This window comes from Nicotiana tomentosiformis, chromosome 8, assembly GCF_000390325.3.
Source record: "Nicotiana tomentosiformis chromosome 8, ASM39032v3, whole genome shotgun sequence".
NCBI classification, from domain to species: Eukaryota; Viridiplantae; Streptophyta; class Magnoliopsida; order Solanales; family Solanaceae; genus Nicotiana; species Nicotiana tomentosiformis.
The window spans coordinates 136,177,918-136,250,006 of NC_090819.1; the positions used below are offsets into that span (position 1 = coordinate 136,177,918).

Here is a 72,089-nt window from a genome sequence, read left to right on the forward strand (position 1 = left end):
CCAGGGGATCTTCGAGGAGGTCGAGAGCTCTCGCATCCTTGTTCCGGAAGAAAAAATCTACTACGTCCTCGGCTCCCGCCGCTGATTCTACTGCGGTTGATCCTGCCTTTGTCCCAGTTCCTCCTGTTGTTGCATCTGAATCTGTCCCTTCTCGGTCGTGGAGACTTCGGCCGCGGAGACCTCGACTTCTCCCTTATATGCTCTCATAGACGAGGACGACGAACCTTTGCAGATTTGATGCCTGGTAAGAGGAGGGTTGTAGACGTCGGGGGAGAGAGGTCAGCGGCTGCCGATGTAGGAGATTATGGTTTTGTCCTATTAAAAATGACCAAAGTGCATATTGGGGAGAACCCACAGGTTAGTCCCGAGGCCACTTGTTTGGAGGATACGGATATAGGCCTGTGGGGATGCGGTCGAAGACGTGGTGGACAGTGACAATGAGGCCGAGTTTGAGGCCATAATTGCAGGGTTAAGGCTAGCAGTCGAATATGGGGCGAAACGGTTGAAACTCCATTGTGATTCCCAGATCGTAGTCAACCAAGTCACAAGAACTTTCCAAATTAAGGAACAAAAATACCATACCGAAATCTGCAAGCTATTACCTGAGTTCGAAATACCGAAGAAGATGGCCTCGCCAAACTAGCTACAGCTACCAAAAGCATCATAACCGGAGATAAAAGTGTAGTCCACCTCCTCAACTAATCACTAGACCAAGTCGAGGTACGAGCTATAAACTTAACTTGGGACTGGCGCAACCGTATTATCGCATATTTGCAAGACGACACACTCCCATGCAACAAAAAAAGAGGCCAAGAAACTAAGAATGCAAGCGGCCAGATACAGTCTCCTTCATAGCGATATGTGCAAGAGGACTTACGGCGGCCCTCTGGCAAAGTGCTTGGGTCCGAACCAAACCCAACGCGTCCTCGAAGAAGTCCATGAAGGCCATTGTGGAGCTCACCCCGACAATCGAGCACTGGTCAGATGCCTCATATGGGCGAGATACTACTGGCCCACCATGAAGAAGGATGTCGCAGACTTCGTGAGGAAATACGAACAGTGCCAAACGTACGCCCCAATGATTCACTAAGAAGGCGAACACCTCCACTCGGTCACCTCTCCTTGGTCGTTCATCAAATGGAGAATGGACATCGCCCTCCTAGTATGGCGAGGTAATGTACGATTCCTTTTGGTTTTAACTGACTATTTCTCTAAATGGGTGGAAGCATGAGCATTCGCCCAAATACGGGAACATGAGGTAATCACCTCTATATGGAGAAATATCATATGTCGTTTCGACCTACCCAAAACAATCAGTTGGGACAACGAACCCCAGTTCACAGGAAAGAAAACTGCTAAATTCTTCGAGAAATGGCATATCAAGAGGATATTGTCAACCCCGTACCATCCAACGGGTAACGGACAAGCAGAATCCTCCAATAATTCCATACTAAACATCATGAAGAAAAAGCTCGAAGACGCCAAGGGACTGTGGTCGAAAATGCTACCAGAAGTATTATGGGCCTATCGAACAACTCTGAAGACGAGCACAGGAGAGACGCCCCTACTCTTTCGTATATGGGATTGAGGCAGTAATATCGGTCGAGGTTGGAGAACCCAGCCTGAGGTACTCCCATGAAAGCGACATGAGTAACGATGAGAGCAGAATGTAGGAACTCGACGAAATTTACGAACAAAGAGATATGGCCTACATAAGAATGGTCACCCAAAACCAACAAGACAACAAGAAAGCAAAGGTCCGACCGCTTAAAGTCTGGGACTACGTACTGAAAGCCAAAACTCAAGCGAGCAAAGATCCCCGAGAAGGCAAGTTGGGAACAAACTGGGACGGTCAGTACAAACTCACAGCCAAAACGAACAAGGGTTCATTCCAACTAGAGACAATGGAAGGAAAGCTACTACCAAACAACTGGAATATCACCTCAAATACTTCAACTTCTGAGATAAAAAACGCCTTCCAAGTTGTACTTTTTTTTTCCTTCACTTGAGTTTTGTCCCATTTGAGTTTTCTCAAGGAGATTTTTAACGAGGCGGCGAAGGGAACACTTCGAGTCAAAGTACGCTAAGGTAGGATCGTGGTTACTATTTTATTGCTCGACCTCTCAATACTCTCCAAGTCAACCAATGAAGGAACTAGATAGACTGGGACTGGGACTGGAACGTCAGCCAACACCCAAAATCTGTAATTTTCTCCAAGTATGTAACCAAAGCAACAATGTCAAAGCAATAAGAAACTTACGCTTATCAGCACACCTTTTTCGTGTTAAGGTTATATTTGATCCCGCTCGAACAAACACCTACCGGCCCTCAACCGTGATTTAATGAAAGGTTATATTTGACCTCGCTCGAACAAACACTGACCGGCCCTCAGCTGCGATTTAATAAAAGGTTATGTTCGACCCGCTCGAACAAACACCTACCGGCCCTCGGCCTTGATCTAGCGAAAGGTTACGTTTGATTACGATCAAACAAACCCCTATCGACCCTCGGCCACATTTCAACACACAAAAGAAAAGAGAGAAAAAAATAACGCACAAAATCTACGAATAGCTAGCTTCAAGGCCACGGCCAGCTAAAAGACAATAACAACAAGAAGGACAAAAGCAAAAGAAGCAAACAATCGAGCCAAAAAACATAGGAGTACAAAAAAACACAAGGAAAAAAGATGGAAGAAACAACTTTAATATTTCACAACTGATGGAAGGAACAACTTTAATATTACAGAGGCTCGTGAAGACACCAACAAAAATACACAAAAAGATCAAAATAAAACTAATGGTCGCCACTGTCACGACCATCAGTACCCTCGCCAACTTGGTCCTTAATAGCGTCACCACCCTAGCCATCAATACCCTCGATATCGCTACCTTCACCCTCAGGATATGCGGTATCATACCGGGCATTCTCCTCAAGCCGGTTTGCACCCTCGTCCCCCTTGTCCTCACCGGCCTCAGGCGTAGAGAAATCATACCCACAAGCGACTCGAGCCTCACGAGCCTTAACACGAACATCTTCGAGGGCAGCCTCAGAAACAGATCCCGCCCCATGCAAATCTCGAAAGACATCTAACTAGGCATCGGCATGAATCCATTCCTCATATAACTCCCGAGGAACATTTGGAAAATCTGAAGTCCGGGAAGAGGATGGTTGTGCCAGTAATTGGGCCTTCTCGACCTCCAAAGCAACAACTCGATTGTAGAGGCCAGAAGCCTCTCGCTCCAACTCCCCAATCTTTTCATCAAGTCATTCTTCTTTGAGCCTGGCCGTCGTTAAATCATTTTCTCGCTTAGAACGGAGAGCCCGAATCACCACCTCAAGGGAATCTGCCTTCCTCAAAGCCTCCAACTTCGCAGATTCCGCCTTTCTCAAAGCCTCCAACCTCGCCACTAAGAGCTTCCGCCCTAAATTGACATTCTTCGAGCTAGCCGCGCAACATGACTACCTAAGCTTGGAGATCACTGCACTAGACTTCGACCCCCTTGCTAAGATCAAGATCTTCCTCTTTGCTCCTCAACGTCCCCTCCAGGACGCTGCACTTCTCCACCATCCGCACCAGCTCCTCGTTTCTAGCCTTCAAGTCCTCCCTCAATTGGCGCACACCGTCGCCTTCACGAAACCGACATCTTAGCTCCCGCTACTTCTCAAGGCACCTGAAGTACTTGTCCTTCAATTTCACATAGATATCTTTATGTCTATTCTCCCTACGAGCACTCTCAATTTCTAAGACGACCGTCTAGAAAACGAACAAAGGAAGTTAGAGACTACGAAAGAACAAAACCAAAGGAAAACAACTAACAACAAATGTACTTACCTGAAAGGCGAGGCCAACAATGTTGTTTGACAGGGAGTTGTCATCTATAATCTTGAGGGTCGTACCTTCGATCTCAAAACAAAGAGGGACAAGGGAAGGGATAATCTTCTCGGTGTCCACAAGAAGATTACGATCCATCAGGGTCGTAATAGTTGTGAACAACTAATTTTTGACCCCACCCAAATTCTATATTATTGTAGTGTAAATATTTCTTTTAGATTTAATCTTAATATTTAAATTTTTATTTTACTTTTAATAGGTTTTATTTTTAAAAAAGGAAAAATACAAAAATACTCTCATTCTTAGAGTACAAATTTTATTTCTATAAAAATAAAATCAAAATATATATATATGATTTCTTTTAATAAGTAAGCTATAGAATCTTTCTTAGTATCATTTAAAGTACATGTAAATATTTAATTTTTTTATATTGTAAAAAATGTTGTTTAATCTTATTATCTTTATAATTTAATTTATCTTTTAAAATAAAAGTAAAAACAAAACTGATTTATTATCCCTTTTAAAGACTCCTTTGCACGTTTTGAAACTCCCGCTCCCTAACTTACCCATTTTTCTTTTGCTAAACTCCCCTCTCAGATTACCCACTCCCTCACGTATTCCCCCCCCCCCCCCACATATCCATCCCACAACCCCACTTTCTCACATGACATAGCACACACCTGCACAACTCCTACATATAGGCATGTATAGAGAAAAACTCTATTCATTAAAAAGAGGGATCTTTGAAAAGGAAGGAAAATAACGTGAAAATAAGGGAGTAAGTAAGAAAGAAAGGGAAGCAATCTGATAAGAAAAGTCAGCAAGTAAGAGAAAAGATACTATTCTCTTGTAGTAAAAAAATTCACTCGAAAGAAAAGTTTGGCTAACCTGAACACTGGAGTTCGAGATTTTATTCGCGGTTCCGAGTATGTGGTTCTAGAAAAATTAGTATAGCTAGCTTTGAAAATCAGTAGATTGTAACTGGATTTTCTTTTCTTTTCGACATATATTGGGAAGCTTTACTTGCAAAAGGGTAATATATCTCTTCCCTTTTCCTTTTTTTTATTTTTCATCTATGATGATAAAGCCAGATGTTAATTATGATGATTTTATATGCTTGTAACAAAGCCAGATGTTAATCTTCCAATGACATGTTTGTTTTCTGTCTCGTTTTATGTATTTAATAATTTGTTTCTTTTCATCCCTTTAATATTTATGCTAGATTCTTTATATGGACATTCATATGCATGTCGGTTTGAAGTATTTTACTTTAATGGTAATGGTATTCATGTTAGATTTTTCGTTCTACATATCCCATGATGTTCTAATACTTCTGTTTCGAGGTAGTTTTGATCTAGTGATGCAGGTTCTATTTATGAAAATTAATAATTTTAATAAGTGACGTATGATTCTTGGTCTTTCAAAGTTAATTAATTTTGAGGTGAAAAGATATTTGAGTTTTATTATTGTTTTCTTTTGATATATATTTTTTTCTTCTTTCTTTTTATATACAGTAAAGTAGAAAGTTTAAGAATAGAATTTAAATCACTCAGACGGGTGGATCTAACCACATCGTTATTGTATGGATTTAATTTAGTGTAAAAAGTTATTTTTTTTCTTTCTTTCTTTTCTTTCTATCTGACTTTGACTTATTGTATATTCATTTATTAGAAGTCATGTTCATAGTATAATTATAAAGTGTCGTAGATGCTTTAGAAGACCGTCGAACCCCAAAGCTCATTTCCATTATTGACAGGTTTAAATCTAATTAATTTTAAGTTGAATTGTACCATATTTTGAACATATCTCTTTTAAATTATTGGCATATGGAAATTTTGCTTGGCTGCATTTGTATTCCTATTCTAACTTTTGTTGAGAATGAAAATAAGGAAACCAAAGCTGTGTGTTAGGAACGTAGGTTAATTAGAGCGATAACAAATAATTGTGAGGGTGCGAGAATACTCTAAATACGCTAGAAAAGTTTTAGACACACTTTAAATATTAGCCCATGTGTTCATACCCGAATTTTGGATTGATATACTTAAATAATAAAAGAATCATGTGCGCATTCCCGCGTCTCGATGCCTTTAAATTTAAAATAATTATATTTTGATCATGTGTACTTTATGTACCTTGGTTTAACATTCAATTTCAAAGAAGTACCTTGTTTGCATACTGCATCTAGGTCAAAACAATAAATAAAATATAATAACTAATTAAGTGATAATAGGCAAAACAAAAAACTCAATAAAATACAAGAATAGCCAAAATTTAATTTAAGCCTTACAATAGTCAATAAAAGCAACCGTGGTAGAACCACGAGACTCGATAGGTGCCTTACACCTTTCCCTCGGTCAACAAAATTCCTTACTCAGTCTTCTATTTTCGTAGACCATAAATTAGGAGTCAAACCTTCCTTTTGATAAGGGATTCAAATGAAAGGTGACTTGGAACACCAAAACTCAATTCCAAGTGGCGACTCTAAATAATAAATAATCCCTTTTCGAAACGTCACTTCAATTGAAAAAACTCTTCTAACTCAACCACGTAATAGGGTTGTGTGGGAAAAAAGAGGTGCGACAATAGTCCTCGAACCCCCTCCAACCTCACGTCAAGCTGAGTAAGCCCCCCGTTGATCATCCTTAGCTCGTCTACGTCCATGTCAAAATCAGATCCAACTTCCTCCTCAGCAACAATTTTCCCTCTATCATCAGTCGAAGAAGGTATGTCCGCCGCAACCCCGGAAGACAAGGCCTCTTCGCGTCTTGAAAGAATAGGATCGTTAGTCATATCCGGGCACCTTAGGGACTGTCGAATTATTTTGCCTGTTGGGACCTCGAGTACGAGTCCTAGTCCGGACCCTGATGCGTTGGATGCGATATCAGTGTATAGGACCCAAAGGTCTTGTATTTGGAGGGAAGCTTGGACGGCTTCCTTCTCGATTTCAGGCATTATTTTTGCACTGAAGTCGGTGAGTACTTGTGACTTTATCGTTGTTCGCGACTGGTATGTGATATCGTGCTCACTTAGCTCAATGGCCCATTTGGCCAGCCTCCTTAATAGCTCGGGTTTATGCAAAATGCTCCTCAGGGGGAAAGTTGTGACATCCGAGATGGGATGGCATTAGAAATAGGGTCTAAGCTTCGGTGAAGCTACGACCAAGGCCAGGGCCAATTTTTTGAGGTGTGGGTACCTCGTCTTGGCGTTGACGAGTGTTTTGCTAATGTAATATATGGGAGATTGCATACCTTTTGTTTTTGCGGATCAAGACTGCGCTTACCGCTACCTCGAATACGGCTAGATAAATAAGGAGTTGCTCCCCAGGTTCTGGTTTTAAAAGCAGGGACGGTGATGATAGGTATGCTTTTAGTTCTCGCAGAGCCTGGACGCACTCGGAAGTCCATTCGAGGCAGTTGTACTTGACCAACATATCGTCTATATATACCTCTATGGTCTTACTGATCTGGTCTTTGAACATCTTGGTTACCAATCTTTAATAAGTAGCCCTCGCGTTTTTCAGTCCAAACGACATGACCCTATAGCAATACGTTCCTTAGTGGGTGATGAACGTGGTCTTCTCTTGGTCTTCTTGCTCCATAAGAATTTGATTATAGCCTGAGCAAGCGTCCAAGAAACTCAATAGTTCATGCCCGATTGTTGCGTCGATGAGCTGGTCGATGTGGGGTAACGGGAACGAATCCTTCGGACATGCTTTGTTCAAGTCTGTGAAATCCACGCACATACGCCATTTCCCATTTTTCTTTTTGAACATCACTACGTTGGCAATCCACTTGGGGTACTTCGACTCCCTGATGGAGTTGTTTTCTAATAGTTTTTCTACCTCCTCGCGGACTGCATAGTTGATGGTGGAGTTGAATTTACGTCTGACTTGCCTTACTGGGGTGGAATAGGTCGATGTTTTAACTTGTGTGTGGCGATTTCCTTTGGGATGCCTGGCATATCTACTTGGCTGAAAGCAAACAAATCCGTATTAGCTATTAAGAATTGACTGAACTTACCTGGTTCCTCGAGTTTATAGCTGATATAGGCCTTCTTACTATGATCATTAGGGTCCGATTGAACAGGGTCAAGGTCTTCTATGGTCGAACCTGCAGCCTTGACCATGTCGGGACCCATGATGACATCCTCGGTCTCTTCTTGCTTCGCCCCCGACCCTGTTGATTTCTATGCCTCTTTTTCTTTGTCTTTTTTCTGTTGGGTGGTCGTGCTATCCAAGGCAATGCGGTATCATTCCCGGGGCGTGCGTTGTTCTTCGCGTATGCTGAATATCCCTCATGGTGTTGGGAATTTAATTACTTGATATAGGCTCGATGGGATAGCTCTCATGGGGTGTATCCATGGTCGTCCCACTATGGCGTTGTACATAGTGGCCTGGTCCATGATGTGGAAGGTCGTCTCTAGAGTCACACCGTCGGCCAAGACGGGGAGTGTGATTTCCCGGATGTTCGCTCAACTGCATTATTGAAATCGATTAGCATGATACAGCGCGACACTATCTTATCCTCGAGCCTCATTTGGGTAAGGACTCGAGGGTAAATAATGCATGCACCGTTTTCATCGTCCACCATGATGCGTTTTACATTGGTATCTAAAATGCGTAATAATAACGAGGGCATCATTACGAGGAAAAGTCAAACCATCAGCATCCGACTCGTCGAAGATGATACTTTCTTCGAGTCCATCGTACCATTTGCGGGTGATAGACCGCTTGTGTTTGTGAGTGGTGGTGAACTTCATGCCGTTGATAGAGGCGTCATCGCTGTCGCCGATGATCATGTTGATGGTACGAGTTGGCAATGGCGGCTTCGGTGGTCCTTGATGTTCGACGCTGGCGAAGTTGGTCCTCCCTTTATTGCTTAACTGCTCTTTGAGTTGCCCTTACCGTAACATGTTTATGACCTCCTGTCTGAGGGCGATGCAATCTTCTGTTTTGTGCCTGCGTTCCTGGTGGAACTCACATAGGGCGTCAAACTTTCTGGTGTTCAGGTCTGATCTCATCTTTTGTGGCCACTTCACTTTTGTCCTGAGTTTCTCAAGAGCGTAGATTATTTCTGTAGGCGACACACAAAAATTGTGAGCAGATAATAAAGGAGGCATACCTCTTTCGTTTCGATGAGTCCCTGTGTTTGTCCTGGATGAGCCTTCTTCGTAGTAGAGGGAGGGTGCGGCGGCTACCCTGGTATATGGTTGGTGGCATGTCCTGTTAGGTCGCGTAATCAGATGATCTCTTCTGGTACTGTCTCTTCGTTCTTTTCTGGATTCGTCTTATACCGAGGTTAGTCGGTGAGTTGGTCTGTTAAGATCGTCCTCGTCTGCTCGGACCTCGGCACAATAAGCATTGTGGATTTTGTCCCAAGTGGTTGGAGGATATTTCATCAATCGACTCAACGGTTTTCTTGTTGCTCTTGAACCCTCTCTACTCAACCCGTTATGAAAAGCTGCGACTGTCATCCCTTCGGATACGTTTGGCAGAGCCATCCTTACTCTGTTGAACCGGGCGAGGAAGTCCCTTAGTCCATCTCCCAAGGAATGCTTAGTAGCAAATATGTCGTTTACTCTCGCCTTGGCCTTCTTGGCTCCAGCATGGGCGATTACGAACATATAAGCCATTTTTTCGAAAGTTTCTATGGAGCGGGCTGGTAGCTGCGAATACCATGTTAATGCCCATCCCGTGAGGATTTCGCCAAACTTCTTTAGCAAAATGGAGGATACTTGTTCCTTGGCAAGGTCATTGCCTTTCACGGTGATGACGTAGTGAGTCACATGATCTTCAAGATCGGTCGTTCCGTCGTATATCCTGAGGTAGGGGCGGCATTTTGAAGGTCTTTGGTATGGCATGTGGGGCTACATCATCGTTGTACAACTGCTCTACGAACCTACCGGTCCCTTTTTGGCAGCAGCTTAGGAGCACTCGGTATCTTGTCAACTCGTTCTTGGTGTTCTTTCATCTGGTCTCGGAGCGCCTTGTTTTCATTCTCCATTTCTTCCATCATCTTTAGAATGGCAGCGACGACGTTGTCACCTGCACTATTAGTAATATTGTGAGTTATACCTGTCGTTGGAGGGAGGGGTCGGTTGCACTGCTCGTCTATTTGTTTTATCATGCAAGCCCTTGCGGTTTCTGCAGTCATGCCTGGAGCGGTTTTGTTGAGGGCGCTTGCTAGCATGTCGGTCAGCCATGCCTCGGGGAATTTTTTCACAACTGGGGGCGTCCCTTCCTCCGTAGACGTGGAGGCCTTTTTTCTGCTAGGTTTTGTTATATTGCAGTGTGGGGGTGGTGATCTCTCTCGCCTTGGGGACGCGTCGGGCATCGTGTCCTCACCTACTGTTTCACAACTTTCGTTGATGACATTCATGAGGTTGGTTGGGAAGTCACTTATTATTTTTGTCCTTTCTCCTTGGCTACCTGTCATGTAGGGTTTTGTATACACAAAGAAAGGAGATCTCAGGGTTTTTTGACGTTAGTGACTTTCGTTAATTGTAGATCTAGAGGAAACTAAAAATTTAACTAAGAAATCCCCACAGACGGCGCCAAATTGTTTGACCAAAAAATATAGATGTTGGTTCAAATAATTAAATTTATATAAATGAGGGTTAATCTTAACTAACGATAATATCTCTAAGATGGAGCTCTTAAAAAGCAACAAACACTGTGCGGATATAGTTGGACAATGGTGATAACATGCAATAAATGTTCCGAAAATCAAAGACAATAGTGTAGCATTCAATATCAATGAATAGCAATAAATGACATTTAAGTAAATAGAATGAATGAGTCACCCAAGAAATGATGGAATAAGTAAAATGTTCTTTCTGACAACGATGAATGATGGACAACCCCTTGAATATTTGAGTTATTCTCGAATCTGGTGAAAAAGTATAGACAAGAATCTCAGTGAAAAGGTAATGTTTGTATGTTAGCAATGAGATCTGATTCTTTTTCTCAAGTCAAAGTGTATTTTTTACAAAATGAATATCACATGTCCCCTATCATTATGTCTCTTTCTATTTATAGGGAACACGTTCCTAAAAGGAAAATCCTAATAGTACAAATAAAAAGAATATCCACTAGAATATTCTCTCTAATGTCATGTCTTGAAAACTAGTTGTTATACTTCTGTTAAGAGTCCTCGACCTCGGCCCTGGTCCTTGTTGATTCCTCGACCACGGCCTTTGCTGATAATTAGATTACTTCGGCACGCGGTGTCCCAAGAATGCTTTACTAGCACCGTTTTTATTTAAGATGGATTTTGACCCATACATTAGTGCGCGTCTATTGCTGGTTGAAAAATCATCAGCTCATTTTATATGAGTGATTGACTGTACACAGAGTTAAGATGTTAAATTAACGTATATTCTATTTTAGTACTAATGGAAGATGGTATGAAAATAATTGTCGAAATGTTAATTTGATAAAGAGGATATCTCATCAAACTTAAAGTTGTTAAAGGTGTATTGATGTCAGGCACTTTGAGACGTTCCAAAATACAAAGAGAGTGATATAAACTGGGATTGGGAGGGAGTATATATTTTTAAATATTTGGGCATCAGATGCCAAGAACTTTCTAGGAGAAGTCTTTTGGAGCTGGTTTGGGAAGAAGACTTCAAAACAACTGCTGAAAACATGATTCACAATTCTGGTCGGCATTGGAAGGAAGGAAAGAAATCTCAAATGTTTGAAAGAAAAGCTTAAGCTCTTTGTCAGACTACCTTAGCTTTTTGTAGATCTTGTTCATGAACTTTTGATTTCATTGTCTCCCTGCAGGGGTAAGCCTGACTTGTTCATAACTTACAGCAGTTCCTTAGTGCTAAAGTTGTGAATACAAAGTTATCTTTTTTAAAAGACAAGGTGTAGAGAGTCGCCAAGATTGCGCCCCCCCTATTCTGCCAATATGTTGCAGATTACTCTTCGAGATGAATGCCAAACAATTTATGAAATAACGATAAGAGTAGCATGGATCCAAGATCAAATTGTAAAGCTTAATGAGCGTGTGCCACAAACAGAAATGAGCATCGGCTCCTCATGTGCATTTAGTGAACCTGGTAAGAAGTTTATGCTTGATCTTCAAAAGCCCATCCCCTGGGCCTTCTACTGTCCTTTAACAATGTGGGCTAATGGTCAATGAAGTAGGTGCGAGAGCAGGGTTCAAAAGGATGTGCTATTTTTTGATGTATTCTATCAGTACCTTCTTGGTACCTTTTCAATAAAATCTTTACCTTTCCATTAAAAAAAGAAAATGAAAAAAGGAGACTAGTGATAAGATTCATCTGGTACAACTCAAGTTAACTGTTGAGTGGCATGGAAGACATTAGAGGGATCATCCTATTTGCTCATGGCAATATCTTTTGGACTCAAAAACACCCATGTTCTTTTAGCCCCTGCAGAATAGGGCCGATAAAGATCATATTTGGTGAAGAATCTCCACCTCTGTTTATTTTAACGGAATGTTTGGGGACTGATTAAAAGTGGGCCACTTTGACAAACATTGTTGACTATTAGTGAGAATATGGATGTTTTGAGTCCAAACCCAAAGATTGTGGACAGTTTGAGGTCTTTCTCGAACCCGTTGAGTTGTTTATCATGCAATAATTATATCCATCTTTAGTTTTAAGATATTCTTTTTGGAAAATTACTGCCACCCCATGTTCGGATGCAGACTGTAACCTATGATTGGAAATTGGGGAAGGTAAGCAATAGGAAAGGAGACTAGAAGGATATGAAATGGAGGAAAACATTCATAGTCATGTTCAGAGGACGACGATAATGACAGGCATCGGAAAAGGAGTAACAGACAACACAGGAAGAAGAATCATAATGAGTCAAGTATGGGAAAGCATTCTGAGTCAAGTTCAGAGGATGATAATAATGACAGGCATCGGAAAAGTAATAACAGACACAGACATTCACGGAAGAAAAAGCATTCTGAGTCAAGTTCAGAGGACGATGATAATGACCGGCATCGGAAAAGGAGTAACAGACACAAAGTTTTCATCTTGTGTGGCTATCAAATTGGGATTCTTTGGCTTCCTTTTTTAGGTTACCAGCCTCTATGCTTCTCCTAATTGCAGAGTGAATGCAAATTTATGGAGAAAAGGCCCAAAACAGTTGGGCATCTTTGGACTTGGGTTTAAAATAGTCCTATAGACAGGTGCATTTAAAGATTCATATAAGACATAACTAAACTACCTCAAGCTACACTCTTTCATTTTATCCTGTATATATGTGATACTTTGTATCTTCAATCAATCTCGAATGTAATCAAAACTAACTAATCTTGTCTAATCTTATATGATCAGACATTCCGCTTAAGCAATCAAGCGTCATTAAAGAAAACCTTGAATCCTTATATGCAACTTGTTTAAACTTTTACAATGCACTATTTGGCAATATTTCAGATATATATATATATTTACATAATAAGATCATCACTTCAGTCTACTGAGTAGTATTTGCTCTTGCCATCACAACTGTACTCAATTAGTCTGTCAAAATTGCCAAGCAAGTTGCAATAACTGCTTGTTAAATTCAAGAAAACATATTTGTTGGTATCAACTAGAACACTCGCTACAATGTCCATGACATGTTACTCCAGATCAGTGCATACCTTATTCTCGACGCATGTTAGTGACCTGGAGCTTGGTACATGAACTGCAATATTACCAAAACTGTCGCCGACAGACCCAAGCTCAATCTCATCATCATCGCTATCGAGTTCTTTTGGAGTAACTCGGTTTTGATAGCTCCGACGTCTGATAAGGAATACATTGAAGTAATAGCTAACCAACATATTCCTAGTCTTGGATGGAAGTAGTTTCTTAGAATTCTTCCATTTGTTATTCGACGTAGAACTTGACCTTACCATATCTTTGAATCTCTCTTCCTCTTCAGCTGTCCAAGAAAGTGAAACTTCTTCTCCCATGCGATCAAACCTCCATCGGTTGAACAAAGGACCGAGCTCGAGCTTCAATTTAAACCTCTTCTCCGCAATATGGAACCTGATGCATTCAACAGATTGTGGAAATCGACAACCACATGAACTTCGTCTTCCCTCCCCGATAGGATCTAACTCAACCAAAGATTTTGTTGTTTCCACTTCGGGAGGCCACATTCGCGTGCCTAACCACTTGGAATCACTCTCAGAAATCACCCCCGACCATTCAGGGACTTCAGCTTGGTGGAGAGGACCCACAGAAACTTCAGGGTGTGTTTGCTGATCCCCTAAGTCATCAGTTTTTTCTGTTACTGATACCTCAATACTTGTAAGATCTGGCCCAGTATCTTGTTCTTCTTCCTTCTGATGAGTTGAAGCTTTGTTTTGAGAGGTCGAACATGAGTTACAACACGGACAAGGAACATGTTTTGGTGAAACGGGGATCCTTTTGCTGCATCTTAGTTTTTCTGCAGGTTGATTGTTGAGTCTCTCTTCATACATGAACGGATGCATTCTCTGCTTTTTCTGCTAATTTACATCATGACAAAAACGGATAACGAATTGCTCTCGATAGATTGATACTTGAGAAGTCATAGAAGACACATTGTACAAGTTCAAATTTCTGACTACCAGGAAAAGATGTGTGACAAAATAAATCACAACAGTTCGATTCACATAAATATTTCGGTGGTGAATCATGAATGTACCAGCAGTAGCAGAATTTTAGGTCAGCCATAGTGGAGACAAAAGGTGCTTCCCAGCTTATCATTCCTTTTAATACATTACTTTTTCTTTGGCCAAGAGAGATCCTTATACTATATCTTTTAGAAGAAAGATTTACTAGCATAACACAGTCAGGAAAATTGGCAAATATTCTAACATCAGCTCAGCAAGGAGATGAGATATGTCTATTTTCTAAGAAACAGATCTTGGGCCTAACTTAACCTCAAAAGCTAGTTCATGAGATGAGGACTGCCTAAGACTATATAAGGGGACACTTAATACTTTTCTACACGCCCAGGATTGAACATCCGGGGAGTAGATAATATAACATGGGGGTCTGACATTCGACAAACCAAGAATAGGGATGGGTCCGGCTTGATACCGTGTTAAGAAAAAAAATAACTATTTAAAACACAGTAAAGAAATGCAAAGAGAGATAACCAGGAGAAGGGAGGGACAAAAACAAAATAAAAATTCTATAAAATGGGAGCATGCCGAGTTAAATGTTATTTGCAATCAAATCACCCTAAAAGTACAAAGACCATAGAATATCTCAGTCATTATGTTCTGCCAGAGTTGCAAGCGCAGCCATAGTACCATAGGGGAAAGCGGTCAAATCCTTCCCTCCCCCAGAGGGTTAAACTTGAAACAGAAAGCAAAAGTAAGTCATCAACTCAATTCGTAATTTGTGCATCTCAAACTTGGCCTCTATTAACCTGGAAATTGTCTAGTAGTATGTACCTTTTGAACATTGAAATAGACTACGTACTAATGGGACATCAGTAATTTGCCAGAAGGAAAAGGAAAGTGCAGCAACAAAGAAAAGTTAGATTGGTAAAGATTAACATAAAAGCTAAAAGTTGAAGCCCATCTGAAGGAGCATAAGTTGTAGTTCCAGCCTTCAAAATTCAAGTGTGTAAGGATATTTTGTAAGTTCAAATACCCCGAATGAGCCCCAGTGGTAATATCAGCTCAGCCACATCTGTTTAGCTTTACCCGTTGTTGTGCTTGACAACTGACATAAAGCCACACAGGGAAACAAAATATTAAAAGAGCTCCAAGTACTGGCAGTATGGATCGATCTTTTGCCTTGGAGAACTTTGAAAGTAAAATATCATTTTTGGTTCTTGGAGTTGTGATACGCTAAATTTGTTACGAGAAATGATGAACCAATTTACCATTTTGGCCTAATCTGTGCCAAGTGACTTGGTTATAGTAAGGCTACAACGACTATCAAGTCTTTGATAGAACATGTGTAACATAATAATATTAAATATTATGTAACACCAATTCAAGGCATTGGTCGACAAAAAGTAAAATGAGCCATAGATGTGATTCTCATTTAAATACTTCTGAGAAAAATAATATAAAGAAATCATATTTAAAGGCCCCTGGCATGTAACAAGCAATTTGCCAATGCTACAAAAAATCATGGAAGATAAGGCAATAGTGAACAAAAACATTTGCCAATCACTCAATTACATTGAATAAGGATCAGATAAATACCTGAGGATTAGATTCCTCTGCATTTGTATCAGTATGCCTTCTCTTCAGCAGTGCTTCCTTAACCAACAAGACCTGGAACCAGAACTCGTTGCTTGTATGACCTTTCCACTTGGAAGATTCAGGAACTTCTCCAATTTCAGGATCATTAGAATGTTTTGCCGCATGATTAATCCAATTCAACATTCCTGAGAAACATGAAGATTCTCTTTTTCTCTTGCGAGAACCAAATACATTCTCAATAACACTCATGGCCGACGCAGCTCTCTGAATCACCTCTCCGTTAGATGTCACTTTATTTTTACCATCGCGGGCAAAGAATTTTTCATCGTCATCATATTCATTATTTGATTTTTCAGGTGCTTTATAAAGGACCTTCTCGACAATCCCCTCGGCAGATGCCAAAAAGACGTAGTCGTCGTCAATCTTAGAAACGGATCTTTCATCGCCATTGTAAAGGTTACCGTTCCTGTTTTCAGCATTGTAACTTCTTCGTGTTGTGTAATCATTGGTTTTATTAACACTTTCAGTAGTAAGCATTTCAAAATCAACCTGACCATTTTTCGAAGGAAGCAAATTAGCATCTTTCTTTTTCTGACACCTACGGAGCAACAACCTCCTAAACCTTGTCTCCAACTCCTTTGACAACAAATCAAGTCGGCGAACAACCCCACCCTCTCGTTTCTCCAAGTTTCCTTCTTTACATAACTGCCTTAGCCAATGATCAAATTCAGCCAAATACTTAACATAAACCAACTTCACAAATGCAACAGCCCCAACATCCAACCCACAATGCTCTGCAATAAAGCCCCACAAATTCTTGCTCGAAACGCGGTCATATCCCCCTATTTTCCTCACAATCCAGTAAAGTTTAAACAAATCCAGAGGCTTCCCACTACCGGTCATAACTGGAAGAGGCCTTACACATTTTTTCTCAGTTACCTCACTTAGAAAAACAGAAAGAACTTGATCAAACAAGCTCTTTAACCTATTCTTACTACAGCCATCAATGCCATTTACTTCTACGGTAAGATTAATACCAGAACCACTCTGATTTCCTTTATATACCTGAGACTCATCATTTAAACTTGACCATGCTTCCATTAACTCAAAAAGATTGTACCTTTTCTGGGGTTTTCAAGCACAACCTATGTTAATCAAGAAATGACTAAATCCATAATCCAAAAAAAATAAAGAGGCTACAAAAATGCTGATAAAAAGCAGTAAAAGAAAAGTTAAAACAGGATAAAATAAAAGTGATACAATCTATAAACTTGAGGTAGAGTTACCTAGGGGTGTCAATGGATATTTAAAAACCGACTAAACTGACCAAATTGTATCGTACCGAGTCGATTTTTAGGTTTCTTTTAATAAAACCGTAGGTTTATATATAAATCTATAAATGTACCGATAGTTAGGGTAGGTTTTTAATTTTATGAAAAAAAATCGAAAAAATACTGAAACGTACCGAATAAATAATTTATATGTGAAAAATATATTTATATATTAAGTTTAAAAATAACAAAGCATTAAATTTTTCTTTAGGCCTTGAAATTATGAAAATGTTTACAAGTCAACAAGTAATTAATGCTCAAAATCCTAATTCCCAAACTTATTATGCTACTCCTATCAAAACTAAATTATTTCATGCATATTCACTAGCAAGACACAAGGTATTCTAGCGATTATGAGTAGCAAACTACAATGTATCAAATATGTTTTCTTTCGTATGATTTAGATTTATCTTTTTGAATATTTAATCTTTTATGGACTTTATTCTTGAGTTCCAACTTGGTTAATATCTTTCCACTTTTCTTTGTCTTTACTTGATTTCTTTTACGCTAATGTAGAATAGTTGATGAATCTATACTATGGTCATCTTTCATGTTTTCTTAATTCATTACCCTTTAAACAGTATTTTTTTTAGTGTGTTTTGCAAAGTCCTATAAAAGTACATATACTATTGCATTCTACTTCTACTTGTGACTTTTACATGACATTTAAAAAAATACCGAAAACTAACCGAACCGTACCAATACCGAAGAGAAACCGACATGATTGAGACAGGAGCAGCTCAATAAATATGGAGGCCTAAAGAAAAATCTCAATGAGGGGCCTTTTTTTATATAAAAGGAAAAATTCATATATAATTTCATTTAAATTCTGTATTTCTAGTTTTTCATATGCAAAGTTATTAATAATTTTATCTAATCCATTTAATTTCTCTTGAGATATACACGTTGTGGGACTATATTAAGGTTTTAACATTTATTGAGTTATGAATTAATAATCGAATCTTTTCTCAATTTATGGTCTAGAGAGTGATTCCCAAAAAGATATTTTTTCTCAATTTATGATTAACAATTTAATCCTATTTTTTTACTATGAAAATTTGTACTTTCTCATTTAAAACACTAAATATTATTCTAAAAATAAATTAATATATAACCTGTTAGAAAAATTTGGGGCCCCAAAAATTATGAGGCCCAAAAGCAATTGCTTTAGCAGCCTTACCCTTGGGCCGGCACGGTTGAGACGGTTTTAAAAAGTCTAATTTTTGTTATACATAATAGAATAACCGAAAAATTGGTATGGTATAAATTTTATAAAATAACCGGCCAAACCGAACCATTGACAACTCTAGAGTTATCCGATACCTGTGATGTGCTGGTGGGAGATAGCAGGTACCTGGTGGAATAGCCGAGTTACACGCAAGCTGACCGAGACACCACCACCGTCATCAAAAATAAAAAAATAAAAGAAATAAACTTGAGACTCATCATTTAAATTTAACCAAAGCTTCCATTAACTCAAAAAGATTATAATTTTATGGGGTTTTCAAGCACAGCCTACATTAATCAAGAAATGACTAGTTCCATTTACATAACAAGAATCAATACAGAGAGAGAAAAAAAATATAGGCTAAATAAATGTTGATAAAAGCTGAAAAAGGATCAACAACAACAGAAAAAAAAAAAAAAAAAAAGTAATGGCAATCTATACTAATTGAGCTGTTTTATTGGAATTATTTACCTTTACAAGTGCTGTTTTATAAAATTTCTTCAAGCCCACCGCCACCTTTCATTTTGTAATATTTTTTACCCTTTTCTTGTACAGCTATGGAGAAAATACAAGAACCCCAGCTGAGATTAAGGAGTGAAAAACTATTCCCTTTTTTTTTTTTTGTGGAAGGTTTGGGTGGGGGGGGGGGGGGGGGTTAAAGGATGTATGAAAATTATTATGAACAGAAGCAGCTGGTTTTTTGACAGCTCAAGAAATGGAGTTGACAGGTGTTTTAAGGGTTTTTTGATGTCTGAGATTTTGTGAATTTGCAACAAAACATTCTTGGAAAAATCAAATTAGGAAAATGAAAGATTAGGGATTGATATAATCTAAACCTCAATGAACCCTAACAATTAAATATTGTAGGAATGGTAAAAGAATATATAAACAAAGTTTTATAGGATGATGAAAATAAATATTGCTTGGTCCATCCCCTTGTGTCTTTTACCTCATCTTGAGATTTGATCATCACCGTTGGATTAATCGATTTGGAAAAATATACTTTATTCGTTTCAAACAGAATAAAAAATTACTAAAATAGGAGATAAAATTACTAAAATAGGAGATAAAATTTTTAAAATTCGTCTTAATCATATTAATGTAAATTTATGTAATTTTAAAGTAGATAAACTTCTATAAATTACTTTTCTGGCACATAATTAAGAAAATTGTTTAATAAATATTAATTATGAGAAGAATTTGAGTAAATTATCATTATGTTTTCATTTAATGAGTAATTAATGACAATATGATGAAATTAGAGGAACTTTTATGTCGGAGATTTTGTGAATTTGCACAAACGTTCATGGAAAATTAAATTAAAGTTAGAAAAAAAAGATTAATTTTCTGGAAACATGATATAATACGAAGTAGTAATTATAATATATACCTTATTGAAGCCTAACATTTAACTAATAGTAGGAAATGTTAGAAGAATATATGAAATTTTATACTCCCTCCGTTTTAATTTATGTGAATTTATTTCCTTTTTAGTTCGTGCCAAAAAGAATGATATTTTTTTCTATTTAGAAAGAATTTACCTTTATGCAATAATTTATAGCCGCACAAAATATATGTGTCTCATTTTATACCACAAGTTCAAAAGTCTTTTCTCTTTTCTTAAATTTTGTGCTCAATCAAATAGTTTCACATGAATTGAAACGGGGAGTAATGATTATCACTGTTGGATTAATTAGTTCGGAAATTATACTATTCCGTCTCAAAAAAAATGAAGGGGTTCAGAGTAGAAGTAATAGACCTTTTTACTATCTTTTAAAAGCAAACTTCATTTATGGCCATTCGGCACAAAATTAAGACAAACGATAGTCTATTAAATTTGATTGCAAGTTATAGCCAAAAACTTATTATATTGGTTACACACAAAAAATATGTTGACCCGTTTGATCAACTCTTCAAGTTGTAAAGTAGAGTTTTTAATCTATTCGGATCTAATACTCTTTATTATTTCTCCACCATAAATTATTAAATTTTTAAAAATAAATCAATTTTCTTATTTAACTCCATTGATTTGCAGGATTTAGTAGACAGCTTAAAGTTATTTCAAAGTCGATCACTTCTTTTTTAATAACCGAAGAAATGGAGAAATGAAATGAAAATTTCATATAACTAAAATCAAAAGCACCAACTTACGATGAAATAAGCAAGTTTTAATTTCTCTCTCTCTTCTTTTTTTCTTCTAAAGGCTTCGTCTTTATATTCCCCTAATCTGAATAAGTGTCACATTTTACTTTTTAAGGACAAGTTGGACAATTTTGAATTAGTCTCATATTTTATGGATAAAAATTAAAAGGTATAAAATACCCTTTAAATATTCGTCATAGAGATACCCAATTTTTCAGATTATGAATAATGAGTTCCTTAAATTTACTAACACTTACAATTAGCAAAAAGAAATTTATGCTTGTTTAATATAAACTAAAAAATAGCTCAAATTTTAAATAAAAATAATAATTAGAGTAACATGAGTCTTGTGAGTTGTGATTTAATAGAATTACTTTAATCTTTTTGTGAGGTGGACCTATTATTTTTTTTCATTACCGTTCTTTGATTTTGTTTTAATTGAAATGTTAGCAGCTTCTTAATTATAAATTTTTATACAAAATAGTCTATACACGTTCAATAGATAAGGTTAAGGTAAAAGACTAATATATATACACTTTTATACATCATATAACAATCTATACACGTTGGATAGATTAAAGTGCTCGGGATACAAAATATATACAAAATAAACTGCCACTATATAAAAAATATACAATAAACAGTCACTATACAAAATAGACTGTCACTATACAAATTTACGGTGTGGGATAATACTGATATGTTGTATACAAAATAGACTGTCGTTATACAAAATATATACAAAATAGACTGTCGCTATACAATTTATATACAAAATAGACTGTCACTATACAAAATATATAAAAATAGATTGTCACTATACAAAATATATACGAAATAGATTGTCATCATACAAACAATATACAAAATAGACTGTCACTATACAAAAAATATACAATATAGACATTTCGGGCTATTAAATGTAATTGTTTGGGCCAAAGGGACATTTCGTGTCAATGGAGAAAAACATGGGCTATTAAAATTTTGAGGGGTTATAGAGGGTCATTTATCATCTTTTTAAATATAAAGTCGGATATTAATTTATTAATTGCTTTAATATAATATTTACAAAATCAAAAACTAGATAAGAATACTATAAATCACGTCTTTTTATAATTTGACATTAGGTTATCGTATTTACAGCCGAATCTTGTAATAATATGATCTTCGAAAAGGGAAACTCTTATCCTAGATTTGGAAATTAACTGTGCAATTTGGGTATAATGGATAAGATAAGGTGAGAAATTTATGTTCACGAATTAAATGGGGATTGAGTTTCTATCTAATATTTCGTAATAAATTTTATTCTCATTGTCTCCTTTCCCGTTCTCCTTTCCTAATTCACTCGTGTAATAGAGAAATAGCTTTAGGGAAGAAATAGGGGTCGAGGTATTACAAATTTTAATCTTGCGTGTTAAACCAGTCTTAAATGTCAAATTACAAGACATGTCACATGTTGAGCCATCATTAGATTTTTGTGTAATTCGATTTATTAAAGTTATAAATGGCTGGTAATGTTTTCCATGATATCTGATCTTTAATTGTGGGAACACTCTTCCTTTTTCCTTTCTTTTTATTTAAAAATAGTTTTTCTATTTTTAGTTTTTTCAACGCAAAGCATCATACAAGTTTTTTTTTTTATGCTCCAGAATTTTACCATACTTCATTTATTTATCCCTTTGTCTATGGAGGGGAATAGCTCGGGTAATTTACCGGCTTCGGGTATTAAAATTGAGGGTCGGTTATTTGCTTTTTAGCTTGCCGCGTGTCCCATTTGTCTAAATTAGTAGCAAATCGGTGTCGTAGTATAACGGTAAGGTATAATTGGATGGATACTCAAATGTATGCTCTATTTAAACTATTTTGAATAGTACAGAGGTATATTTGACATTTTTTTATTTATTTATCTCAATTATTTCAAAATCATTGTTATTGGAAATAAATCATTTAATGCTATATACCACAAAGTTATGGTTTGTCAGTGTCAGACTGTCAGTAGAGAATTAGTTCTTCTTGATTCAGTTCGATGGTATTATAGACTTGTTTTATTTGACCACCAAAGATGTGGCGTAGCGGATGGGTTGCTTTTTCCTTAACCAAAGTTCTCGAGTTCGAGTCATGGGTAGGAAAAAATTCTTAGTATAGAGCATTACTTCCCGAATGGGGCCCTATGCGACGCGAATCCGGATATAGTCGAACTCTAATGCGGATACCATGTGAGAAAAAAAAAATACTAGTTTTATTTGTGGCCTCAAGTTGCTATATTGCCCATCATTTCCCCAATATTTACCTGTCAAATTACTGATGCTTTAAAGATATATAAGCCAATCCAGAGTTAATAGAAATGAGGAGTAATCCAATTTTGTCAAAAAGAAATATGCACAGAAAACTTGGGGATTTATTTTCTACCTTACAAGTCTCTTTATCTGAAAATATCTGGATCCAATATCTGCATCTTATGGTAAATTATGGAAGCAGCATTTCTTCGATATTAACATAAATTTACTATAATTATGTCATATATTAAGATAAAAATCAATTTAATGATAGGAGCGTATGATTTTTGCAGCCCATACGACTTGACAAGTAGAGCAAAAAAAAACATGGTAAACCAGATCTAAGTATTTAAGTGAAAAAAGGTATAAGGAACAAACTAATCGAATCTCGACAGAGAACTCTAGATTATCAATAAAAGAAGAAACGAACAGGACAAAACTAACCCCCTGAGAATGCTTTATATATACCACAAGGCTACGGATGGGAAACTTTATACGTAAAAAAACTGCAAAATTGCACAAAGTTTCAATGCAAGTGTGGTTTTGTACACAAAAATGGAGGAGTTCCTATACTGCATATTTACAAACAAAGAAAATAGAGCTACCAATTCATAATCAAATGACCAAAAAAAGAAAAAGAAAAAGAAAAAAAAGAGACTTGTGTATGGGTGGGAGATACAGAGATGCACAAAAATCTGCAAATTTGGAAATGCCATACAACTTACAAATGATGAATAACCTATATTTCGTGGATAAAAAGGGATATTCACAATGGAAAACGAACCTATGAAGCGTATTGAAACCAAATTTTCCTTTTTCCTTTTTTTTAAAAAAAAAAACTTTTCAACCATTATCCTAATTATTTCCCACAACCAAGCTGAATGATTTGAAGCAAACACAAGGAAACATGTGAAGAAACTACGGCTAAAGCTGTTAACTGCCATGGGCACAAAAGGTATTGAACAAACACTTCTTGGCATACAACAAAAGTCACTTCCGCGACCGACTGCCAATAGCAGAATTCTCGTTGTTATCCATCAATTGCAGGATTAAAAACCGTTTCCTACAACCAATGAAAAGAGGACAATAAGTCTGATGCATCATAGCAGTAACCCATATTACCAGTCAATGCAATCTAGTGAGGTTCCTATAATTTAACACAAACCTGATCACAAACGGGGCAGGTGTCACTTCTCTCCATCCACTCAAGAATGCATGAAAGATGAAAATGATGCTCACATTTTGTGCTCATTTTTGGATTCTCAGCATCATATTCTGCAATGAGGGCAGTCATTGTTCAGTTTCTAGTTGAAGCTAGAAGCAAGGAGTTGGGAGCGACAATGCTACAAGCTATTTCTCACCTTCAAGACAGATGGGACACTCTTCTTGTGGGGGTAAGAATACAAGGATATTGGATTTTTTGAGTTCCTCGGACTCCTCGAGTTCATCTTCCACTTCCTTTGAAGCAGCAAGCTGGACGTCTGCTTGCACGATGCCTTCAGACTCCTTATTATCCTTCTCTGCAGCTTCGACAGCATCTGCTGTGTTCAGCGCAACACCAGTTTCAGTGCTTGTTTCCTGAACTGCTGCCTCGTTCTTGATACCATCTTGATTACCTGGTGGCGTCCTGGGCCTACCCACATATGTTTCATAAGGCATTGGCATTGGAGGTGGTCTATAAGTGTCAGGACTTGAGGTGTCCAGATTTGTATCAACCAAAAGCGCAGTGGAGAGTGCTGCAGCAGTGACATGATGAGATGACAAGGGCTCGCGCTCTTCCGGCACTGTGGGATACTGTACAAATCTTCAAGTTAAAAAGTCTTTTTGTGGCACAGCACAAATTCAGAAGGATTGTGAAAAAGTTAATCCCATTAAAATGGAAAGGGTTTTGTTCCACTAACGGAGAGCACTCAGCACATAATAGCGAATTTCGGTTACTAATGCTAAAAAGTATAATTCATCATCTTATATTCCAACTCTTTTTCTTTTACCTTATCCTCTCACTTTCCTGATTAAAGACACTGCTGATGCAATTTGAAATACCAGCTTCTCTATTAAGGACCTGTGTACTTTTCTGAATTCAAGAGAATGAAGCATTTGCATGGATTTGGGACCATATAGTGGACTTTATTCAAAATAAATCATAATAACCTCTTGCAAAATCTAAAAAAATAGGAGGAGAAAAGGGACTGTAGGTTTTGTCAATGGAATGAACCAATTACCTAACATACAGGGAATAGAACTGCAATAGAAATCAAAGGTGCTTTCTGAAAAGAGCTTATATGGAGCATGGAAATGACGGGAGGATGGGAAAAAGGAAAGATAAGAACCCTATATTAAAGAACAAAGAGTCCAACTAACTATATCCAGGTTGTTATATGATGCCACAACATGCAACATACACAGGAACGAGTTCAAGAACCACGTTTATCAACCTATGAAGCATGAACAAGACATTGTTGAGTAATGCTTCTGGACAGGGGACACTCACCAGACTGAAAATTGACGATATCAGTTGGTGCCCGAATTCTTTTTACTTTCAGACTTCTCCCTAAAATAGCACACCAAATTTACTAGTTATTCCCCATTAAAATTTTTAGAACATACTATAATTCAGAAAAGTGGAGTTGGCATGGTTTTATGTAAAAATAACAAGAGAAAGGTGCCAGCTTTGATTCATCTTCATACCCTCTTCGCACCTTCGGTCCCCGATATTCGACGTCACACATTTAACTTCTGATTCACAAACTTTACAGACTTGGTCTAATACAGCAAGAATAGCTAATTCCAGAACTCCATTAATCAGTAACATTCTCATGCTTGCCTTGCATAAAGGGGCATATTCATCCTTTAAGTTTTCTTTTAAATAAAAGAATTTTGCATAAAGAATATGTATGTAACAAAATTTCTGCTTCCCATCAAAAAATGAGCCTTAGAGACAAACGAACCCTCTGGCAAATATCATGCATCAGCAACATAGCCGTGGATCAATATAATTGCTAAAGTTAGCTATTCCAGTTTACGATTGGAGTTAATCTACAGACACTGACGAATTGAAGGTTAAATTAAATATGGAACCCGGATAGAAGAAAGACTAAAGATGGAAACAAAGGGGCCAGAACTCAATTCTGCTCTAACAATAAATTCAATCTTCAAAGAGACTTTGAACCAGAAAGCTGTGGTTAGACTACTCAGAAATTACAAGGTAAATGGCAGTTGGAATGAGGATATAACACTTACACGACAGAATGAAGGTGAACCATTCAATTCCACTCCTTTCGAAGCACAACAACAGCAGCAATTACCCATTTCTGATAATTTATCTAGGTCAACCGCCTGAAGTGGTTAACCCTTTGCTCATTTTCTCTCTACACCATTACAAGATAATACTATAATTATCAGATATGTAGCAGATTTCAAAAACCAAAGGTATACATCATACAATAAAGTGCAAGTTAACAAAATGATATGGAGAAGCACTGGTATGACCGGAAGAAGCAACTAATTCTGATTGTAAGACACAAATTACTCACTAGAAAAGACCAGTATGTTCTATCTTATGGCAGGACTACTCTGAAAATTCGTGAAGCAAGGAGCAAATCATGAAAAGAAATATCATCTCCAAGCACAACCACCAAAATAGCATCACGAAAGTTGACCTCAATATTTCAACTCAACTGACAAGATTACAATGTTTACAGAGATGTAAAATCAAGTCGCATTTTGTAGAGGCTAGCAAAATGAAAGTGAACCTTTCACTTGATCCAGATTTTCATCTCAGGTGATCGGATTAGACGGGAGATGCCAATGTTGAGTTGTAGAACTAATTAACTATGTATAAATAGTGACGTTGGAAGAACAGTAGAACTGTGCATGTGACCTCTGTAATTCACAAACAAAGGATGAAACTGATTTCAGTATGCCCCTGAAAAAAATTTCTAAATCTCACCCTAGGCAGAAACACCAGTCTAAAATGCCACCACTATAAACATTCAGACAACAGGGTAAAAAACGGCTAATAGATTAGGGGGTTGACTTCAGGAGAGCTACAAATTACAATAGATTGCGGTCATGACATCTCTCTTTTATGAACATACAACAACTTTGCCTCAATCCCAACCTAGTCGAGATTATGAATCCTTCATCTCCATTCCAAACCCTTGTCATTTAAATATTGCTAAGTACCTTGTTTTTTAAGGCAAATAAGGTTCTCTAAAACTAGATGGTCTAAATCACACTCTTATCTCTGCTCAGATCTAATACAAGTGCAACAACAAATAAATCTTAATCCCAACTAGTTGGTATCACCCATATAAATATATTGCTTCCACTGTGTCAGATTCTTAGCTAAGTCCGCATTGATTCAGGGAGGATGTAGATTTTTTTTCACAATATTACTTCATACTCCCTTCGTCCCAATTTATGTGAAGGTGTTCAGATTTCGAGAGTCAAACGAATTATATTTTGACCGTAATTTTTTCAGATGCCTTTTAAATATTCTAAATTATTAATTATTGTGCCTTATAATACTTTTTACGTAGTTTCCAAATATGTAAATTTTATTTCGAAAAATTAAAAGATTTTATGTCCAAATGCATGGTCAAAATTACAAGGATTAAATCTCGAAAAGCAAAAAGTATAAATTGGAACAGAGGAAGCATAATTTTAGGTTCATCCCATCCCCGTCAAGCATCTTCAATCAACTATCTTTTGTTATAAACCAAGTTCAATAGTGTATTTATTTCTGCAAGCTGATTCCACAAGAGTGCACTGATACAAAAAGCAACTCCTTAAAAGACTCAAGGTCAAAGAAAGATTAAGTTACAGGTTTACAGATATTGTAGCTAGGTCTCTAACCAACTGAAACCAAATAACTGGAGATTTTCTGTACATATCTGAAATTACATTGATCAACTGCAGGTTTACATAAGAAACCACAATATAGAACACATTAACTTTTTAGCAATATTCATCCAATTCATACTAATCTATTGAGGTGAATTTGATCCAAGACGACACTAGGATTTCGTGAGCATGTAAAATTCTACAAGAGAATTGAGAGAAACTCAGTAGCTTAATATCTGTTACCTCAAATTTCAAACAGCTTCAACAACACAACACAAATACGCCTCAATCTCTAGCTAGTTAGGGTCAGCTTATAAAACCCCAAGGCGGGTGAAAACTCAAAATTTTGAATCTACAGTGTCAATCATAAATCAGTAAATTAGCAAACAATCTTACAGCCAATAAACTAACCCAACAAGCCCTAATCCCAGTCAAATACTCCTTAGCTCTAAAATGAATACTCCAAACATCACATTAAACAATTAATCACACCATAATCCAACTTTCCTAATTGAATTTCCACAAAACTGATTCAAAACTAACAAAATCAAACACTATAAATTAACAAGTAATCCTAAAAGCAAAATTTAGGGGAAATAATACAGTTTCTACAGTTCCATATCCATAATCAGCTACAAAAATTAACTACGGAGAGCAGAAAAAAGTCAAAAACCACCGATTTCAAGCTGAAAAAACAAAGTCTACCATATAAACACTATAGAAGCTTACTGTAATCAATCCTTATGAATCAAATAAACTCAACAAGCAAAAAATTGCAGATAAATTTTGGACAAAGATACAGAAGAAGATTGAAACCTATAGAGATAGGAAGGTGTACGTTTAGATTATTACCTGTGTTGTGTGATTGAATTGGTGATGACTCGGAAAGAGCAGAAAAACGGTGAAAAAGTTTGTGGGTGGGGGTGGGGGTATACGACGGGGGTGGGGGAAGGAAGAGGCAAAGGCGTTTGGGCACTTGTGCTTCTTTTGTGCGAGATGACTTCCTTTGCCAAATACCACGTCTTCGTTTTTTGGAATTATATCAAAACGACTTCTTTCACTATACTCTATAATATTGGTATTATAATTTATTTTATTAGGAATATGAACATGGTAAGTTTACTTACAAAGATGATTATGGCTTGGCTCTTTTTTCTAAACTTATTGCACCAAACTTTTCTTATCATTTTTTTCACATGTATTCTATGTTTACTTTGACGCTCGATTAATATTAATTAGCGCCAAAAATCTCACTTTAAAGAATAAAACATTTTCTGTCAAACTTAATTTTATATTCAATTAACTTTTGGATTCAGTATCGTTTATGGATTCGGCTGAACACATTAACTTTTATTTAAATCATATATTTATTTATAAAAATTTATGAAATATAAATAAATTATTAATTTAAAATCTAGTAACTTAAAATAATTATAATTTCGAAATCATACACTTTATTAGTAGTACTATATTATTAAAGGAGTCGTACTTATTCATTATTAAAATGTGGGAATTGGAAAGGCCTTGATTTATTCTTTCTTTTGGAATTGTACGGGGCAACGACTAACGCGTGAGCGTATGAAACTCCTTGGACTCACCAATTGGGATGAAACGAATAGTTTAATATGATAAATGTAAAATTCATTATTTTTCTAATATGTTTGCTTTAGATTTAATGTTTGTAATTCAATATTGTCAAAACTAACGTTGAGAACTTTGACAATGAAGACATTTTTAGTGGGCGTTTTTGTAAAATTCCGAAAAAATTAAAAAAAAATTCAAGTGAAAATAGTATTTGAAAATTAGAGTTGTATTTGGACATGAATATAATTTTGGGTTGTTTTTGAATTTTTGTGAGTGAGCTGAGCGAAAATTTTGAAAAATAGCCTTTTGGAATTTTTCAAATTTTCGAAAAATTTCAAAATTCATCTTTAAAAATTGGAAATTTTATGGCTAAACACTGATTTCGAAAAAAAGTAAAAAAAAAAAAAATTATGGCCAGACGGACTCTTAATATTATACTGAAACAAAATTAAATGGAGCCCGTAAAAATTTATATAATTGACTCAAACTTATTTGGAGTTGCGATGTAACAGTCATTATGCTTTATCCAAGTAAAAAAAAGTAATCCTGTTTTAAGTATTTTTAGGCTGAGACTCAACCTTTTGTAACTTTATCTTTTACTCTAGCATAAGAACAATCTGCCTTAATTTATGTGTTATATTTTAAGTATGTCCCAAAAAGAATGTCATACTTCCTTATTTAAAAATAATTCAATTTTAGACTTTTTACATTATCATTGATAAGATGATTTATAACCACTCAAATATCTATGATTTATTTTAGATTATAAGTTTCAAATTTTTTTTTTCTTTCTTATACATGCCGAATCAAACACCGCTACATAGATTGAAAATAATGAAATAATAATGTGCAAAACTCAAGTTGAAGCTAATACTAAATATAAATACTTAAAAATATTTTTATAAAAATATAATTCAGTTTGAAAATAGTGAATACGCTTATTATAAAAATTTAATTACCAAGGGCTTCATCCAAATCGAATACGCTTATACTTACTGTAATTAAGAAGGTAGCAAAAGTTGCTTGGCTGACTAGTGTATCTTCAATAAATATTTGCTCGTTTATATCAAATAATTTAATTTAACTGTTAAAAAATAAAAATAAGAAAACATATTACGTAGTAAATGAAAAATACTGTAGTGGTGGCTTGTTGGGGCGGCGTTTGACGAGATGAGTCGTCGCCTTAGCTAAATGTCACTGTCGTCAATATTTTCTGAATTTTAGGCGGTAACTAAGATAGCCGCGTTTCTTGCCTACATTACCAACATTTTAACAGTATTCTATTATTTATTGCTTACATATTAGTATTACAGGATTGACATATCAATAGAAAGTTTATGGGAAAAACAAAAGAACTTTATTCGTTTGGACAGCACAACATTTTTTAGTACTAAAATTTTTCAAAGAAAACAGAGTAAACTACAGTATGTATTTGGTTTTTCATAAATCAAGCCAGTTTTTTCTTTTTTGGAAAAATAAAAGCAATCTAATGGTAGTATTTCACAAAAAAAGTAATATAAATATTACCCGAAGATATTTTCTACAAAAGTCAACGCCAATAACTTTTTCCAAACTGTTCACCAAAATATTACAAAAACCTTCTTTACAATAACTAATTAAAAGTTAAAACCAAATACAAACGCCTTAAATCTTTCTTTCTTTTTCTTTCTTTTTAAATTTTGAAGAAAAAGGGTCAATCTCTTTTTGACTTCGTAAGAGTTAATCACATTAAACTCTAGCTACGAGTTTTTTTAAATCTTTATGCAAGCATAAAATGTATTTTTCATGTTGTACCACAAATATATTCTATAAAATTTCTATAGTCAAGTTGATAGTTGAACTCGATACGTTAATTCTTATCAGATTAAGATAAAGAAAAGCATAAATTAGTTGTTGAAGCAAGTTATGCAACACAAAGATGACATCATATTAGAAGTAAATTCTGTTCTTGCTGAATAAGAAATGTAAGCGAAATATACAAGTTCCAAAATATGTAGGATAATCTATAATAATGGGATCAACTTACTTATCAACAAAATAAAAAAAATAAAAAATTAATACGACCAACAGAATTGTGGTATTCTATAGTGGAGAACAATTATTTTAAGCCGAAAAAGTACCTTTCATGATTAATATAAATTATTATCTCAATAAGTTACCATCCCAACTAATGATGTATCTAATGGAGTTGTAGTAACATTATTATCATCATTATATTTTCTTTTTTCTTGAAAGAGTGGATGGGCTTAGTTTTTTTAATGAAAACTCAACGCAAATAGTCGTCCACCCAACAACTTAAACTAAAAATAATCAATAAATATATAATATATGTACAATTAATGTATAATGTATATATATCGGCTAAATAAATAAGCAGTGAATTTGACTGGCTATTTATGTAAAGATTCCGTGTTTATTATATTCAAGACTGGTATCAAACCCCTGGTTTGTCCAAAAGTTGAAAACCTTATCTCGAGCCCAATTTAGAGTCTTATCAGCCCAAATATTTTGTGGGCTTCGTAGTCGAGGCCCATTTTAAGATATGCTTGGTTTATTATGAAGGATCCATTGACATGGGGTAGTTGTGTTTTATTTTCTTAGAATTGTTGGCGGCTCGACGATCTTTATTCTAAATGTTTACCGAAGTGGAGCTCAGAGAATGCAATCTGTCGTTTCCTTTGTAGTTGTCAGCTCATTCTTGATATTTTTTTCCTAACAAGCGAAAACATAAATGGAGAAAAGAATCTTTAATTCACATAAGCTAAATTACCCCAAGAAACCCACAATTTATTGGAACTAATACTACGATATGTTAATACTAACTTATCTAATAACAAAACGAAGTAGGAGGATTTACGACGTGTCAGCCATTCTTCTCCTAGTATATTTGTCAATCATTTGCTCTTTTTTTAAATGATATTAGGTACTATAATAAAGATCAAGGCATGATTTGTTGCTGTTACCATTACATAATGTTTGTCGAGTGTCTTTTTATTCTTGTTCACGACTTAGGTTTCTGTATAGGGATAAGGTGTGACATATAGAAAACTTTTAGACCGATTTTCAATTAATTAAAAATACGAAAACCTTGATCATGAGGTCATAATTAAAATTATCACAAATATAAGCTCGTAACCAGTGGCGTAGCCATATATTTATAACCCGGCTGGTAAAAATGGAGAGGGTACCGAAGCGGGAGGCTCGTAAACGCTACTATATATATATAAAGTCAGCAACACCTTTACGAAATTCCTAAATTTGCCACTGCACGTAATATTACAATTCAAATACTGTTATAAGAAATATCAAATTATGATGGATGTCTACTCTTCTTCCATGAACTTCATCTCAAATGCTTAATGACATATTCAATGACATGTTTTCTATGTTTAATGACATGTTTTCTTCACTTTTCATGCCTATATAAAGGCCTTGTAATAGATAGGAAAATACATACAATTGAAGAAGAAATAAGAATCTCTTCTGTCTTTCTCTATATATCTCTTAGCCTATTTTTCCTTGTTCCATATTATTACTTTGAGTTATATTTTATAACACATTATCAGCACGAAGTTCTAGCCAACTGAGTTGTTATGATGCGGCCAGTGTCGGTGGCGTCATTTAATGTTAATAATATGGTAAGAACGATGACGGTATAAGGTGTACAACGCCAGCATATATTCCGCCATCACGGTTAGCCTTTTCTAATTAGTTTTCAAGTTTCTTTACACTTTGCTATTTATGTTTCCATACATGAACAAACTTGCTTTACGGACTTGAAAGTTCATCAAATTATGTAAGGACTTTTTGTGTAAAGAACGATAAATATTTTTTCTATAACAAGTATTATGTTCCTATGTGTTAATATTAAGAAACACGATGTGAAAACTTTTGAGAGAGCACATATTTTTCCTTTCTATTTTATCACATAACTCTTCCATCTTAAAGTGAGATAATTATCACAAAACACGTAGATTTTAATTGATTATGTGTTTCTATATTTGCTTGATACTTTTTATTTGATTGAGTTCAGTTAATGAAAGTTCGCATATGCAAATTAAATTCAATCGCCACCAATAATGAAAACTCGTCCCATAAGTCTAAAATAAGACATGATGTTACCGTGGAGGTATGAATGGATGTGGACGTGATAATGGACGAAATGATAATCGTCATCATTATGGTAATGAGAACAATAATGGCTCTCAAAATAATCTTTCACTTTGTGAAAGTGATGTTTGCCATTGATATTGCATGAAATTTTATAAAGCACGCATGGATTATTATATTCCATTCCTGAAGTGAATGTGAAAATAATGTGATAATTATTATGAATACATATTCATTCTTGCAAGAATATGAACGTGCTAGTGGTAGTAAATATACCACACTCACCTCGAGAAAGAGGTTTGAAATGAAATAAGAAAATAATATCATTATTATGGCATAAATGGTCAATGGTCACGTACCTATTGTACGGCAAAATATTTTGGCAATGTAATTATTAAAGGACAACAATAATACAAGAAACATATCTTGCATATAATTTTGACCATGACCATAATAGTATAACTTTTTCTTTAAAAGAGATATTCACCATATAGATGTTGATGAATATATGGTAGTACAAAATTAATTGAAGGTTCTGGAAGAGCTACTATAACTCTGCCTAAGGGAACAACACTTATCATAGAGAATGCAATGTTCTCCTCCAAGTTCAATAGGAACTTGTTGAGTTTTAAAGATATCCGCCGAAATTTATTTCATATTGAGACAATAGATGAGAATAATCTCGAATATCTCATCGTTACCAAGAATGTCTCTGGCTAGAAAAGGGTTATTAAGAAGTTCTTATCTTTATATTGTGGCATGTATTGGATAAGAATTAGTGCAATTGAGGCGCATTTTATCGTAAACCAAAAGGTTACTAAATCCAATACTTTTGTACTTCTTCTTGTTATCAAGACAAGTTGATTATTAAACCATCACCAACAAAGATTGGGATTGATTCCTCTGCGTTTTTCGAACGTATACAAGGGAATATTTGTGGACATATTCACCCAGTTAGTGGATCGTTTAGATATTTTATGGTCTTAATAGATGCATCTTCTAGATGGTCTCATGTATGCCTATTGTCATCTCGCAACCTGGCATTTGCAAATTTAATGGCACAAATAATCGGATTACGGGCACAATTTTCCGATAATCCAATTAAGTCTATTAGACTTGATAATGCCACTGAGTTTTCATCCCAGGCATTTAATGATTATTGCTTATCAATTGGGATAAAAGTGGAACATTCTGTAGCTCATGTTCACACTCAAAATGGCCTTGAAAATCTTTGATTAAACGTCTTCAATTGATAGCAAGACCATTACTCATGAAAACCAAGTTACCCACTTTAGTTTGGAGTCATGCCATTTTACATGCAGTAACGCTAATTCGTCTCAGACCGACAAATTATCATAAATATTCCCTGTTGCAATTAGTTTTGGGTTATGAATCTAATGTATCCCATCTAAAATTTTTTGGATGCGTTGTATTTGAGCATGTAACACCGCCATATCGCACCAAGATAGGTCCCCAAAGAAGGTTAGGAATATATGTTGGGTTTGAATCGCCCTCCATTATTCGCTACCTTGAAACATTAATGGGAGATTTGTTCACTGCTCGATTTGCAGATTGTTGATTCGATAAGGCATTTTTTCCAAAATTAGGGGGAGAAATTGGTGAAACCAAGCGTGAAATTTTGTGGAAAAAATACATCATTATCTCATCTTGATCCACGTGCCTTTATTAATTTTGTGAAAAATACATCATTGTCTCATCTTGATTCACGTGCCTCTATTTGTAACAAAAAGGTGCAAAAGATTATCCATTTGCAGAAAATAACAAATCAAATGCCAGATGCATTTATGGATCTGAAAAGGATAACGAAATCACATAACTTTGCAGAGAATGTTCCAATCCATATTGATGTCCATGTTGGAAAATCTTCTAGTGTCATAACTAATGAGTCAAAAGCACACCTAAAGCGTGACAGACCATTGGGTTCTAAGGATCGAAATCCTAGAAAAGAAAAAATAAATGATCAAGATGACACTATGAATGAGTCTCATAAAGAAACCCATGATTTAACCAATCCTGAGATTCTTGAGGAAATCAATGAGACTGAGACTCAAAAAAATAAGGAAATATTAATAAACCCAATCGATATTGAGACAGATTTGAATCGATTGAATATAATATTAGATTATGTCTTTGCATACAATGTTGCATCTAGCATTATGTAAGATAATGAGGATCTTGAACCTCAATCTGTTGGAGAATGCCGACAAAGACGTGATTGGCCAAAATGGCAAGAAGCAATCCAATATGAGTTGGATTCACTTGTGAAACGTGAAGTTTTTGGGCATGTTGTCCAAACACCTAATAGTGTTAAGCTTGATGGCTATCAATGGGTCTCTGTACGTAAAAGGATCGAGAAAAATGAGGTATAAAGATATAAGGCACGCCTTGTTGCACAAGGATTTTCACAAAGGCCTGTCGTCGATTATGAAGAGACGTATTCTCCTGTTATGGATGATATAACGTTTTGTTATCTCATTAGTTTTGTTGTCCATGAAAAGCTTGACATGCATTTAATAGATGTGGTTACAACCTACCTTTACGGCTCACTTGATAATGAGATATACATGAAAATTCTCGAGGGATTTAAAATGCCTGACACACATAATTCAAAGTCCAGAAAAATATTTTCAATCAAATTGCAAAGATCTTTGCATGGTCTAAAGCAATCAGAAAGAAAGTGTTATAACCGTCTTAGTGAATTATTATTAAAGGAAGGTTATATAAATGACGCCATTTGTCCATGTATTTTTATAAAGAAAATAACATCGGAGTTTGTTGTACTTGCCGTATATGTTGATGATATAAACCTTATTGGAACTCCTCCAAAACTCCAAAAGGCAATTGATTATTTAAAGAAGGAATTCAAGATGAAAGATCTCGGAAAGACAAAATTATGTCTTGGTTTGCAAATTGAACATTTGGCAGACATGATTTTTGTTCATCAATCCGCCTACATAGAAAAGGTATTAAAACGGTTTTACATGGATGGAGCACATCCATTAAGTACTCCGATGATTGTTCGATCACTTGATGTGAATAAGGACCTGTTCCGACCTCAAGAAAAGAATGAAGAACTTTTTGGTCCTGAAGTACCATATCTTAGTACAATTGGTGCACTAATATATCTTCCTAATACTACAAGGCCTGCCATAACTTTTTCAGTTAATGTCTTAATAAGATATAACTCTGCTCCTACAATAAGACATTGGAATGGAATCAAACACATATTGCGGTATCTAAAAGGGACTACCGATATGGGCTTATTTTATGGCAATGATTACAATTCTGATCTTGTTGGTTATGCCGATGCTGGGTATTTATCTGACCCACACAAAGCTCGATCTCAAATATGCTATGTGTTTACATATGGAGGCACTGCCATATCTTGGCGATCGACTAAACAATCAATAGTGGCTACTTCTTCTAATAATGCTGAGATAATTGCTATTCATGAAGCAAGTCGAGAATGTGTTTGGTTGAGATATATAATACATCTTATTCGAGACAAATGTGGTTTGAAGTGTGACAAACTACCCACAATTTTGTATGAAGACAATGTAGCATGCATAGCCCAATTGAAGGGAGGATTCATAAAAGGAGATATGACAAAGCACATTTCACCAAAGTTATTTTTTTCACATGATCTTCAAAAGAATGGTGATATCAATGCACAACAGATTCGTTCAAGTGATAATATGGTTGATTTATTCACCAAATCTCTACCGACGTCAACCTTCAAGAAACTAGTGTACAAAATTGGGATGCAAAGGCTCAAGAATGTGAACTGATGCTCTCATCAGGGGAGTTAATACGCGTTGTACTCTTTTTTCCCTTACATGGTTTTGTCCCACTGGGTTTTCCTTGCAAGGCTTTTAATGAGGCAACCAAAAAGCGTATTTCTAAACATGTGTACTCTTTTTCCTTCACTATGATTTTTTTTTTCTAATAAGGTTTTAACGAGACACATTATCTATGAACATCCAAGGGGGAGTGTTATAAGAAATATCAAATTATGATGAGTGTCTACTCTTCCTCCATGATCTTCATCTCAAATGCTTAATGACATATTTTCTATGTTTAATGACATATTCAATGACATATTTTCTTCACTCTTCATGCTTATATAAAGGTCTTGTAATAGATAGGAAAATACATACAATTGAAGAAGAAATAAGAATCTCTTTTTTCTTTCTCTATATATCTCTTAGCTTGTTTTTCCTTATTCCATATTGTTACTTTGAGTTATATTTTATAATAAATAAAACTTTTTAGCAACTGAACTACTCTAACTAAAGCTTAGAATCCATAATAGGAGAAAGTGACGAATAAATGTACATCCTTACTTTACCTTTCTAATTTGCTGTTTGACTTCACACAGAAACTAAGGTTTAATTTTTGTAAATCAACAAACAGAAATGATTTAATATACGAAGCTCCCTATCCCATTAATTATAAATTCCAATTATTGGTGGGTGGGGGACAAAGAGGGTCCACTATAAAACTGAAATAATAGAGCAAATCCAAAGAAGCCCCCCTAACCTTTTGCACAAAATCTTTTGTAGGGACCAATAATAGAATTCTTTTGGTACCAACTTAATAACGTGAAGAGAAAGGTACTCTTCTCAAACACTCGATAAAAATTCAAAATTTATTTCTTTTCTAATTTCGAATGGTATTGCAGTCCGATTAAATTCAAATTAAATTAAAATGTACCATACCGGAGGTAAAGCAGGGGCAAGCTACATTGTGCTAAGGGACCACCTTTCAACAAAAAATTAACTATGTATATAAATTAAATATTAGGTGTTAGAGATATACAACATATATTAAATGGTCTTTGTCGAAATATTTTTTTCAGTTCTTTAGTTTGAATATCCTTAAAAAATTTCTGATTTCGCTACTTAGTAAACTGTTCCCTAACCAAATACTCAAATTTTAAACCCGAGAGGCCGAGACGTATATAATTAAGAACGAAGAGGCCGAGACGTATATAATTAAGAACGAAGATATACTTACCGGACCACCCAACTCTTCTTGATGATTTAATATATTTATTTTCATGCGTATGTTAGGTTTGGTTGCACAAAAGTAGTATCTCACCGGTTGGTAGATATTTAATACTACATAAAATAAGACCCTACCATGGGTCTACATATGCCAACATATTGTTGACCCGTGACACCTATTTACAACAGCCTGGCCTCCATATCCACCAATTTTTATACATATTAATAAATTTAATACTAGTAATATTTTTAGATATTTTTCCTCTTCTAGAATGTCTACATTTACAGCTAAAAAAAGAGAAAAACCAATTAGTCAGAAAAGACGGACTAAATTTGCTCTTGTATTGTACAAACGATTCGGTTTTAAAATGGCTTTATGTTCGTAACGTACTTAAAGCTTTTAGGGTAGAAAAAAGAAACTAAATTATGAAATCAGCTTTTTAAAAATCAAGGTGCATTCACAAACATATTTGCCAAATTATAAGAGTCGCAAGAAACAACTCAATCTGCGCTTCAGTACAGAAGTAAATTCAGATCAGCTATATGAATCATCACTATCAATGTCTCGAGAAGTATATAACTCTAAACAAAAAAATAAAAATAAAGACACATCTAATGTAACACAGAATCACACCAGAAACAAAGGTTATAAATATCAACCGGGTCACAGCCGCATAATACAAGGTTAGGATCCGGGAGACAATTAGGGGGTGATTAGCTAACAAAGAAGCTCCCACCAGTCTCCATTAGTAGAGTCTATAATTAGCTGAACTAAGTTAGAGGTTCATAATATTTACTCTATATGTGCATTATATTACAGATAATAATCCAACCTTCTTCAATTTTACGCTATTATCAGTTCTTCAATGGGTGTCAGCTGATCTTAATCTCTTGGCCGCACGGATAAATTCCACCACCACTTGTACCTCATCAACTCGCTGCACGGATTACGATTGGAAGCATCCATTAGTAAAACTTGGAGCTAAGGCAAGTAGATTATGCAGTTAAGCATAGCAAGAGAACGAATGAGACCTGCGATGAGAAGTGCTGCTGCACAGCATTAAGCAGTTGTTCCTTTGTCGGGTTAGGGTTAATATGTGCCTGCACATATGCAAAACTGTTACTAACTTGAACAGACATGTTTCATTGATCATTGAAAATGATCCGCAGTGGAAGAAACTTACAAGGTTGAAGTTCCGCCAGTATCTCCATAGTGAACCAGTTCCTAGTTTTGCCAAGTTCAATCTCTGATAGTCCAAATGAAACAAATTAATTAATCAAGTATGGCACCGTTAGTTCAATAAAAGATGAGTTTTTCCAATGATTAAGCCTCAAGCAGCATATATTGACAGACTTGCAGGTATAGAAAGGCCCTTCCAATTCATAAAGAACAAGTCACAAAATTCACATAATGGATCTTATACTATTTGTACTTCATTTGAGTTTCTGTAATACCAGTTAAGATACTACTATAATTTAATCACTTTGAATGCAAACACGCAATGTAACCTGGACAGAGCAATTCAAATAAATGAATGGCAGGTCTAACACTGGACAGAGTCAATCTCTACTAACGTGCTTACCGGTTGCAAATAGTTAGGTTCAACTTCTCTGCAATTGCCACGGTTCATTGTCTTTGCTGGTCCAGACAAGGCCCATGTGGGCCTTGTATAACGAACTCTAGGCTTGCTCACTTTTCTGTACTCGACACCAGTGGCTACCAAAGAGAAGGAGGATTTTAATCAAATAAGAAACCTCTTTAGAAGAGTTGATAAAACAAAGTTCAGATAATGGAGACTGACCAAAGTGATGGCTTTCTTTTTCACCAATATCTGAACCACTGCTTGAGTCATCAAAGTCATAATCATCATCTTCTTCATCTCCCGTGGGAGGTTCTAGCACACTCAATGCATTTCTCTGTAGCTTGACTTCAACCCCATTTTTCAAAACCTTCAGTTTTGAGAGAAAGAAGTTTAGTACTCCAACTGATTCCAAAATCAAACAGACAACAGAATCACAAAAAAAATAAGGAAAACAAGGATGTTAACTAGGAGATTTCACAACAGCAAGGTCCAAAGCTTAACTATTTGACAAACAGAAATCATGTAAAGTTAATTTCACTTTGCCAGCAAGTCCACACAAAGTTTTGCTATTAAAGTAAAGCGTATAGCACTACATTAAGAGTAACTTAATTAAGAAGCCATTTCAGCAGTTATTTTAAGTCAAGCTGTCAAAGAGAAGAAGAATCATTCTTGACTTTTATGGGTAAATAGAAAAAAACAAACACACAATCTAAAAAGAATGAGGCCTCACCAGCCAATGCCAACCACCAAGCCCAACAGCCTTTTTGACGACTCCCTGAAGCCCTAGCAAAACACTCTTGGTTCTGTTGTTTCCAGTCACAATAACTTTGGTGTGTCTCGGGAGAACAGACAGTTCCTCATCACCACTCTCTTCACGGAAAGGCGATAAAACCCGAGAAGGACATAGTTGAGTCTCCAGCATTTTGCACGTCTAAACAACTAACTAATCACAGTGAACCTAATGAAGATAACAACAGAGATCAGTCTAGGTTAGCTACTGTTACTCCGCAACCAAACTGCAGAGCTCAACATGATGAATAATCCTTTCTCACTAGCTCCTCATTTCTATCAGACAATCAAATAAAAAATTGCTAATAACAGCCAACTTGGTAGCAGATTAAACTTCAACTTCTGTCACGTAGACCAACTTCCAATACAGAACTAAATCCCAAGAATCTCAATTAAGATTCCTTTCACAAGGATCTCACTCCTAATTACACGATTCACCTCAAAATGGCTTCACTGACAAGGACTTCCAACCTTTTAACTTTCAAGAATCGGAATCAATCATCCAGAACCCCCAATCTGAAATGAATTCCTGAAAAAGCAAATATCAAGAATGTCAAAAGGGTAGCGATATAATTCCCACAAAGCATGCCTACTCTGTCCAATCAAGGCATTTTCCTAGAGCCAGCCATATATACTCAAAGGAGAGAGAAAAATATAAGTAGTGATTTTTAGGATCTGATAAGACTGACACGAAATTTCTTATGGAATGTTGAATGCTATGAGCCAACAAGTTATTAAAACCAGCAATTCACGGATTTTACATGAGTATAATAAATGCAAAAATGCATGATCCACTAAAATCTACAGTGCATTCACACACACATATACACATACTTAAAAACAATTACCAGTGTCACTTCTCCTATCCAATTGAAGATTAAAGCAAATAATTTAAGCTTAAGCTCTCAAATTCAATCAAAATTACTAGCTAATGCTTCGAATTCACCTTTCCGTTACAGAACTTTCAGTTAGCTTGTACCAGAGCATGCATTTAAGATGAAAATTAGATATCTCACAAAAAAATTTAAAAAAATGCAAAAGTTAAAAAGACAGACGATTTTTTCGCAGAAGCAATACGCATGAGGCTACATTAAGAAATAAACGCTCACTCATAAACAATAAATGCTCGCAAATCGCAGTTCTGTGACTTTCAATTAGCTCGGAAGAAAACTTCTTCACTTGAATAATTAAAAATACACCAACGTAAACAAAAAGAAGTCGTTTAAAAGGCAAAATTAAAATAAAGAAAATTGAAAAGCTGAGAAGAGCTCAAAATTGTTGATTTAACATCATACTGAATCCGTTACATTAGTTGAACCAAAAATTTTGAGAAACTTAAAAAGTGATAGTTAGAGAAGAGCTCAGAATTGTTTTAATTTCAAAGTGAAAAAAAAATGAATATTTCACAATGCATAAAACAGAAAACAGTGAAAAATTCAAGCAAAGCAAACAAGTGAAATCCGTTACAGTTAACGTACGTATCGCAGTTCAATGCGAATATGAGTCACTCAAAGCAAAACAGTGAATTTCAGAGGCCAAAAGAAACGAGATTTTTGGAGTCAGATTTGAGTGAAATGCCATCTGATATAACACACAAAATGCAAGAATTTTCAGAGACTAATCTAGAGAGAGAGAGAGAGAGAGAAATATCTAGAGAGAGAAAGAGCATACAGTAAATGCTTCACAACTGCCATTGGAATGGAAACGACTCTGCTTCTCCTTCTGCTAAAAAAAGAAGAGAGAGGAGAGAGAAGATGAGACCCACTTGTTGTACGGTCAATTGGCTTTTTCTTCCTTATCTCTTTCATTTCTTTTCGTCTGCTTTATATTATATTGAAACCGGTTTGAACAGTTAACGGCTAATTGAGCCGGCTCAGTTTCCGATTTTGTTGCGTGTTAAGTCGAGTTGAATGCGATCTCTGGACCGGTGACGTACAAAAGGAATCCGAGGCTTTTGATAGCGACCACACGGTACATTCTATCCAATAATTTAAAATAAATCACACGTACATTTTTATATGAATATAAATCATCTTATTAAAATTTAAATTTAAATAAAAAAAATTAAACTTAAATTGCTTTTAAATATAAAGACAAAGCATTACTTTGAAACAAATTTAAAAACATGTGTCACATATATTGTGACAGAAAAGGTATTTTACATGGGAAAATAGTTTAATAGTTTGTTGATTTAGAGGATATTTGGATTAGTTTTTAAGCTGGTCAAATCAGCTTTTAAGCTATTTTTAGTTTTTTTAATGTTTAACAAAGTTAAAAAGCAATTAAAATAAGTTAAAAACTGCTTAAAACAAATCAACAACAATATGATGGACAACCCCAACTTATTGTTTTTTGGTTTAAAAACTATTTTTACTGAAAAGTCATTTTTTAAGTCAATCCAAACGGGCTCTTAAATTTAGTTGAAGAAAACACACTAAAATAAGCCAAAATAGTACGAGAGCACAGTAAAAACCAAATACATTTAAATGAAAATTATACTTTAAACAAGCTCAGTTTCTCAAAAAATATATCAATATTATATGCAGGGACTAATTCAGCTTTAAGGCTATGAGTTCCCGTAAAATCGGTAATTTTTGCTTAAATTTTATATCTGTATTAAGAAATTTACTAAGTATTTATAAATAATTGATTGGGAATCAAGTTATTATTGCATATATAACTCGAAATCATTGTAGAAATTTATAAATTTCAAATTATGAATCCGTCTATTCGTCTATGATTATATGTATATAATATATATAGGTTATATATAGTTTATAGTTAGCTAATACAATTAATTTATACTGAAGATAAAATTTTGCATTTTGTCAAATTTTAAGCTTTGGTTCTACTTTGTCTGGTACATCTCCGGCAACTACATCAACGAACAAGATCAGCCCTCAGATTATCTCTTTTGGCCGTTTAGCCCCTAATAATTTGCTATTATTAAGGGTATAAAGGTAAATAACATCCATGCTCATAAGCCGAGCTGAGCCGGTTGAAGATAAACTGAAAACCAAAAGAGAGGGAAAATAATTGAGGGACGAGTTTAACGTACACGTGTCAGTAAACATACAGCTGTCGGATCTTATCCTAACAAAGGGCAAAAGTATATATCGTTTGTACCTTAATTCACAACTGTTTGTACTCGGTGCAAGTGTGTGAGAGAGAATTTGAATTGTGTATTTTTGGAGAATTTATTAAGTAAATTTGAATATAGATTTGGAATCCGCTCGTTTTACGAGGCAGCTGGAGCGCACAAATTTCTCGAAAATAAAATTAAAAGATTTTTGAAAGAACATACCGCACTCCAGTGGGGTCCCTATGGACCCACGTCACTCTCTATAGAAGTGGGACCCAGGTGAGTAAAAATGTAGGGACCACTCCCACATGCTCTGCAATTACTTTTTTCTGTCGTTAGTCGTAATATGGGGAGTGATTCGTATCATTTTTGTGATTTTACTTTTGTACACTTATTTGTGCTCTTTCTGTAAATAATGTATGATGTTTGACTTACAAAGCTTACAAATTATTTATTCCCTTTTAAATAATATAAGAGCAATTTTTAAATAATTTATTTAAAATTTGCACACGTCTTATTGGAGCTATATTGTAAGTGAATTACTGCTTAAAGTACTTTTTTGGTTTCACAATCCCAGAGAATTTAGCTTATTGTTTTACATTTAAACCAAAAATGAATTATTTTTAATGGATACTGAGGTGATAATCGTGCATATATTATGTTGGAATAGAATCAAATTTTAGATTTGATAGATTCAACTTTCACTTCCTATCATTAAATCTAGTGAAAATAGTACGGGCTAACCAGTTTTCGAACTGATAATTCAAAAATAGCCAGTGTTTGTAAGATTATTGAAAAATAGTCACTATTTTGCTGCAATACGGAAAGTTTCAGCATAATATACTAGAGATTGGTACACGTGTATGAACTTCCAGCATATTATGCTGGAACTCCAGCACACAGAAAGTTCCAGCATAATATACTGGAGATTGTAACTGTGTATGAACTCCCAACATATTATGATGGACCAGTATATTATGCTAGAAACCCAATATATTATACTAGAACTCCAGTATATTATGCTGGAAGTTCACATGTAAAAAATTCGAACTCGAGTATATTATGCTGGAATATTTTTCGGATTTTGAACAGTATTTTGGTTCAGATTTATCTTTACATGGAAAATGACTAATTTTCGATTACTTTTGAAATTGTGGCTATTTTTCAATTACCACTTATAAATTTGACTATTTTTGAATTACACCCTTAAATCTATTATATGTTACATTATACAACAACAACAAATCTAGTAAATCGTACTAGACAAGCCCAATTACATAATGTTACATTATGTGTTCGATATTTAATATTTATTTTTTTATGAAAAATTCTCCGAGAAACACTCGCTATCACTATTTTTCGAATACGTATTGGATAACCTACTCACTGTGGAATAACCTGCAAACTACACATGAGATATAAACTGTACGAGGCAAGTCCGATGCGATGAGCTCTAAATCTCTGTTTAAATAGACTGCTAGTGAGTAGAATCGATCTCAGGTCTCGCACGTGAGAAACCACGCACCCAACATTAAAATTGATAAAGACAATAATCCTGCGTAGGTTCGAAGATTTCACCTTCTTTAAGTTCAGTTTCTGACAGTATATATGACCAGATGAATAAATAAATAACACAAATACACATACGCACAAGCCAATTTATAGACTAAAATAAAAGGAGTTATAATATACCAAGTCAAAATGTGGAAAGCTTTTTCCAGGTAAGTCTGGCATTTCATTAACTCTTTTGTCCATTTTGTAAGAATTTTTATATTTGAACTTGAAAAGTAATTAGTACTAGGCAAAGAGGAATATAAAGGTTTTTTTTTTGGGGGGGTGGCAAGAGGTATATACAGTTCACAATATTTAATACTACGAAATTTACAAAATAAATAAAGACTTTTGATATTAATTGTTTTAAATATGCCATAGTATTTACGTGACGATAAGACTTTTAAAATATGTGATCTTAAATATACTATACAATTTGTGTAGCTATAAAAGCTTGTTATTAAAAATAAAATGAGAATTTTATGTTAATTTATTCTTAAATTGATAGAAGAGTGATTATTTTTTTGGAACAAACTAAAAAATAAATATATTTAAGTCGGAAAGGAGGAGTATAATATACTAAAGAATTTTTGCTGTCTCTTTTCAAGTTTCTATTTGTTCAAATACACTTCAATTCGTGTGAAGAGGGAAATTTCAATTGGCTTTTGCTGTACTCCTCATTTCAAAAGTGTAACTTGAGAGGGAAAAACTTTGAATGAATGATTGGCAACGTTAAAAATATACATTAAATATTTGCCCCATTTACTTTTTGAGTTGTAAAATAAGTAGATATTGGTACAGTTATAACATACAAATGGTCCCAAAAGCAGTTGAAGAAGAGACACTTGGATTATCGTAATGTAATGAATTAAAAAACCAAACCAACATACTATAACATGGCGCCAGTTGATTGCTCAGCCAAACTTCAAATTTTTAAAAAAGATATATAATATTAAGAAATATTATGACCTTTTAATACCTTAAAAATATTGAAAACGATTTAGTAGCAGGTTTATTTAAAATTAGACCCACGAAATAATGGGGAAAAAGGAGCAGATATTTATGGATTCAGAAATAGTAATCTAAGTGAGATTTAAACACTAAATTGGTGGAATCGAATTGAAAACTATTGCATTACTAAGATGTTTAAAAACCAAGAAAATTTGTCTCAAATACTATGGTGAAGTATTATGTTTCTCATATTCGTGTATGCTCTATAGCAAAAGATGATACAGCTAAAATATCAACTTTCACTATCATTTTTTCAACTCTTGAATGTATTTAATTCCATTATTTCACCTAAAACAAACAAACAATAACTCAGTATAATTCCACAAGTAGGGTTTGGGGAAGGTAGTGTGTGCGCATACTTAACCCCTACTAGGGCCGGCTCAAGTATATGCGGGGCCTAAAGCCAAAATTTAATATGAGACCTAAATTTTTAAAAGAAAGTTATACGATATATTTTTTATTTAAAGTCTATTTTTCTAACTTTTTGAGATGCAAAGCGTTAATAATCCTTTTTATAGTTGATTTTCCCTAATAATTCATTTTTTTAATAATAGCCAACTCATTTAATTTTTCTTGAGATAGTGTTAATTTTAAATAAGATTTTATAGAGCAATAGAAGTATAGAACTATTAGAAGCTTAAATTTCTTGGAGAAAGAAAGTGAGTAAGAATATTAAAGAGAAAGACAGAAAATATGTAGAGGTTTCTGAAATATGAAGAGATCGGGAAAATAAAGATTGACTTGGACAAATTAAGAAAGGAAGAATAAAATTTTTTACACGTTATTTAATGAAGGAGTAAGAAGTGAAAAATTAAAACGTTGGGAAAACTATTCATCTACCCATGTTTAAGTAAGTCAAATTATTATTTTATTTATTTATCTAAAGAGTTTTCTTTCCTTTTATATTAAAAACTCTACTTTTGTATTAAAAGTACTAAATATTATTTTTTAAATACCTATAAACCCTTAAAAAAAAATGGGGGGCCCAAAATTTGGGAGCGTAATGCACAAGTCTTACTACTAACACATTAGAACCGGCCCTAACTCCTACCCTAGTAAAATAGAGAGGTAGTTTTCGATATAGCCTCGGCTCAAAAATATGAGAGACAAATACTTGTGAAGGAATTAAGGCGAAGCGACCCTTGGCAAATAGTTGAATTCAACGTGTCGGCAGTCTCGACGTAGGAGCTCAAGGTGTGATAGGAGTTTGAATTTGACGGAGACAAGCCAAACTTGCTGCCAACGTTTATCAGGCAGCATTTCTGAAGATAAATAGAACTGACAGTTAATAGTAAATTTACTAGCTCCAAATAATTAGGGACAATTCTAAGATATTGACAAAAATTAAACCGTCTAATACTCTGCATTTGCAGTTGTTTCCATAGTGACAAAAGCGGATCCATGACTCTTTGGTTCGAGGATTCATATGGTTTACGAGTATTAGTTCCAAAATAAACCTTCTGGTAATTGGAGCAAAACAATGGTTCAGCTCTTAATGGTTTACGAATAATCTTGGTTATGGTTCACGGATAAATGACAAATTTGTGAAATCCAATCTGAATGTCATCAAATATAAAGAGGCTACAAAAAAAATTCTAAAATACATTCCATACAGCTGAGAAGATTGAAGATTCGTGCAATAAAAACCCTTATAATAACAAGAGCTGAACATAGGATGGAGCATGAATTAACAGTTCAAGCTGGAAACTCAAGCTAATTAATCACAACAAAATAAGACGTATCCGAATAGAAGAGAACCAAAACAAAATCACAAGGGAAATAAATAGAAGGGAGAGGACAAGCAAGATATCAACTCTTTAGCAAAGTCTCGACGGCTTCAAAGAAGAGAGGAGCCATTTCTGGGCTTGGCGTCTTGACGGCACACTTGACACCAGGGGTTCCAATAACTGCTGTTAACTCAATCAAGAAAGGAATTCCTCGAGGAATCTTGGCAGAAAGATACAGCACCTCCTGGTTAGCATGTTTGCGCTTAGCGATAAAGAACATGTTTGATACCGCTAGTTGATCAAGGGTTGCTTCAACACTATTTATAACAGCTGCGGGGAAGTCCTTTGATACTTCATTTGAATCAGGTAGTGACTTCCAAGTCTGGCAAAGAAGCAGAGGTACCGAGTGTTAAGCATCCAACTTGGTTAGGTGGTTGTCACAACAATAGGAAATACAATGAAGGAAAGCAGATAGAGTAAAATATGGAGAATAAAGAAAAGAGGCAGCGAAACAAATCTATAAAGGAGTGGAGTTGAAAGGAGTTCAGTCATTTGTTGGAAGTGGAACTCTAAAGAATGCAGATTAAATGCAAATAGCCTTTAATTGACAGGAGCTGCGAGAGATGATAAATAATTCCTCTGAGGAGAGAAAAACAAAGCCGAGGCTCACACATGTTATGCCCCATTAACTTGAGTAGATGGTAGTAATACATATATCAATCAACAATCAGTATATGCCTCAATCCAAACAGTGACCAATGCATAAATCTAGATAGGAATTCAACAAGGTATTGTTACCTCAAGAAAAGTGGAGCGCTCCATCCTCCCATCCTCGGTGAAAAGTACGTGGAAATAGATTTTATCATTGAAATACCATACTGGTTGTTGATTATTTTTTACTGCAACCTGTAAAAGGGTACTTGGAGGGCCAGGTGAAATGTTCTGGAATAGAACCATTGGCAAGAGGGTGCTTGCAGATGTCCCAGGTAGCAATTGAGGAACCTATTGAGCACAAGACAGCAATGAGAACAACCAAAGAGAAGTAGAATTCACAGAAGGATCATCAATCACTGGATAGTAACATAAATACTATGTGAAAAGACTACAGACAAGTGGCAACATGATACTCACTTGGAGAGGTCCACCGGCAGCAAGACCAAATGTATTCTTATTGAACTGAATCATGAAGCCATCAAGAGGAATCTGGGTATTGTTCTCGAACATCATGCTGTAAAATACCTGGCCATCTCTCCGTATCAGCTGGGCACTGATTTGTAAACCTTGACCAGTAGACGCTGGCACTATAACAGGTAAAGGAGGGCTGCAATAAAAGTCAACACTCCATAAGTGCTTGCATGAACGTGATCTCAAATAGTTTGAAACATAATGGTCAAACAAAAAGGTGAGCAAATTTAACAAAAAAGATGTGCGAACTCCTTTAACGTAGATAACTTCAGATTCATAATTGAGAGAAATGACCGCCTTCAATCATTATGCTTGTGACCTTATAAGACATCGCAAAGACAGTCTTTATAGTACTAACGCAAACGAACTGTACATACCCGGCAGGGGTTGCAGGCTGATCAACCGACACAATAGCACTATTGCTGTTATCCATACCAAGGTCAAGTAAATCAGGCAGGGCTGCAGGAGCTGCAGGTGCAGCTGGTTGTCTTGCTGCAGGATGCTGAGCATGAGCTGCAGTAGCTGGAGGCGAGGCACCACTTTCTGCAACACGAGCAGGAGAATCAGAAAGGCCCTGTTCACCTGCATCAGTATACTCCTCCTCCTCAGTTCTCTGAGTGGTCTTCACACGAGTAACAAAAGCTTCTGGAGGCTTATGATAGACAGAGGATAAAGTAGCAATATTGGAAAGAAGTTCGTCGAGGAGAGAAGGATCGAGTTGGTTTGAATCATCACTAATCACAGGCTTTTCAGCTAGCACAACATCTTTTGCTGCCTGCAATACGGAAAGGAGTCTGTTATAACTAGATATCCATAGATTAACTTAAATCATAGAACTACACACATACTCATTTTTTCAAATTGAAACTTACATAACTAGGAGCAAAGAAAGTAGCAGCCAAGGGGAAAAAGTTATTAATCCTTATATTAACTATATCCCCCAAGACAGAAAGTCTATTCTTTTCATGAAAGAGAGCTTTTTTAAGCTGAAGTCATAAAAAGGTTCTTGGGACAGCCCAAACAGAAGTGCCAAAAGTTGAATTAAGCATTTGCTTGCACGTACCTCAGGATCAGTTGAGAGAAGACGCCAATATATGTACGCACGATCTCGCAAGTCTGGGTTGTCAGTCTCCACAGTGGCATTATTTAAGACCACCTATGAGCAAGGTCATATCTACTGAATCAACTTTACAAATAAATAAGTAAATAAAACAGATAGATACTTAGCAGTTAGCATCAATTCTGTAAGAGAAATGACCATGGTTGCTGCAAAAACAAACCAGTCTAACTCCAAATTGTAGTTGGACTAAACAAAAGTAACATTTAAACATGAAGTTAACAAAAGAAACGAATAAAATCGCTATGCTGGTTAAATTGCATTGATCTCAATTTCTACTTTAATAATTCGACGAACTTCCCCTCCGTTAAGTGTCCAAAATGATTTGTTGACTCCTTACATGTCTTCGACAACGCCTCATGAGCTATATTCAGACTCATCTATTTTCTTGATTTACCCAGTGTTGGGCCCACATGTTATACTGCTCATCATCTCCTAGCCGTGCAGGGAGAGGGACTGTTAAGTATCCCAGATTGGTTAAGGAATGCCTTATATGGTCTTGGGCAATCCTCATGAGCTAGGTTTGGGGGTTAAGTTAGGCCCAATATCCATTTTCTTCACACCCTCAAATTTATGAATTAAAATAATCTAACAATTATTACTTCATGACTATCAATATCAGCGTCAAAGCAGTGTTATTGAAAGCCATGAAGCAATAAAGCGAGGCAAAGCAAGGGGCTATCGCATCATGTGTCAAGCCATGCGCTTCAGAGAAGTGTGCACTTCACACAACGACAGACAAAGTGATCCTAAAGAGAAGGGCCGATTCTTTTTTTTTTTTGGGAAAGCAGAGAATGGTCAATTCTTTGAATGTCAGCTATGAGAGGCTGGATTAACATTGACATTATGTATATTGAATGCTGAAATCAGTTATTTAAATAGCAATTTGATTATTATAGTGCTAAAAAAATTCATATATGTTTGGTATTTTTTAATTTTCCGTAACTTGTGGGTTTCACTTCTCGCTTATTATTTCAAGCCTCGTGGACCTTGTCACCTTTCTGTGCTTTTCACTTTTAAAAACATTGCTTCAAGGTGCATAACCCTTTTCGTTCATTGCTTTACATTCAGAAAAACTCAATATGTCCATCTATTTAGTAAATTGATTACTCTTATTCATGGTCTATATCAAGGGAGCATATAAAACACTCCTGCATAAAGAGGATAATTTATGAAGTTTCTTGGCCTTAATAAGGAAGGGAATTAAGGAAATTGGAGAACTAATTGATTAGAAAACTAGATTGGATTCTTTTCTATCTTTAAAATTGGATTCTTTTCTATCTTTAAAATTGATAAGACTGCAAATTTTAACATATTGCATGATATAACAAGAGAATAGATCACTTGATGACGTGACAAGAAGAAATACCTGAATCATTTGTTGTGGTCCTTCAGTTGGCTTCTTGAGGAATAGTTTGACTGTTGCTGTCAGCAACTGCAATTGCACTTGGGGAGGTTCCTCCGGGAAACTCTCTAGAAAGCTTTCAAGGAGCTCATCTGCATTATCAATTCTTTCAGCATACTCACCGATAATCCAGATCATTGATGCCTGTCAACGAAGAGACAAAGCAGTTACAAAATCTGTGAAAAGATTGTAGACCCAACAACTTTCCAGAGCCAACTTCTGGAAAGATCTTCTATTACCTTTGCCTCTGGCTCATCGAGAGTGTCCAAACTCTCACACAGAGTAGCAATTATGGACTCATAGCTGAAAAAGAAGACACGTCGAAAGTTAAATAAAAGACAAAGACTCAACTTTAGCATGTGAGACTTCGAAGATACTTACGTGTTAGGATATCTTCTGAAAATATCCTTGATTACTATAATAGCTTCTTGAACAACATAATTTACTTTTATCTTAATCAATTCAAGCAAGACGCTGATACAGCGCTCAGCAGCCCTCTCTAATTTGATGGCACAGCGCCCAATAGCACGGACAGCTTTTCTGACAAAGTCAACATCCACTTCAGTAGCATATTCTTTGAATTCCAGTAGCACCTGCAAGCATATAAACCACTTGAATGATGCAAAAAAAATAAGAAGGAACCTACATTGGAGGAACTAAACTGAATCAAAGCAGTAAGGATTTACCTGGTCTATGTTTCTGTCTGAAGCAAGCTTTATCATGATTTCTAACTTCTCCATTTTAACATATATAGGATCATTATACTTGCAAAAGAATACCTAGCAACAGAACAATATTAGAAGCAAAGCCTACTACTCCAGATTTAGTTACAGATAAGTCCAACAGTTCTAAGGAAATAGAGTTTTTGCCGCTAATAATGCAAGTACCGAGGGAACACCATGAAAAATACCTTGATTTCATGTGCAAGGATTGTCGGACGCTTTTGTACAATGAGGTTTATGTTCCTTAATGCAACATACTGAATTTCAGGCTCTGCTGAAAGCAACGTTACAAGAGGAGGAGCCATCTTCTTACAAAGGTTCCGCACTACATCAGTGCTGGTGATTAGTTCCATCTGTTGGAGTATCATCTGCAACAGCGGAAAATGACTATTAGCGGAATGTCTTATATTGGCAATGCTAATCATGCTGAAGCATTTAAGAAAAAGTAAGTTTGTGAGAAAAAAGGAAACAATCCGACCTTTACAGCTGAAAGAACAACAGCGCAATTTGCATGCTGTAATCGCGGAGTGACTCGCTCCACTATATTTTCAGCCTCACGAGCATCAGCTGCTTTGTACTTGGAAAGAGCATCCAGTATAAAAACTTGACCCCACCTATATCCAGAGATCATTATCTCATTCAAGAACAAAGGAGCAAACATAAACAAGTTCTATACAAAACAGATGTAAAAGCGCAATAAGTGGACGTAATAGAAGACAATCCATAAAGTTGCATCTAGTAGACAACAAAACAAATCTAGTAGACAACAAAACAATAACATGAAGTGAATGTAATGTCCTGTGACATGCCGACTAATTTTTACAACAGTGTTCACAATTTACGTAATTCGCCAATCCCTAGCACATTTCACATTGAGAAAGGTAGCAGTATTAGTTTTCCACAAGCTTACTCAGTGCATTCATTCAGAGCAGTTAGAAGCTTTGAAAGTGTATGGCTGGTGATCTCAAAGATGGGTCTGCTACTGCTTTCTTGAATTTCTGCAAGAGCCGCAACAGCATTTGCAACAACCATAGGATTGTTGTCAGATATTAAGTCCTTAAGAGCATCTAGAAAACCCCTATCTTCCACAAGCTCGGCATTTATGTCATAGAGCTTAGCAACACAGATAGCTGCTGTCTTACGAACATAAGGATCATCATCCTGATGGAAAGAGAACAGACAAATTGCATTGATTAGTTAGAAAACACCGTGCACTGTTATGTTCCAGACCAATGTCAATCAATCAAAAAGATCCGGCTTCAAAACTAGGAGCAGACAGGGGAAGAGAAAATCTGTAAATTCACCTTAAGGCAACGTTGGAGGGGATCACACAAATACTCGGTGATCTTGTCAACACGAATGCATCCCATAGTCCGCACAGCCAAAGCACGAATTAAAGGATTTGGGTCCTGTGAATCCTGAAAAAAGTGCAAAAACCATAAGACGCCATTAATAAGATATCAGAAACAACATGCTAGGGCAGCAAGGAAACCAATTCAAATGAGTAATAAGAAACATCTGCATGATTAAGTGGCATTCGGATTCTGGAAACCAATTGTTATCATGCAATGCTCCATCCACTAGAAGGAGATGACAAATGGGAAATTTTTTAAATATAATATGTAAATGCAAAGCAAATGCGGTATGTTCTATAAATGTTGAGCGAACACGTGACAGAATCTGAGCCTCCAAATCAAAAACCTTAAAGCAATGGATGGAATAGTGAACAACCTTCATAAAGCCATGTAGAAGCCCTTATAAAACCCACGTGAGACAACAGTATAACTCAACACCCTCCTGCATGTGATCCAATTCTGAATGTTCACACCTGAACTGTATTTCAGACCTACAGGTGCTAAGACGAGCCTCCCAAAGGTTGGGTCTTACCATGTGAAAGAATTTGAACATTCAACTCAAACCATAGGACAACGGATGAAGTAGCTGACAGCCTTTATAAACCCCTTTGGAATCCCTTACAAAATCCATACGGGATAAATACAAGTATACAACTCAACAAAACAAGTTAATTAAGCTAAACACATTATTTTTAAACCTCTGATACACTAGGGAGCACAGACACTAGGTTGTGCTGCCACACTCCACCGTCCAGCGATGCTCAAGTCAAATTCAAACTGGACAGGTTGGACATCATCTGGACACCGTGTTGGACAGCCAAAAAAGTTCTTATTTTTTTTTAGAACTTCCTTGAAATTCAAACTGTTAAAAGACACTATTTGTCCTACTCTCTTTGAAAAAGCTTTCTTTGGGAAAGAGGGAGGCATTAACAAGGTATTTCTAGCAAGGATGAGAAAGAGCTGGAGAGACAACTTTGGGACCAAAGTTGTGATCTTCACAAATACGCCATCAGGTGAATTCTTTGATCCGCCTAAACTTTGCTTGACAGAGTTATCTGATGTGTTTGCTGGGAAGTAGCAGATACCAGGTAGATTAGGTGATCTTTGCGCAAACTGGTATAACACTACTATTATCAAAAGAAAAAAAGGAAAAGAAAGTATAAGACATAACCTATTCTTCCCTATTCAACCTACCTTTTTTTAAATTGAAACCTACTTTAAATTGAAAGGCATGAGTTTGTTACTTATCAAGCAAAGTAAGTTTCACGATTTCACGATGGTTCATTATCTAGGAGCTCGTAGAAAAACCTTTATCTCGGAAAAGGCTCATCACAAGGTCCAAGATCTCTTCTCGGTAGATTATGGTTTATACATTGAATACCTGCCAACAGAATTTAATAGTCTTATTTGTTCCATGTCCCGCTGATTTTTTTAGATTTTTCATGTCTTTGGGTGTATTTCTATGTTAATGTACCATGTCCAATTACTAGGCATCACTAACCTCAATATAACAAACAAACAAAGAGGAACTAATTAAAATTCTTTTCCTCATAAAGAAGAGGAGCTACTCAATTGAAGAGCGAAAAACATTATGATCTCTGGAAAAGCAAGAAGGGTATACAGAAGGATTAAATCAGATAGAAAAGCCCCTCCGATCTCAATTCTCATTGCAGACCGGGTAATGGAGTATCATGAGCATTTGAGACTTGCATTACACCACTCAAAAGATAGACATAAAGCTTTATAAATACTTCCCTATTCTCAATCATAGGTAAATGAGACAGATTAGTTGAGAAGTCTAGATCAATGATGAATGCTAACGCTTTTATTGTAGTAGCCATCTCTGTTTTAAAAGGCGTTTCTGGGGCGAACCCCGGGGCGAGGCGTACCAAAAATGCCCCGGGGCGATGGTGTGGGGCGAAAGTCTCAAGAGGCGTACGCCCCGCAATTTGGGGCGTACGCCCGGGCGTTCGGGGCGCGATTTTTTAGTAAGGAGTAAGCCCCAGAGACTTTTTCAAATTAAAACAAAATTTGTTGAATTAGTCCTTCATATAATACCCAAATTCTCAAAAGTCAGTTTGGTAATTACTCAAAAGGTTTAAAAAGGAACTCAAAAGTATTAAATTTAAAAGTAAAGATCTTTTTTTATTGATTTAAGCCCTAATTCATGGTTTTCCCAATATTTTATCTTGTCCGCTAGTCTACTAATATCTCCCAAAAGCAACGAATATTTTTTTTTTTTACAAATACAAAGAGAACTACATTCTTTTTCATAGCAGCAAATTCAAAATTCAAATTGCAGGTTAATCATCCTTTTTGTTCCTCCATATAGAAAACTTTATTCTTTGACTCAAATTACTTGTGCTTGTAAGTAACGTATAATAGATTGTTTTGATTAGTTTTTTGTGGGGATGGAGCACACATATATATAGTTTTCTTCAATATTTATGCAATTTTACCTGTTTATAAATATTTACTGTCATTATATTATTTTATAAAATATTAAAAAATAAATACCTATGGGGCTTACGCCCCGCTGAGGCATATGTAAAACGCCCTGCCTTACGCTCACGCCTTTTAAAACACTGGTAGCCATATGGGTGAAGATCGACATATAAAGAACAAATCAGCAGGTAATGAGAAGAATAAAACCACAACATTTACAGAAGACAAATGATTAAGGATGAGTTTCGTCACGGAAATACCTTCACAAATGTATTTACGGCAAGTATAGCAAGATCAGGCTGGCTTTTAGCATAATTGATAAGATATAAGTATACAAGCTTCTTTAACTCCAAATTCTCTGTTTGCATGCAGTTAACAACATCTGTGAAGAGTGAAGAAACATCTTTCCCAACAGTCATAGCAGCAATAACCTTTTTGACAGCATCTTTTCTCTTGTCCTGCATTTGATACAGATATATAAGCACCTACCAAATTAAAAAAAAATAAATGGAATGGCAAGGCTACAACAAAAAGCCTCACGACTCAAAAACACAACTTAGCCAAAATTAGATCTTCATAAAAAAAAATAAAAAGTTATCTTCATCAAAAAACTTAGCCACAATTGAATAACGTCACGATTCAGTTGAGTAAAAATTAAGACTGAAAATGTTGAGTTCATTGTATAGCAACAATTTTCAACTACAAATGTCTACGATTATCAGAAGCAACCAGTTTTAAAAGGACAGGTAAAGATGTATCATTTCACCAAATGAACGGACATCTAGTTTCTAAAAGCATTTCATCACCGGGAAACATTCTTTCAACCAAACCCACATGGATCGAGCCAATAATGCAACTGAGTTCAGATGTATGCAAATTCCAACCAAATATTCTAACAAACGAGCAGATAAAAATAGTAGATTTTTTATAACAATTTCAGTTACATCCCCAGTTTCATAAGCATCCTACAAAAATATGTAGTAATTTCAATTGGATTCTAAATAAAAGAACTATTCCATTCAATCAAAACTACTGGTGAATGTGACATAAAATTATTATATTCTATAACGATTTCACAAGCATCTACCAAAAATGCACTATCAATAAGATCTTGAAACTATATTTTTTTTAAGGAAATAATACCTTGAAACTAAATATAAAATAACATATTCAACCAAATCAAACCGCTTAACTTATTGATATCAACCAAACAAATGAAGCAATACCTAAGGAATGAGAAGCAATACCTAAGGAATGAGAAGCAATACCTATTCATCACTAACTTCCCCAATTTCATAAACATCCCACTGGAAATGGAGTAATTAAAAAGAACCTCAAAACTAAACACAGGTGATTAAACATAATTCACAAATAAGATCAATTAAACAAGGGTCTAGAGACTCCTCCAACAAATCAAATTGCATAACTAAATACGAATTCTGATTAAGTATAATTCTCCAATTTCAATAACTATTCTATTCGATAAAAAAGCTCAGTAACTTCCCTATTTCATAAACATCTCTCTCATTGGAAATGAAGTAAACTTCAATAGGACCTCAAACTAAACATAAGAACCTTGAAAAGGCATAAATTCACATTCAGAAAATCAAAAATCTTAAATTATTGAGATCAACAAAACAAACGAGGACTAATGAGACTACTACGACAAATCAAATGCGAAAACTAGCCAGATCTGACCACGGCTATCCTAAATCACTATTCAAATGACAAAGTAAAATCATAAATTACATTAAATCGAATCAATGCAAAGCTAATAAATTCCGTAAATTTGAGTTTTTTTGTAGATTCGATATGAATACAGGAAGAGGAGAGTATTTTGTGACCTTGTACTGAGAATTGAGTTCTTCTTTGAGCTCAGGGATTTCTCCTTTCTTCGTAGTGGAGAAGTACTTTGAATCGTGACCGCTCATTCTCTTTGATCGAAATCAGACGGTCGGCGAAGCTGCCGGTGGAGAGAACAGAGCAGATAGAGAGAGATAGAGGAGAAGAGAGGGAAAGCAGGAACGTAAGGCTTCTCGTCAAAATTAAAAGGCAGGGAAATCAGAAATGTGGTATTAAACCGGTGGCTGAATCAAACCGGTGCTTAACCGTGGGAATTTTCTATGCCCGAGTTAATTGTGAAACACTGTTTGGATAGTGGCAAAATGTTACTCCAAACATCAGCTATATGTATATTTTTTGTTAATAAATTATTTATTACCAATAAATAAATATCTAATGCAATATAACAAATTGGAGAATAATTCAAACACCTTTAACTTCGCAAAAATTGGTATGTGGGAAGGTTAATATATGGAAGATTATGGTTGAACATATGGTTCTAAGAAACAGTCACATATCTCAATCTATATATTTCGTAATCAAGTGATTTCAATAAAATGAAATCATTTAAACTATTCAAGCCACCCGGTCCGGATGGCCTACATCCTTTTTTTCTTCCAAAAATTCTGGGAAGATACAAAACTAGTTGTAGTTACAATCTGTACAACTGTTTTTGCTTCAGTTACCATCCCCGATGAACTAAATAAAACACTCCTTACACTGATACCAAAAGTACAAAACTCTAAGACATTTCTCAATGTCGTCCCATCGGACTCTGTAATACAATTTATAAAACAGTTACAAAAATAATTACTAACCTTATTAGGCCGTATTTATCAAAACTTATTAGCCCAACGCAAAATAGTTTCATACCGGGCAGACGAGCGGCTGATAGTGCTATCATAGCTCAAGAAGTTGTGCACTCTTTTACACGATAAAAAGGTAAAATTGGCAATATGTTATTAAAAATTGACCTTGAGAAAGCTTTCGACCGACTGGAATGGTCGTTTATAACATACTCACTACAACAATTAAATTTTCCTCCGCACATCATAAAACTAATCATGTCATGTGTCTCAACCTCTTCTATTTCAATATTCATAAATGGAAAAACTACCCAATTCTTCCAACCTAAACGGGGTATTAGACAGGGAGACTCGTTAAGCCCTTACATTTTTATCATCTGTATGAAATCCCTCTCTCGTCTAATTAACCAAGTTGTTGACATCCTACGATGGACACCTATAAAAATCTCTCGTTCCTCACCCCCTCTTTCTCATTTACTCTTTGTCGATGACCGAGTTTTGTTTGCTAGAGCTACTGGAAACAAATGCGGATACAATTATCAACATCTTCAACCAGCTTAATATACACTCTGGCCAAATCATTAACTTTTTCAAATCTAAAATTCTTTTCTCCGCTAATGTACCAACTTTCACTCAGAATACAATCTCATCGCTCCTTAACAACAACTCCACCTCTATCTTTGGCAAGTACCTTGGACTACCCATAACCAACACTAAACCTACTTTCACTGACTACTAATATCTCATCGGCCAATTAACTCGAAGGCTCGCTGGCCGGAAAAATAAGTTTTTAACTTTTGTTGGTAGCACAACCCTCATCCATTCGGTCCTAAATCATATCCCCGTGTATGCCATGCAGCTTAATCTCCTACCACCTTATTCAAAGAAATTTTCTATGGGGCTCTTCCTCTGACAAACGCAACTACACCTGGGATAATATTATTATGCTTAAAATATATGGTGGCTTAGGAATACCCAAATTATATCCAAAAAATATGGCATTACTTACTGCTCTACTTTGGCATTACTACAAAAACATGATGCCCTTTGGGCTTATACCCTCCGCCTTAAATATCACTCCACAGTATACCCGCCAAATACTACATTGACTCCCACAGCTAAACGTTGTGCTTCCTACATTTGAAAAAGCATGATTAAGGCAATACCCTTTCTACAAGCAGGGACTAGGCTGGAATATAGCAAATGAAAATCATATCCAGCTATGGTTAGACTACTGGCTACCCACAAACACCACCTTACGCCAGCACATCCATGGACCACTACTCCCCCATGAAGATAACCTGTCTCTCTCAACACTATCGTTACTAATGAATCTTGGAACCTCTCCTCACTTTCCTTAGACCTACCACCCCACCTCTCCAACCTTATCACTACTACCATGTTAAACCCTAACCCCAATACTACAGACCAATCATTTTAGAATTCCTCCACCACATAGGCTTTTTCTACTTTCACTGCATACAAATTAATAACACTTCCTCTTAACCAACAACAATCTCATTCTCCGTATTATATTAGGTTTGGAAGATCCTTTCCACCAACAAAATTAAGCAATTCTTATGGCTCATGCTACAACAGAAACTACCCACACTATCATTTCTCTATCATAAAAAAATCTCCATATCTCCATAGATACTACCCGTACAATGTGCAGACAAGCACCTGAAGACATCGACCATATATTTTTTCGTTGCCACATCGCTATACCTATATGGAAACATTTCAATATCCCGCTCCCTATACACCCCTTTCAAGACTGGGTAAGAGCATTATGTCTTCCGCCACACAAACCACCCACTCTCCTCACGAAAAATGTGTCATTACCCCCAATCATACTATGGCACCTCTGGACTAATCGTAATAATAATGTGTTCAATCATACCAACACTCAGGTTAATATCTACAACATAGTCAATGTTGTGTGATTGCATAGAGGTCTCAAATTTGTTTGCCAAAGTAGTTACTCTTTTTTCACCTTTATTTACTTTTGTAGTGATGCAAATTGCTTATTAATAAATTAAAAATATAATAAATTTTAATATTTTAATATATGACATTACCGAATATCTTTTACCCATTTACTTGGAATTTAATGGTTGCATAATTTTAAATGCATGTACTTATTTTTGAAAGTCAGTTACTAAAGGGGGGAAGCACACTACTTTTGACTATAATAAGTAGTTTTCTCACTTAATTTTCTCATAATTAAATTATGGATGATTTCTCGTGCTACATGTATCTTCTAATAGTGTTCACCTTATTATGTGAAAAAATAAGCTATAACAAGACTGTCATTTTTAATCGAAAATTAAGAATGGTTGGAGATTTTGTGTGTTTTGCATTAGTTAACAACCCTTATTTTTTTCGTGTTCAACTTTGGCATAATTGACCTGTAAAAGCTTTGTAGCTGACCTTTAGTGTATTATAAATTTTTTCTAGTTATTTAGCCTTCCATTGGACACAACGATTCTACAACCATATGCAAATTCAAAGAGCAATATTGGTAGTGGAACAGGTTAGAAATTAGAAGATATGCTCTCCTTAATGCTAAGTGTATTTCTTTATGGGGTTTTTGAGAAATTGGATGGGATACCTAGTGTCGGTGGATTGGGCTCTTTAAGCTTAGTTAGGTGCAACTTGTGATTAAAAAAGGTCAGTAAAAGATGAGCATATAAATTTAAAAGATATGCTTGATTTTGTGTATTTTGCACGCATACATTTCTAATTACTACAAATCTACAACGATCTCAATAAGGATAAAAATCCCGGTCTAAGTAGCATGAATTATGATGTTTGAAGCTAAGGGTGTCAAGTGGGCCGGTCCAGGCCCGGGACCGCGGGCCAAATGGGCCAGGACCGTTTGGCCCGATTTTAGTGGGCCTGAGCCAGTCTCGTGGGTCGGTCCTATGATTTGGGCCCGCAACCATTTAGCCTGCCAGGGCCCGGGATCGGCCCGGTTCCTTAGCGGGCCAAACGGTCCCAACGACTATTTTTTTTTTAATTTTTAATTTTTAATTTTTTATTTTTAAATATAGCCGTTGGGCTGTCAAAAAATAGCCGTTGGCTATTTATAAAATAGTCATTTAACCCCCAACTTTGTTTTAATCCCAACATTTTTATAATTACACTTTTCCCCTATTTTTAACTATAAATACCCCATCATTCTTTCATTTTTTCTTACAAAATCATCAATCTATCACAATCTCTCTCTAATTTTATTCTATAATTGCTACTATTGCTTACTTTATTGTTACAATTTGTGAAACAATTGTGAAGTTGGTGAATTGAAGTCTTCAATGATAATCAATTTTCAACAAGTTGTTCGTCAATTCGGTAAACTCGTTCCAACTTTTAAGTTTTAATATTATAATTTTGTTTATTTTATTTATTTTCTATTACTTTATTAATTAAGATGGATTCCTTAAAAAAACAATTTGGTAAAAATAAGGGAAAATCCAAGAGTGACGAATCTAGTGCTCAATTTGTTCCTCCCCCACTGCCCCAGGCTCCCCGAACCAAACTCCATATACGTCCTACACCTGCTATTCTTGATAGCGATAATAGTTTATTACAATTTACTGAAAGTCAATTTTGCCATAATATTAGATCTGGTGAACAATTAGACAATGAATTAATGAATGCTCTTTATTCTAATCCAACTATTGATGAAAATGATGACGAGAAAATAGATTCTGATGAAACTCAACCGGATGATGATACACCAACTAGTCATGTTCCTGATGTTAACCCAACTAGTGGTAACCCTGCTAATCCAAATGATGCCCCATTTGATACTCCTGTTACTACCCCTACTTTTTCTAGACAACCTAGCAAACGGACAAAAACATCTCCCGTTTGACTATTTTTTACTCAACTAATTCCAGGAAATAAGGCTAAGTGTAAAACTTGTGGCACAGAGTTAGTTTTTAAATATTTTGGATCGCGAGGGGGGAGGGGAACTTTGGCTAGACATATAATGAAACACCCTCAAGATAAAGTGAGATATCTTCATCTGAAAGCTTTGGCCGAGGGAAAAAGTTTACCTACTCCTAGTCAGGTTGACCCTAGTACCGGTTCAAATCAATTTCAACCGGAAATTAATACTGTTACCGGTGGTATTTTATATTATGATCCAAAAAAAGATCGGGAAGAATTGACAAAAATGGTAACTGTTATGTATTTACCCTATAGTTTTCCTTCTCATCCTAACCTTGTGCATTAATCCTACTTATAAAGGTTTTCCTCGCACAACCGTAAAGAGCGATATTTATAAATATAAACATGAATATGAACAATATTTGCGCTATTTATTTACTCATATAAATTGTCGTATTGCTATTACAACTGATATTGGTAGAAGTGGTAACGACTGTGATTACCTTATTGTTACCAGTCATTGGATTGATGAGGATTGGATAATGCAAAAGCACATTACTTCTTATAGAATAATAAATTCACATCACACAAGGTAGTTTATTGCTAGCACAGTTATAGATATTGTAGATATTTTTGTATTAGTGATAAAATAATATCAATTTCAATGGATAATGCTACTAGTAACACAAATGCTATAGCCTTGCTTACCACTACGCTAAATCCTACATTTAGTGATATTTTTCATGTTAGATGTATTTGCCATATCTACCATTTAATTGTGGGTGATGGTATGAGAATTTTAAATATTAAAATTAAAAGGTTAAAATGGCTCTTAACTGGCTTTTTATTCAAACCGTAGAAGTAGACTTAGAGAATATTTTAAAAGATGCGATGAATTTGGCCTAAGAGAAAGAAAGGTTCCTAAACATTGTCCAACTAGATGGAATTACATGTATGAAAGTTTGGTTGTTGCATATGAATATAGAAACCCCATAAACTCAATATTTAATGCACATGTAAGTAATGATAATGAGCACCTTACAAATGAGGATTGAGCTAATGTTAAAATACTTGTAGAATTTTTAGAAAAAATTTATATTGCTACAAATAAATTTTCTTGGCAGTATTATCCTACTATTTATAACTGTTTAGTTTATATTGCAGAACTTGCAAATTTGTTTGCTTATTTTTCAGAGGGTGGGGAAATTTATAAACTTGTTATTGATTCTATGAGAAAAAAGTTTAAAAAATATTTTTTCCCTATTCCCCCTATTTATGGTGTTTCTGCTTTGTTAAATCCTTGTATGAAATTAGGAGGTCCTCATTTTTGGTATGAAACTGTTTATAATGGTTTAGCACTTAAAGATGAAGAATTGTCTCAACTTCCGGAAACAATAGCCTCAATTAGAATAAATGCTCAAACTATTTTTAATACTTATCAAGTTGCATTAAATCATGCTAGACCAAATCTTCCAACTCATTCTTCTTCTGATTCTCAATCATCTAAAAGAACTGCGGGAGTAAAAGCACTTAGTGCTTGGGCGGAGTTTAGGGGTTCTCAAAGTTCTAGTAGTAGTGATTTTTCACAACTAAATGAGCTTGAAGTTTATTTGTCTCAGGGAATTGAGGAAGTGAATCACGACGGTTCCTTTAATCTTTTGGAATGGTGGAAGGACAAAGAAAAATACTTTCCGGTTCTTTCAAGGATGGCCCGAGATATTTTAACTATTCAAGCTTCAACAGTGGCATCAGAGAGCGCTTTCAGTCAAGCAAGATTTCAACTCGGTGATTATAGAGCGTCTATGAGGGAGTGTTTGGAAAAATCAGTACTTTTCAGAGATTGGATCCGGTCGGAAAGAAAAAATTTTGAACTTGCTGAATCACAACCAGATGAAGACGAAGCTTACGAAGAAATGCTAGCTGAACTTGCGGAAGATGTTGCTTCGCCCGGAAGTGGCGATGACCAAGTAACTTTTCCGCCACCACCAACGAAAGTTCCTCCGGACCTTGATAGATTTATGAAGCTTGTAAGAGATACCATGTAACTTGTATGAACAAAAATTAATATGTATTATGTAACTTATATTTTGGCACATCTTGATTAGTTTCTTTTTCTTCTCAATGGTGGTATTAGCACCTTGTTGTGCTCATTCCATAGAGGGGTGAAGACTAAGAAAGATATTTCCATATGTTTTAATGCTATAATAAAATTACAAGGCATATCTCTTTAAAATATTTTTGTCTTTAGACTTAGATATTATTTTTAACATCCTTTTGTCTTTAGACTAATATATATACTATACTATACTATATATACATCTTATATATAGTATATAAGTTGTATATATAGCTTATCGAATATAACTTTTATATATATATATATATATATATATATATATATATATATATACATCTTATATCGATATATATATATATTTAATATATATACTATACTATACTATACTATATATAAGATGTATATATAGCTTATCGAATATAGCTTATATATATATATATATATATTATACATTTAATATATATACTATATTATACAATGCTTTGTATATAAATGTATACTATACATAAATAATATACAATGAGACTGTCCGCACTCTCCTTAATGGACTTAGATGTAAGACCTTAGGTGAGTTTAGATGGTATAAAGACACTTTTATGAGTAGAGTGATGGAACTACCAGAAAATAAGCTTGAACATTGGAAAGCTAAGTTCATAGATGGCCTTCCCTCTTTATTTGCTGAAAGAGTTAGAAAGATTTTAAGAGGTAATTATGGTGAAATTCAATACAGAGACTATACCTACGGTAAGTTAGTAGGAATTTGCACACAGGAAGGGTTAAACCTGTGCAATGAATTAAGATTGTCAAGACAGCTTAAAATGGATAAGCTTAAGGAAGAAAACCAATTAGGGGACTTTTGCACCCAGTTCGGTTTACCCAAGACTTCTACTCATAAGAAGAAGAAACATAAGTATCATAGATACCCTAACCAAGACAGTCCTTATAGGAGAAAGAGATATAGATATAGATCCAAAGAAGAACGAGAAGCTAAGAAAGCTCATCGCAAGTCTACTAGATTTACCAAAAATAGGTCTAAGAGAGATCTTGCTGACATTAGGTGTTATAAGTGTGGCAAATTTGGCCATATAGCCCCGAATTGTAAGCTTCAAAACCTGAAAACCTTAGGACTAGACGATGAGTTACGTGATAAGGTTTATGGTTTGTTATACACTTATGGATAAGAATCTGATTATTATTCTGAGTCAGAATCCGAAGCTGAAATAGATTTGCTTGATTTATCTAATAGTGATAAAAATGTTGATAATACTTGTACAACTTGCAAAGGTGATACATGTACTTGTGATGATAATGAATTTTATAAATTGCAATCACAGTTTCAAGCTTTGAACATGAAAACTATTACATCTGATAATGTAATAGAACTTTTAAAAGAAGTTACTGATGAAAAACTTCGTGAAAAAATTATTAATTTGGCTGCTAGTTCAAGTTCTAGTTTTGCAAAACCTTTTGAAAAGGATTTGAATATTCCCCGCCTTATTCTTTACTGGAGGTTAATAACCGTCTTTTAAATAAAAATGCAACTCCAGCAAGAGATTCTTCTTTCGATGATTTGGAGGTTGAAGTTGAAAACTTGAAACGAGAGATCAAATCTCTTAAACATAATCAGATGATTTGTGATCATAGGATTATTCAGATTGAGAAAATCAATTATCCAGCTGAGAAATCTAATGATAAAAATAAAGGTATTTTTGAAAATGATATTGAAGAAAAACCTATTAGTTTTAATCCTAAACATGATACGTTTTTAGGAATGATGTAAATTATTACTGCTCATAAATGGTATATTAAATGTACTATTCTCATTGATAATAGTTTTTCTATTACAAACATTGCCATGATTGATAGTGGAGCAGATGTTAGCTGCATTCAAGAAGGTTTAATACCTACGAAATATTTTCAAAAAATTACTCACATGGTTAGATCTGCATCCGGACATGCTTTAGATATAAAGTATAAATTGCCTAATACGGGTATTTGTCAGAATAAAGTTTGTATTCCTCACTTCTTTTTCTTGGTTAAAAACCAGTTATACCCTCCAATTATACTTGGAACACCGTTTATTAACGTCATTTATCCTTTTACTAGCATAGACTCCAAAGGTTTTACTGCTACTTATAAGGATAAAAAGATAAGTTATACTTTTGTTACAGATCCTGTAACTAGAGATATTAATGCTTTAATTGATATGAAGCAGAAACATGTTGATTCTTTACAGTTAGAGTTGTTTAGTATGAATATATTTGATACTTTGAATTCTACTAAAGTACAGGAAAAAATCAAATTGATTTCCGAACAGATTGCTATTGATATTTGTGGTGAGCATCCTAGTGCTTTTTGGAATAGAAAAAAGTATATTGTCACTTTGCCTTATGAAGATAATTTCTCTAAGGATAATATTCCTACTAAATCCTGACCTTGTCAAATGAACGTAGAATTGGTAGAATTCTGCAAGCAAGAGATTGATAGCTTATTACAAAAGGGTTTTGATAAAACCCTCAAAGTCTCCTTGGTCTTGCACAACTTTTTATGTTAATAACGCAGCTGAAAAGGAATGTGGTATTCCTAGATTGGTCATTAATTATAAACCTTTGAATAAATATTTGAAGTGGATTAGGTATCCTATTCCCAATAAAATAGATTTATTATCTGGATTATATGATGCCAGTATATTTTCAAAATTCGATTTAAAATCTGGATATTGGCATATTCAAATATTCAAAGAGCATACTTATAGAACTGCTTTTAATGTTCCATTTGGGCAATATGAATGGAATGTTATGCCTTTTGGTTTGAAGAATGCCCCTTCTGAATTTCAAAAAATTATGAATGATATTTTCAACCCCTATCTAGACTTTATCATTGTTTATATCGATGATATTTTGGTATTTTTCAAAAGACTTGAAATGCATATTAAGCATTTAGATATTTTTAAAAGAATTGTTATACAAAATGGTTTGGTTATCTCAAAATAAAAAATGAGTTTATTCCAAACTAACGTTCGATTTTTAGGACATTATATTTGTCAAGGAAAGATTACTCATATTCAGAGATCGATCGATTTTGCTTCAAAATTTCCCGATGTTATTACTGATAGAACCCAGTTACAAAGATTTTTGGGAAGTTTAAATTATATATTGCCTTTTTATAAAGATTTATCGCGTGATTTAGCCCCCTTATATGATAGGCTAAAAAAGGATTATAAAAACCCTTGGACTTATAGTCATACTGCTTTAGTTAAAAATATTAAGCAACGTGTTAGATCTTTACCTTGCTTGACCCTTGCTAATCCTGCTTGGCAAAAGATTATCGAGACATATGCGTCTAATATTGGTTACAGAGGGATTTTGAAACAGATAAATCCCGATAATAAGCACGAATACCTGATTAGATTCTACTCTAGTAAATAGTCTGAAGCCCAGAGAAAATACGCTATTGTGGCACATGAAATGTTAACCATAGTAAAATGTGTTTTAAAATATCAAGACGATTTATACAATCAAAGTTTTTTGATAAAAACTGACGCACAATCTGTTAAATATATGTTTAACAAAGACTTTAAACATGATGCCTCGAAAATGATATTTGCAAGATGGCAGGCTCAATTAGCCCCTTTTGATTTTGAAATACAATATAAAAAGGGAATTGATAATTCTCTGCCAGATTTCTTATCTCGTGAATATTTACAGGATGGAATCCCCCTGGGGTAGGTGAAGAGTTAGAGGTTGGGGAAGATCATCCCCACAGTCCATAGGAAGATCATCACCTTCAGGATCGTCATACGGATCCACATCAAACTCCCCAGCTATACAAATGGGAAGAAAGAGTTTAACCAATGAGAGGATATCTCTCAGAGAAGAAGCATCAATTGGACCATCCGTCCATCTGGAAGATATTCCAGAAGATAGTCCGTTATACGCATATTTGCAGGCATGTTTGACTGCTCAAAAACAGAAAGATACTTCTGCTAAGCAAAGTGGTACTTTTGCTTCCATTACAAAAGATGACAATGATGATATCAAATCATATGAGAAAGTGTCTAAAAAAGAAATGATATTTCTTTTAGAAAATTCTGATATTCAGAGAAAATAAGAGCTGTGGAAGATATTCCAAAGGTATTTAATAAATAGATTATATTACCCGGGTGAGTCATACAAAACCCGCTCTTATTATGAAACAATACTCACCAGTACTGGCAGTGCAGAGTTTCAACACTTTTCTGGTTATAGCACAGATGAGAACGTTTATAACTTCTCGAAGATCATAATTAAACAGATTATATATGTTGAAGACTGGGGTATATCCACAATGAAAGAAAGGCAGATAAGCCTTAACAAATCTCGAATGAATTTCACCTATTGGGATTATATCCAGGCATTTGATAAAGTGTTATACTACAATAATGATCGACACAAACATATGGTTTATTAAAGTATGTGCAAAGATATTTGCAGAGGCTATTCCTAAATGGTTTCTAAACTGGTGGTCATACCACGGTCTGACAGTAAAAAATTTACCTGATCCATTTCTCATGTTATACAAAGAATGGATAAAAATTTCCCCTTTTATAAATAATTTATATCACACAGATCATATCTGTTACCCAGAAAAAATTGACCAAATTTATTTCTTTCTGGAATTCTCTATTCCCTGGATTCATAAATGGACTCCAGAAGTCGGATTCACCGAAGAACAAGTCTCGTGCTTACACAGGACCTTTTACAACAACTTTTGGGATAAACAAATGAAAAAAGATCCCAAAACAAAAACATTATATGGTCAAGAACTCTTGGATTCCATCAAAACGAAAATCTAGGAATATTCCAGCAGACCTCATAAAGAGGTGATTGATGACAGATTAGTAAGGCATATTGCCAGAAAGATCTCCTTTCAGGAATGAGATAAAGAAGAAATGATTAACAACTACTTGGAAGAAGTCAAAAGAAATTTACTTCGTTCCATTAATCAATATGAAAAATCAGACACTTCTATGCAGAGTGAAACCAGCAATGATGATATCGCTAAAGATTCTCAACCCTTTGAATCAGAGAAAATACTATTTGATGAAGATTTGCAGAATGTGGAATAATTCCTCCGCAAAATGAAAGAATCAGACAAAAGACTAGCACAGTGAAACAACTAGACCCCACAAACACAGCGAAGCTGCCGGACCTACAGCACAGTGAAGCCGCCGGACCCCACTCAAATAGTAGATATACTGTTCATCAACAGTAGATACACTGTTCATAAACAGTAGAAATACTATTTTGTATAGTAAAAATACTGTAACAGGGACCCACGGGACCCACTTTTTACCGTTCATAGATTCTTTTCTTTTCTATTTATACGTTTCATTCATTCATTCAGAAGAGGAAGGAAGCGAGACCCTCTCTCTCTCTCTCTTCAAGTGTAATTAAGAGTTTGTAGTTTGAAGTTTTTGTAACAGAAGAACAAGTAAATAAAGTTTTCAGTTTTTCATCTTCAGGCCTTGCATCCCGGCCAAAAAGGTACTGATTTATTTCTTAATTAGTTTTTCTTCTAGTCTCTCCTCTCTGGCCGTGACGATGTCCGGCTAAGAGAATTCATATCTATGTTGAGTATCTAACTTCTCTCCTATATAAACCATGAAAGCGACATCATCTATTTAAATATAAATGAACTTTATATATAGAGTTTTGACTTGGTGTCAGGATGGTTGGTACAGTCTAATATAACACTGCTCTTATTGGCTTTGCCTTAGTGGCTTCGTCTAGCAAGCCGTGAACCTCAACCCGATAAAGGAGTTTAAAAGGGCATCTTCTTTCACGGTTAGAACTGCTAGACACATAGGCTCAATAAAAGTATGTATTATATTATGACAGATCCCTTGCTTTAGTAAAGGTTTTTAACCTTCCATACAGTCATTAAACTATATATAAAATTCAAGTATATTTCAATTCTTATATCCTTACTGATTGTGCGGATTACCGCCAGTCTTTAAATATAAGGGTACTGAATTAGATAGATTAAGAATACTCAAGTATGTTAAAATAGAAATCTTTAACTGGTGGAAACCTCGGTGGACATATAAAAGTCAGCAGATGTGCAAAACAATTCCAGTTCCCGGTCAAACGGTGATTTCTGTTTTAGCTTAGTTGAGAAGGCCGTGCGGATTACCGCCCGCCACTTGATCCTGTTAAAATGGTATCAGAGCCTAGGTACTTTCATGATATATATAAGATAGATATGAAATGTTCGACATAGATATGTTTCTGAAATATGGATTTAGGAGAAACTAATATGAAAAATAATAGGTTGGAAGAGGTAGATATACCTCAAAACCTTGATTTGTTAAACAAATGGACGATTCCTAAAGTCCCTATTAGAACAATCTATGATTATGGATGGTTTGATAAACTCTCTTCTAAACAACTTGTTAAAACAACTGAGCAATCTTTAGCTTTAAATTCGTCTGAACAAACTATTCGTTTATTAAACAAGCATGATGTAGATGTTTATAGAAACCAATATAATTATCTGCATATTGGTATGGTTCAAATTGCTTTTAAACCATTAACCCTTAAAGGGTTACCAGAGACGTTTTTGGCAGCTCTCAGAGACGCCAGAAATCTGAATTTTAGATAGTCTTTGATGGGTTCTATTGAATCTACTGTTGCATACGGCCCAGTATATTTTAATACTCAACCCAATCTGCAATTATCTCTATTTGATGTTAATATACTTGATGCTTTGACATTAAATGTGAAAACGCATGGTTATAATTATGCACCTGGTTCTGAACTTATATGTTTATCATATAGGATTTACTTTAAATTGCTATCTACGTTAAACCCTAGATGTAAATTATATGATACATCTGATCAGACTATATTAATGGAAACGAATTTTGCAAAGTCTAAGGTCACCACGAGGAGACCTAT

General features: G+C 35.3%; 4 protein-coding genes and 1 long non-coding RNA gene across 11 annotated transcripts; 1 reads left to right on the forward strand and 4 right to left on the reverse strand.

Moving 5' to 3' along the window:
* Positions 1 to 12,151: 12,151 nt before the first annotated feature.
* On the forward strand, positions 12,152 to 12,964 carry LOC138896977 (uncharacterized). The gene is made up of 2 exons (XR_011410659.1): positions 12,152 to 12,283; positions 12,703 to 12,964. It is a non-coding gene; the product is annotated as an uncharacterized lncRNA (long non-coding RNA).
* Positions 12,965 to 13,177: 213 nt separating this feature from the next.
* LOC104088269 (AT-rich interactive domain-containing protein 2) lies at positions 13,178 to 19,447 on the reverse strand. Of its 5 annotated transcripts, none has more exons than XM_018768118.3 (4): positions 19,045 to 19,447; positions 18,700 to 18,727; positions 16,015 to 17,159; positions 13,178 to 14,313 (listed from the first exon to the last, which is right to left on the reverse strand). In XM_018768118.3, exons 3-4 carry the CDS (start codon positions 17,113 to 17,115, stop codon positions 13,438 to 13,440), a joined length of 1,977 nt encoding a protein of 658 aa, XP_018623634.1. In that variant the 5' UTR covers positions 17,116 to 17,159; positions 18,700 to 18,727; positions 19,045 to 19,447; the 3' UTR covers positions 13,178 to 13,437. The 5 variants fall into 5 exon arrangements, with proteins under 5 accessions (XP_018623634.1, XP_009591215.1, XP_009591216.1 ...); XM_009592920.3 differs by having other exon boundaries at positions 18,669 to 18,727; XM_009592921.3 differs by lacking the exon at positions 18,700 to 18,727 and having other exon boundaries at positions 16,015 to 17,139.
* A 4,228-nt stretch (positions 19,448 to 23,675) lies between these two features.
* Positions 23,676 to 28,843, reverse strand: LOC104088270 (probable E3 ubiquitin-protein ligase RHB1A). 2 transcript variants are annotated; one of them, XM_009592923.4, is made up of 5 exons: positions 28,689 to 28,843; positions 26,232 to 26,359; positions 24,353 to 24,785; positions 24,157 to 24,266; positions 23,676 to 24,054 (listed from the first exon to the last, which is right to left on the reverse strand). In XM_009592923.4, exons 2-5 carry the CDS (start codon positions 26,298 to 26,300, stop codon positions 24,022 to 24,024), a joined length of 645 nt encoding a protein of 214 aa, XP_009591218.1. In that variant the 5' UTR covers positions 26,301 to 26,359; positions 28,689 to 28,843; the 3' UTR covers positions 23,676 to 24,021. The 2 variants fall into 2 exon arrangements, with proteins under 2 accessions (XP_009591218.1, XP_033509880.1); XM_033653989.2 differs by lacking the exon at positions 28,689 to 28,843 and adding an exon at positions 27,825 to 28,484.
* A 10,344-nt stretch (positions 28,844 to 39,187) lies between these two features.
* LOC104088271 (uncharacterized) lies at positions 39,188 to 42,735 on the reverse strand. 2 transcript variants are annotated; one of them, XM_009592925.3, is made up of 7 exons: positions 42,601 to 42,735; positions 40,871 to 41,458; positions 40,360 to 40,507; positions 40,141 to 40,274; positions 39,742 to 39,804; positions 39,590 to 39,658; positions 39,188 to 39,495 (listed from the first exon to the last, which is right to left on the reverse strand). In XM_009592925.3, the coding sequence occupies exons 2-7, from the start codon at positions 41,060 to 41,062 to the stop codon at positions 39,421 to 39,423; spliced, it is 681 nt and encodes a 226-aa protein (XP_009591220.1). In that variant the 5' UTR covers positions 41,063 to 41,458; positions 42,601 to 42,735; the 3' UTR covers positions 39,188 to 39,420. The 2 variants fall into 2 exon arrangements, with proteins under 2 accessions (XP_009591220.1, XP_070038943.1); XM_070182842.1 differs by lacking the exon at positions 42,601 to 42,735 and adding an exon at positions 42,408 to 42,544.
* A 5,379-nt stretch (positions 42,736 to 48,114) lies between these two features.
* LOC104088272 (beta-adaptin-like protein B) lies at positions 48,115 to 58,665 on the reverse strand. The gene is made up of 15 exons (XM_009592927.4): positions 58,374 to 58,665; positions 56,790 to 56,987; positions 54,034 to 54,147; positions 53,640 to 53,890; positions 53,208 to 53,343; positions 52,918 to 53,097; positions 52,694 to 52,786; positions 52,389 to 52,600; positions 52,247 to 52,310; positions 51,972 to 52,151; positions 50,549 to 50,641; positions 49,863 to 50,260; positions 49,432 to 49,621; positions 49,099 to 49,302; positions 48,115 to 48,682 (listed from the first exon to the last, which is right to left on the reverse strand). The coding sequence occupies exons 1-15, from the start codon at positions 58,458 to 58,460 to the stop codon at positions 48,383 to 48,385; spliced, it is 2,700 nt and encodes an 899-aa protein (XP_009591222.1). The 5' UTR covers positions 58,461 to 58,665; the 3' UTR covers positions 48,115 to 48,382.
* Between the last annotated feature and the right edge of the window lie 13,424 nt (positions 58,666 to 72,089).

Excerpts from the sequence above, each read along its gene's own strand:
- LOC104088271 (XM_009592925.3), bottom strand. The coding sequence starts at position 41,062 with ATGCTGGAGACTCAACTATGTCCTTCTCGGGTTTTATCGCCTTTCCGT. Across the intron at positions 40,508-40,870 it reads TTGGTGGTTGGCATTGGCTG|GTTTTGAAAAATGGGGTTGA; the intron begins GTGAGGCCTCAT and ends TCAAAACTGAAG. Across the intron at positions 40,275-40,359 it reads AAAAGAAAGCCATCACTTTG|CCACTGGTGTCGAGTACAGA; the intron begins GTCAGTCTCCAT and ends TCTCTTTGGTAG.
- LOC104088270 (XM_009592923.4), bottom strand. The coding sequence starts at position 26,300 with ATGGGTAATTGCTGCTGTTGTTGTGCTTCGAAAGGAGTGGAATTGAAT. Across the intron at positions 24,786-26,231 it reads GTTCACCTTCATTCTGTCGT|TATCCCACAGTGCCGGAAGA; the intron begins GTAAGTGTTATA and ends AGATTTGTACAG. Across the intron at positions 24,267-24,352 it reads GTGTCCCATCTGTCTTGAAG|AATATGATGCTGAGAATCCA; the intron begins GTGAGAAATAGC and ends CCCTCATTGCAG.
- LOC104088272 (XM_009592927.4), bottom strand. The coding sequence starts at position 58,460 with ATGAGCGGTCACGATTCAAAGTACTTCTCCACTACGAAGAAAGGAGAA. Across the intron at positions 56,988-58,373 it reads AACTCAATTCTCAGTACAAG|GACAAGAGAAAAGATGCTGT; the intron begins GTCACAAAATAC and ends TATCAAATGCAG. Across the intron at positions 50,642-51,971 it reads GACCACAACAAATGATTCAG|GTGGTCTTAAATAATGCCAC; the intron begins GTATTTCTTCTT and ends CCTTGCTCATAG.
- LOC104088269 (XM_009592921.3), bottom strand. The coding sequence starts at position 17,115 with ATGGAAGCATGGTCAAGTTTAAATGATGAGTCTCAGGTATATAAAGGA. Across the intron at positions 14,314-16,014 it reads CAGAGGAATCTAATCCTCAG|CAGAAAAAGCAGAGAATGCA; the intron begins GTATTTATCTGA and ends GATGTAAATTAG.